The sequence below is a fragment of the Choloepus didactylus genome, chromosome 13 (genome assembly GCF_015220235.1).
Source record: "Choloepus didactylus isolate mChoDid1 chromosome 13, mChoDid1.pri, whole genome shotgun sequence".
NCBI classification, from domain to species: domain Eukaryota; kingdom Metazoa; phylum Chordata; class Mammalia; order Pilosa; family Megalonychidae; genus Choloepus; species Choloepus didactylus.
Genome location: NC_051319.1, coordinates 92,908,491 through 92,980,579, shown reverse-complemented (window position 1 = coordinate 92,980,579; position 72,089 = coordinate 92,908,491). Strand labels below are relative to the sequence as shown.

General features: G+C 37.1%; 2 pseudogenes; one reads left to right on the top strand and one right to left on the bottom strand.

Annotated features, from left to right (window-relative positions):
* Positions 1-27,805: 27,805 nt before the first annotated feature.
* LOC119508487 lies at positions 27,806-29,128 on the bottom strand (annotated as a pseudogene).
* A 597-nt stretch (positions 29,129-29,725) lies between these two features.
* On the top strand, positions 29,726-30,342 carry LOC119508503 (annotated as a pseudogene).
* The last annotated feature ends 41,747 nt before the right edge of the window (positions 30,343-72,089 follow it).

Sequence of the window (72,089 nt, the reverse complement as noted above, 5' to 3'; positions counted from 1 at the left end):
AACAGAAAGAGAGAAATAACAAAAATTGAGCATTTTAATAGTTAATTTCTGAGGTCAATTAAAACTTGACATCAGATTCAGACAAGGACGCTTATAAGAAAGTAATATTACCAAATTCAGTCATAAATATAAATCCTAAATAATATTTTTGCATGCAAAATCTAGAGGTATATAAAATGTACCAAGTTTCCTTTACTAGCAATATATGATGGATACAAATTTAATGTACACAATAATTTACTATATTAATGTGTTAAGTATTAGAAAATTATATTATCTCAGTAAATATTTATGAAAGCTTTCAATGAAAGTAACCTATATATGCAAAAATAGTTTTAGAAAACCAGAACAGTTTATAATGCCTATGCATATACATTTCAAAAACATTCAAAATCAAATAATACACAATTCTGGAAATAATGACATTTACCACGTCATTAAAGAGAAGTATATATAAAGAAAAGTAAGTGAATGCTAAATAGAAGACTGAATTTGGTGATTATCTTTGGAGAGTGAAAGGGATGGAATTGAGCCAAGTATCTAATGCAGAGGGCTACAAAGGTTAGGAAAATGTTTTATTTTTTAATTTGGTTTCTGTTTACATGCGTGTTTGTTTTGTTGTTGGTCTATAATAAGAGCATAAATTCTTTATTATCTTTTTATATATGGCATTTAAATGACATATGAAGACCATGCTTCTCAGGTGTGTGCCCTCTGATTATTTCCATGTTGTCTATATTTTACAGCCAAACTGTGACACATAAAAGGCACATCATGTTTGCAACAGGAGATACACTCCAGCCTGTGTATCCAGTGGCATCACTATAGCTGTGCCTGTATGTTTTTCAGCGCACATAGAAAAGAGCACAATAGTAAATGTCTACCCTTCCTGTGTATTGAAATAACAGTCACAAAATACCAGGACCTACTCTGTTCCTCTTAAGATACTCACAGTATACACAGTAAACAAATGTCCTTTTTCTATTGAAGCCCTAGGATACATTACCCTGGAAACCCCTTCCAAAAGTAGGTTAGCTTCAGCTATGTACATGATGATGCTGGCTTGTCTGCAAATATTCAAATTAATTAATTTAATTTAATGTAATTTTTATGAATGACGATAGCAGACCATCTAATATAAAGTGGGAGACCCAAGGGTTAGACTGTGGATCTCTAATCCTCTACTTCCTGAGAAATAGCACCCCAGGAGAGGGGAGGACACACGCAGGGCCTGGGGAGTATAGGCGCAAGATGTCTGAAGAAGTCCAGTCCAGGCTCCATCTTGTCCCTTATTCCGATGTTCACTCACTGAGAAGCACTTTGGGTACCATCAGGGAATCTGGCAAATTGCTTGTGTTTTATTTTCTCTCTCTCTACAGAGAAAGTAATGGCTCATGCTTTCCTTTGTGATATTGAGGCAGGATAGAAGTAGGAAAAACGTCTTGCAGACTCTGAAGCGCCTTTGGATTCTGTGCAGGGGGTAGGAGTGGGGGTGGGTTGTCTGGTGGAGCAGTCAGGCTCCTGAAACCTCAGGAGGTTGAACAATGTAGGATACATTGTTCAATACATTGTTCAACCACACAGCATGGACCAATCACAATAACCCATTCACAGTCATTAATTTAAATGTTTATTCAGCCTATTGCAATAGCTTACTTGCAAACCTTAGGTTGCATGTTTATTAACCAATCACAAGAATGTATAGACAACCAATCACAGCAGCCTATTTACTAGTTAATTTGAATAATTACTCACCAATCACAATGTGCCAACATCTCAACCCTGCCTCCCTTTGATTTGTTAAAAAGCCCATGTACCAAACCACTTGCGGCTCGTCTCTCTTGATCACACCCCGTGCTCCCCACTTGGAGCATGTGTTTTCATTTCCCTTAGAAAGCTTTCTCATCATCCTTGAATTCCTTTTAGTGACCGAGAGGGCATGCCTGGATGGGAGCTCCGCTAACAATATGGCTCTACATTCATATGATCCCTCCTGTAATCCTGCTTTGCTAGGGGATTCCAGAGAACATTGGTCTCCCCAATCAGTGCCTTAAAGATCTAGATGAAGAGGTAAATCCTGTTTGGTAAGCCAAGATGGACTACAAGAATTTGAAACTTCCTTCCAACTACAAAATCTTGTAATTTCAAAAATTTTAATTCTCTGTCAATATCCATGAAATGTGAAGAACCATTATTTTAATTATGTATTTGAATCCTGAAATATGGTATTTCTATTTCTATATATCTTATACACATATTTCTATTTATATGTATCTTATATACATAAGATATTTCTATTTGCTAAAGAAATATGTTACATGGTATTTACTTGATTAAAATGGTTTTTGTCTTCATGGTTGGGCAGTGGGGTCACACAAGTGTACATTGGCAATGATATTTAACGTGATGATTCCAAACTTACCTTTGGTGTATATGGAAGTATAGATACCTGAGACACTCCCTGTTCTAAAGATTCAAAATCTTCAGGAGAAATGTTTGGGTATTTGAAGTTGTATCCAACATCCTAGATTAAGTAAAGACTGAATGAGACTTTTAGTCCTAAGATGTGCTTAACACTGAAAGAAATGCAGCTTCTATACAGATGTTTGGGGAGAGTTTTATTGTATTTGTTAATGTACAGGCTAAGCCAATATAATAAAGAGACATAAAAGGATAGAGAACTTAAATAAGTTATGATTTTTCATGTTTGCATTAGTAGTTCCCAAGTGGATAAATAGTCCTGGGCTAGACGAGGCTCTACCATCCACAATGTAAATCTTCCATTTTGTAGTAAAGGAGAGATGATGGTCCAATAATCTTCACCTCTCAATAAATGGAATGAAATTTTATCTGGAATGCCACATGCTCATTTAAAGGTATTTTGCAAAAGAAATGTAGAATTAGTGTTTGAAGATGAAGCAGTGTACCAAAATCACCATGTTGAGTTCTTGGTCATCACTTCATAAATATTTGTGTGAATGGAAGAGTGATAAATGTAACTACTATTAATTTATTTGACATCGCAAATATCCTTTATTTTATGTATCCATTAGAATAAAGATGTATTGGATGATATTAACTTGGCCTCTGGTATATACACTTTCAACCAATTGTTTGTCCTTTCCTTCATTGGGTGTATGTACAAGAAATGCATTAGCCAACTGTGGTACATTCAGACAGCCATTCATTTGTTGTGTGCTGGTCAATATATTAATTTAACACTAATTATATGTCAGGATCTGTGCATTGTGCTAGCAGTAACATGGGAAGCAAAACAAGATATGCTTGCTGCCCTCAAGTCACTGGCAGTATGTTGTTTGAAGTTATTTTCCAAAAGTAAATGGAAACTTAAGTTCTTCAACAAGTACTTAGAACTAATAGTTCTTTTAAGTAGTTTCAAAAATGTCATCTCAACTTAGTTCTTTGCAGACCCTGTAAGATCCACAAATGTCATATGTAAGCCCATTTTGTATCAGTTTAAGTGTGACATAGGGAGATTAATAAACTGAAAACTGGTAGATTAAAAAATGAAAGATGGGGAGGAGGATCTAAGATGGCGGCATAGAGAGGAGTGGAAGCTAGTTAGTCCCCCTGGAACAACTGAAAAAAAAAAAACAGATACAACTAGTAAATAATCCGGAACAGCTGCAGTGGGGACAAAACGTGACCGTCCACTCAACATACACTAACCTGAATTGGGAGGAATACCCAAGATCACAGCATAAAATCTGTAAGTAAAAAGTGCAGATCCAAGCTGGGAGACCCCTCCTCCCACAGCCTGAGCTGCAAAGCCTCGTGGTGCAAGAGAGCAGCAGTCTCCCAGCAAGCAAATATAGCTCAGGTGAGCTCCAACTGGGGTTTTAATTAGCGAGTGTGAACTGCTCACTACGAGCTATGAATCCCCAACAAGCAGACAGAGGCTTTGGGTGACGACTGACCTTGGAGACCCAGAGGGTCGCCGCAGACTAGCCCTGAAGGGGACTCTCTATCCCTATTTCAGCTCAGTGGAGAAAGCCTCAGCCATTTTCAATTCCCAGTGCTCTGACCCAGAAAAGGGGGTCTATCTTCAATAAGAGGAAAGGGGTGGGGCCCAGCTCTACTACCTGCCTTCCATTCAGAACCAGACCCAGAGCCTGTGGAAAAATAGCCATGGGCCACAACTCCTTACACCAGTCTGGAATTACAGGCTGACAGGCACCACCTGCTGAGCAGAAAAGCACAGTGACCTGAGGCATCACAAGGTGTACCAATTTTCTAAGACATACCCTCAGGGAAGTCGGATTCTGAATATTTCTTCCTTCTGGGACCTGAGCCCATTCTGGTCTGGAAAACCTCAGTGAGATAACCAAGGAAACTATGCCTAGACAACAGAAAGCTACAACCTACACTAAGAAAAATGAAGTTATGGCCCAGTCAAAGGAACAAACTTACACTTCAACTGAGATACAGGAATTGAAACAACTAATAATAAGTCAATTCAAAAAGTTAAGGGAAGATATGGCAAAAGAGATGAACTGTATAATGAAAACACTGGGCGTACATAAGGTAGAAATTGAAAATTCAAAAAACCAATGGGCAGAATCTATGGAAATGAAAGGCACAACACAAGAGATGAAAGACACAATGGAGTCATACAACTGCATATCTCAAGAGGCAGAAGAAAACAAAGAAGACGCTCAGGAACTAGAGAACAAGGCACCTGAAAGCCTACACAGAAAAGAACAGATAGAGAAAAGAATGGAAAAATATGAGCAATGTCTCTGGGAACTTAAGGACAGAACAAAAATCCATAATACATGTCATTGGTGTCCCAGAAGGAAAAGAGAAGGGAAAAGGGTCAGAAGCAATAATAGAGAAAGCAATCAATGAAAATTTCCCATCTCTTATGAAAGATGTAAAATCACAGATCCAAGAAGCGCAGCGTACCCCAAACAAAATAGATCTGAATAGGCCTACGCCAAGACCCTTGATAATCAGATTATCAAATGTCAAAGATAAGAGGGGATACTGAAAGCAGCAAGAGAAACGCGATCTATCACATACAAAGGAAGCTTGATAAGACTATGCAGATTTCTCAGTAGAAACCATGAAGGCAAGAAGGAAGTGGGGTGATATATTTAAGATACTGAAAGAGGAAAACCACTAACCAAGAATCCTATATCCAGCAAAACTATCCTTCAAATATGAGGGAGAGCTTAAAATATTCTCTGACAGACAATGACAGAGTTTGTGAACAAGATAACCTGCTCTACAGGAAACACTAAAGGAAGCATTGCAGACAGAAAGGAAAAGACAGGAGTGAGAGGTTTGGAAAACAATTTTGGGGATAGTAGCACAGCAATGCAAGTACACTGAACAAAGATGACTGTGAATATGGTTGAAAGAGGAAGGCTGGGACCATGTGGGACACCAGGACAAAAGATGAATGATAAAGACTGGGACTGTGTAACTCTGGGAAACCTAGGGTGCTCAACGATTGTAATAAAAGGAACAGATATGTTTTTATATGAGGTAGAACAAATGAATGTCAACATTGCCAGGTGTTAAAAATAGGGTGGGATGGGGGGGGCACAATCAATGCAAACTAGAGATGATAATTAACAGAAACACTGTATTATGCTTCCTTTAATATAGTATAGGCAATATACCAAAGCTAAATGCATATGGGGGGTGGGGAATAGGGGAAGGGTATGGGACTCCTGGCATTGGTGATTTTGTCTGCTTTTTATTCTACTTTAGGTTAATGCTATCTTTCCTTTTGTTGCTTTCTAGCTATCCAGTTTTGTTGTTGTTGTTTGCTTGTTTTTCTCTCTTTCACCTTTGTTTTTCTTTTGCCTCTCTGCCTTCTTTGACTCTTCCTCCATCTTTGTGGAAGAAACGGAGATGTCCTTATAAAGAGAGGGGTGATGGTGCTGAATACATAAATATGTGACTATACAGGGAACCAACAATTGTTTACTTAGGATGGAATGTATGGTGTGTGAACAAAACTATCTTAAAAGAAATGAGTTGATGAAGAAACCTTGATGGCACTATATTGAGTGAAATGACAGACATGTAAATGCAAATATTGCAAAGTCTCACTAATATGAATTAATTATAGTATGTAAACTCATAGGCATGAAATATAAGTTACCAGGATATAGAATGAGGCTAAAGAATGGGGAGCAGTTGCTTATTGTGAGCAGCATGTTCAACTAGGGTGAACTTAAATGTTTGGAAATGGATAGGGGTGATGGTAGCATGTTATGAGAATAACTGACAGTGCTGAAAGGTGTGAAGGTGGTGGAAAGGGTAAACTCTGAGTCATGCATGTCACCAGAAGGAAAGTTGGAGGTTAAAAGATGGGGTTGTATAAAACAGTGAATCTTGTGGTGGACAATGTCTGTGATTAACTATAGAAATATTAGAAATCTCTCTCACAAACTAGAACAAATGTATGACACTGTAACTAGAAGTTAATAATAGAAAGACATATAGGGAAAAAATATATGCCTATTGCAAACTATATACTACAGTTAGTAGTATTTTAACATTCTTTCATCAACAGTAACAAAGGTACTATACCAAAACTATGAATCAGTAATGGATGGGGGCGTGGTTAGGGGTAGGGTAGGATCTGAGTTTCCTTTGTTTTGTCTTCATTTCTTTTCTGGAGTAATGAAAATGTTCTAAAAATTGAAAAAAAAAATTGTGTTGATGGATGCACAGCTGTATGATGGTACCATGGGCAATTGATTGTACCACTTTGGATCTTTGGATAGTTGTATGGTGTGTGTATAATCACAATAAAATATATGTAAATGAAAGATGGTTTCGATAAAAATCCTTTGATAGTCTTTCAAGCAAATACAATTCCTTCTCTGGGTTGAATGGTGACTTACTTTAAGGCACACAGTCTTGTGCCCCGTTGGAGAAAGAGGCAAAACATGCCCCCAGAGAGTATCAATGAATGATTTTCCAGATGAGTGTAATATTTCAAACTCTAGAAATTTGGATAATGATATATGTCTTCTAAATTGAGAACTTCTGAGCATGTCAGTCTCTGACTTACTCGGGAATAGTGTTCTTACCTGACTACAGGCTTACATCTGTTCACTGTTAGATGATTTGATTACAAGCCTGCTTCCAGATATCTTGTTTGTGATTTCTTTGGTTTCCTACATATTGAGAATTACCTACCTGCATAGCATCCCATGGTCAATTTTCCTGCCTTTATTGACTTCTTTCTGCCTTCAGTGTCTAGCAGGCTTTCATAAACCTCATAGATTTCAGAGTGTTGAAGAGGAGATCTTATTGATTATCTAGTTCACCATTTTCTCAAGCAGAAGTCATTTTCTGAGCTCCCAGGTTTAAAGGGACATGACAGACTAAGTGTTCAGAGTTCACCCTTCACTGTTTCACAGAATAGTTCTACTGTTGTCTGCTTTACATAACAGAAGTTTCTACAGAAAATTTCATTTGAAAGGAGACTTTTTGTGTTAGGAAATTTTGCAGTTCATTTTTGTATTCCAAAGTTCTTATTTTCCAGGAGAGGAAAATACTGAGATATTAATTTCATGTTGCAGCAGTGATTTTTTCACACATTTAGGACTGGAATAAATAGGGAGAGATATCATGTTTTCAGGTGGTACTCCTTAAAAGTAAACTGATAGCAATTATGTGTATTAATGTGTTTGGGCAATTTTAATTAAAACCTTAAGAAAAATTCTTGTAACTAAATAAATGATTCTAAGTTAACATGGAAAAATATGAAAATTTCCTTGAAAGTTTAATTAGTGGTAATCAAATAACTTAGTAAGAGACTTGTTTTGGCAGATATTTTAATACACCATGATAGAGTATGTAGTTATATAGTTCATAAAGTATTTGAGGAAAAAATCCATCTGTCTATCTGAAATATATGTATTTAATATACAGTAAAATTCATATTGGATTTCTAAATAAAGTGTTAGATAATTCAGTATGTTAGATGGGCAAAATTGAATGCAACTTGGGAAATAAATTTATTTTTCTACCTCACATCTTAATAAAACAATTAAGAACAATCAAATGGTGAGAAGAAAATATTAATATTCTCTTTATAAGCTTATGTAATCTCTGAATATTAATAGTTCTAAATTTTTTCTTTCTAATCTGGACAGCCATTTGTTTATTTGTTTGTTTGTTTATTTATTTATTACTTTTCCCTAATTACCCTGGCCAAAATCTCTAGTACAAAGTTAGATAAAGTGGTGAGATTGGACAGCCTTGTCTTGTTCCCAATCTCTGATGAAAAATATTCAGTCTTTTTTACCACTTAGTATGATGTTAGCTTTTGTTCTTTTGTAGAGTCTATACATTTGAAGAAGTTCCCTTCTCTTCTTTCTTAGATTGTTGAATGTTTTTCTCATTAAATGGTAGTGGATTTTCTAAAAAGCTTTCTGCATTTGTTGAAATCATTGTGTGATTTTGCCCTGTATTCTATTAATATGACACATTACATCAATTGTTTTTTGGATGTTAAATTAACCTTGAATTCCTATAATAAATCCCACTTATTCAGGGTGTCTAATTTTTTCTGTTCATAGCTGGATTTAGTTGGCTAGTATTTTGTTGTGTATTTTTGCATCTAGATGCATAAGGGATATTTAAGAGATATTTATTTCTTGTGATTTTTTGTCAAGTTTTGCTATCAGTGGAGTACTAGCCTCATAGAATGAGTTAAGAAGTATTCTCACTTTTTACTTCCTGGAAGAATTTGTAAAGGATTGGTGGTAATTCTCCTTTGAATATTTGGTAGAATTAAACAGCGAAGCCATGGACCTGGGCTTTTCTTTTTGAGAGATTTAAATTACTAATTTAATATCTTTACTTGTTAAAGATCTATTCAGATTTATCTATTTCTTGTTGACCCAATTTCAGTAGCTTTTCTTTCTATCAGTTTCTAGTTTCATGTAATTTATCTATTTTCAGCTCTTTTATTGCATAATTAAAATTCCTTTTATTGATAAATGTGCATTTTTTTACATCTAGCTGAATGCAGACATTTGGTTTGGTTTTGATATTTCTTAAAAAACTCAATCTAGCTCTGTAATTTCTGTGATTAAAATTTTGCAATTAAATATTACTTTTGGATAAATACATGGAAAAAATAAAATACTATCATGACCTCCCTCACTTTTCACAGATCCAAACTCTCAGATGACCTTCCTTCATCTTCCTTTATTGTGATCATAAATTCTCAGGGACCTTACGTTAGCCCATTACTGGATCACCTCCACTTAGTGGGAGTAAATCTTCATTTATTCCATAACATTCCCCCTGTCCCTATCACTCCTAATCTCCAGGCCCAGTAGAAAGAATCCTAACCCAAACCCACAGCTCTCTTCGTCTTTTCGGCACCCAGCCCTTCCCCTATAGCTGCCCTGACTGTTTTGTTTCTACAACTTTAATTTGCTGCTTTACTTTCTACTAATACTGATGGTTGTCCTTATCTAAGTATAATTTATCCAACTTGATAGATTACTGAGTTATCTTTAAGGAGGAAACCATCTTTATACTCAATACCAGCCATATTTATAAAAAGGTAGTTTGTAATCATGGTGTACCACAGCAGGAGTGTTGAGCAAACTACGCTTCACTTCCTTAAAAGAACCTTAACCTTCCATTCTAAACAAGGGGCTCAATTCACCCAGCTCTAAACAAGTCGTATAAAGGCTGAGCCATCAAAGAAAAACCAGGAATCCAATTTTTATAATATCCTGCAAGGTTAAAAACCTTTTTAATTGACAGTCTTGGTCTTGGGAAGAGGGAAAGTTTTAATACCTTGGATTTGGTCAAGGTTAAGGAGTAAGCCCTGGAGGCAGGGATACACGAGACAGAAAAAATGTGGTGGAAAGGTTTGGAATGGTGTTTAGAAGGGGGCAGAGTTTAAATTTCATTTCTTTGACTGAAAGGATAGGAACATGTATGTAACTTACTTCCTTATCCTGGTCTGTTGTCTGATTTTAATAGTTTCAAATGAGGGCAATGGGATTTAAGACAGATAAGGTGCCCTAGTTTTGATGAGAATTCATATGCCCTCCTTTTAATTGTTCCCAGTTATCAGATCTATTTCACCTAAAGATGTGACCCAGACAACTGGAAAAGTCTCTGCCATTCCGGTGGCAGCACGAGCAGTTACATTGAAAGGTTCTTTGCTTTCTTAGACAGCAAAAGAACATTGGTGGACGGGGGAATGCTGCTGTTTTCAGGAAGTTTTCTGGAGTTTCTTTTCTACTGTCTGTCAATTACTGACAGAAGAGCATTGAAGTTTCCAACTATAATAATGGATTTGTCTGTTCCTGCTTGCAGTTCCATCAGTTTTTGCCTCATGTATTTTCACACTTTGATTTTAGGCACATACAAATTAAGAATTGTTATGTCTTCTTGGAAAATTGGCCTCTTTATCTGTATATAACATTCCTCTTTATCTTTGATAATTTTCCCTGCTTAGAAATCTGCTTTCTCTGAAATGAATATAACTACCCCAACTCTCTTTTAATTAGTGTTAGCAAGGTATATCTTTCTCCATCCTTTACTTTTAATCTGTTTATATTTTAGGTGAATTTCTTGTACACAATATGTAGTTGGGTCTTATTTTTTAATCTACTCTGATAGTCTGTTTATATTTTAGACCAATCACACTTAAATTGATTATTGATACAGTGATATTAAAATCTATCATAATTGTAACTTTTCTATCTATTGTCTTTGTGCTTTGTTTCTTTTTTATCTCCCATTCTTTATCTGCATTCTCAGGTTTTAATTGTGTATTTTATATGTTTCCATTTTCTCTCCTCTCTTAGAATATCAATTATATTTCTTTTTAATTGCCCTAGAGTTTGCAATATTCGTTTAGAACTAATGTGAGTCCAATTTCAAATAATGCTGTATCACCTCATGGAAAGTTCAGGTCCCTTACACAGAGTAATCCCAATTCCTCTCCCCTGTCCCTCATACTTAATATTCCTCTTTAATTTATTGTATCTATAACCTATAATCATTCAATATATTGTTGGTATTATTATTTTGAACAAACTGTTATGTGTTAGATCATTTAAAATAATAAAAATATATATTTTTTTAATTTACATTCATTTATTTCTTCCTGAATACTCTTCCTTTATTTATGAAGATCTGAGTTTAGGTCCTATATCATTTTCCTTCTCTTTGAAAAACATCTTTTAACAATTCTTGCAAGTCAGATCAGGTATATTGGTGACAAATTCCCTCATTTTTGTTTTTTTGTTTGTTTGTTTTTTGTTTGTTTGCTTTTTGATCTGAAAAAGTATATCTTCTTCAATTTCGAAGGGTAATTTTGTTGGATACAGAATTTTGGTTTGTTGTTTTTTGTTTCTCATTCAACACTTTAAATAATTCACTTCTTGCTTACATGATTTCTGAAGAAGTCCAATGTTAATTCTTATCCTTATTTTTCTATAGGTAAGATTTTTTCCCCTATCTGATTTGTTTCAAGATTTTCTCTTTGTCGCTGATTTCTGCAGGTTCAATATGACATGCATAGGTGTAGATTTTACCTACTTGGTGTTCTATGAGCTTTCTGGATCTGTGGTTTGGTGTCTGTTAATAATTTTGTAAAATTCTCAGCCATCATACCTTCAAGTATTTCTTCTGTCCCTTTCTCTCCTTCTTCTTCTGGTATTCCCGTCAGGCATACGTTATACCTTTTCTAATTATCCCACAGTTCTTGGTTATTCTACTCCATCTTTTCTCATTCTTTTTTTCTCTTTGCATTTTAGTTTTGGAAGTTTTTACTGACATACTTTAAAGGTTACTGACTTTTTTCTTGGTGATATCCAGTCTACTATTGAGACTATCAAAGGCATTCTTTATTTCTGCTACAGTGTTTTTGATTTTTATAAATTCCTTTTGATTCTTTCTTAGAATTCCCATCTACTGCTTACATTATCCATCTATTCTAGCATGTTGTCCACTTTTCTCAGTAGAGCCCTTGGCATTTTAATCACAGTTATCTTAAATTTCTGGTCTGATAATTCCAACATCTATGCCATACGTGAGTCTAGTTTGTTGCTATCTCTGTCTTTTCAGACTGTGTTTTTTGCCTTTCAGAACGGCTTGTAATTTTTGTTGAAATCCAGACATGATGCAGAAAGTAACTGAGCTATATAGGCCATTAGAGTGAGGTTTTTGTTTTTATTTTATTTTCTGGCTCAGATTTAAGCCGTATTTACTCTATGCTGTAGCTGTAGGTATCAGGAGCTAAAATTTCCTCATGTGCCCTTGTTTTATCTCCACATTGTATTTGGGTTCCCAGAGACTTGTTAAATAACATCTAAGCCTGGCAGCATTTACTTTAGAATCCCATCTTATTATACAGGAACCTTATTAATGTGGTGGAGAGGGGAGGGGAAGCATTATAATATCTTATGATTAGTTTTCAGGCTTTTGGCAAGACTGTGCCCTGTATTGTGGCTTTCAAAAGTGCTTCACAGCTACCCCCAAACCTCTTTATTCTTGGTGGAGACAAAAAAGCTAGAGGAGCTGAAGTTAGAAATTTTCCTTCCCCTGTGTAGGTTAGGCTATGGTAAAACCCAAGTAGTTTAGGCTCTGTTAAAATAGTTTCTTCTTTGGGCACTCTTTTGTTAAAGAGAACAGACTGCTCTGTATTTATTTCAAATTATTACACTTCCCCTCCCCCTGTTGGAAGCATGAGGAGAGTTTTCAAAAGTCTTAAAATGAGAATCTGGTATTGCCCCCTACCCCTAAGATTGGGTCCCCTGGATTTTTTAACTCTCAAGCCCATCCCCACTTGAGCCTCCAGCAATTTGTCAGTTACAGTTCATGTACTAGCTCAAGTGGAGAGGTTCCTCTCCTGGGCTTCTTTTCCAGGTAAACTGCAATCTTTGTGTCCATCTTTCCATTTCTTAGGGCAGTGGCTTGTTGGCCTGTGGCTTCACTTCTCTAATGAATATAAAAAGAGTTGTTGTTTTTCAGTTTTCTTTTTTCTTGTTATTAGGATGGGAGTGACAATTTCCAAGCACCTTATATGCCAGGCCAGAAATCAGAAGCCTAGCTTTTCTTTTCAACTTCTTAACTGGGTATTTCATGGACACAGTTTTTAAATTTTATGAGTCAGTTTATGAATATTTTTGTTTTATGAATTGGGTTTTCTGTATGTCCAAGAATTCTTCATGTAACCTATGTCACAATGGGTTTCTCCCGTGTTCTCTTCTAAAACTTGAATAATAAAACTTTAAATGCATGGATTTCATTTTAATTTAGTCTTTTAATAAGATATGAGATTTAGTTTGAGGTTTATTATTTGGCTATCCGTTCTTAATTGTTCTAACATCGTTTTTGAAAAGACAGTACTTCCTCCACTGAATTGTTTTTGAACAAGTTTCATTTAGGCATATTTCTAGGTTGTCTATTCTGTTCCTTGAATCTCTATATCTAATCCACCAATACCACACTGTCTTAATTATTGTAGCTTCAGAGTAAGACTTGTAATTGGGTATTTTGTTTCTGCCAACTTTATTTCTCCTTTTCTTTCAAATTGTTTTAGTAATTTTCATCCCTTTGACTTTCTATATAAACTTTAAGATAACATCAATATATACAGAAAATCATGGAATTTCAATAGGAAATTTGAAAGTGACTTTTTAGGTCACTATGGGGAAAAATGACATCTTTACTTTGCTGAGCCTTCCATTCCATGAAAACTGCATATCCCTCCATTTATTTAGTTGTTTTATTTTTGAAAGCCTATTAATTAATTACTGATTCAATTTCTTTAATAAGCATAAGGGCAATTCAAGTTATCTATTTCTCCTTGTTTGAATTTTGGTAGTTTGTTTCTTTCATGAAATAGATGTGTTTCACCTACAATCAAATTTGTGATTATAAAGTTGGTTGTAGTGTTCCTTTATTATCCTTTTACTACCCATGGGAACAGTTGTTATGACCTCTCTGTTATTTCTGATAATGGTAATTGTGTCTTCTCTCTTTTTTCCTTCTTGATGATCCCAGCTTGAGAGTTTTCAGTTTTACTGATTTTTTTAAATAACCAGTGTTTAACTTTCCTTGGCTGCTCAAGCAATACCCTTCAATGGATTGGTTCATCAGTGGGAGGGTATTGGCTCACAGTTTTGAGGCTAAGTCCAAATCAAGGCATCATCAAAGCAATGCTTTCTTTCTAAAGACTGGCATTCTGGGGCTGGCTGCCAGTAAATCCTTGGCCCTTTTCTATTCTGTCATATAGGAATGCCCCTGGAGGTCTCTCCTGGCCTCTCCCTTCTCTTCTGGGTTCCAGGTTCCATTGACTTTCAGCTTCTGACTGTTTCTCTGATTTTCTGTCTCTGTGACTTTCCCTATAAGGCCTTCAGTAATAGGATTAGGACTCATACAGGGCCACAGCTTATCTGAAGTAAACTCATCAAAACTATTTATAAGGATTCACACCCACAGGAATGGGTTAAGTTTAAGAACATGTTTTCTGGGGCACATAGCTTCAAATCAGAACAGTCTGTTCTCTGGACCTGAAAAAAAGTCATGTTCTTTCTACATGCAACATACATTCATTCCATCACAGCATCCTAAAAGCCTTAAGTCATGTCAATAAACAATGCTAAGTACCAAGTATCATCAAAAGTTGTTATGGGTGTTGTCGGCCATGGGGCACAATTCCCCTCTCTGGACATGTGAAATCTAGAAAACATGTTATCTGTTTCTAATATACAATGGAAGGATAGGCATAGGATAAACATTACCATTCCAGAAGGGAGAAATTAGAAGGCAAACAGAGCTCATGAGTCCCAAACAATTCCAAAACCCAGTAGGGCAAATTCCATTAGATTTCAAGATCTGAGAATCATCTATGGTTTTGTCCTCCAGGCCTGATGGAGTGGCAGCCCCACACCTTCTAAGGACTTTCACAGTGATTATGTTTTCCATGAACACTGGGGCAAAGACTCCATCCTTCCCAAGCATCAGGATGGTGGCCAGGCTCTACACAAATGCTGAGACACAGGACCCACCCTCTCTGAGAATCAGGGTGGTGGCTGGGCTCTTTACAAATGCTTAGGCATAGTCTCTACCCTCTCCAATATAGGGGTGACATAAATATCTCTGATTAAAGGGGCAGATGACCATCTCCCTCCAAATGCAAGGGTAACCTGCAGTTACCACACACATGGATGGGTCCATTCTCTTGGACTGAGGAGATCTCTTTGGTTCAGACCTTGGTTTCCATGGTTCTGCCACTGAAGTCATTCTTCCATCAATTTGTCCCTTCTCTGTCCCTTTTAGTTCAGGCTGGCATTGGTTCTGCTCATACAAATTTTGCAAAATACATGTCAGTTTTGTATGAAGTTCACACGGGTCCAAACCACCAGACAATAGAACTTCCCACAGATAATTCCTGCATAACTTCATTTCCAATCTTGACTTCCACTGAAATGGTTGACTGGTTCCATGTCAAGTTAAACTCTCACATGGAGCCCTAGTCTCCAGGGATTTGCTTTCCAGGAGCTCAGGGAGAATGCCTGATTGAGCCACTTCTGGCTCTAATCTCAGAGCACACTAGGTGAATAGGCTCAGAATTTTCCAAACCATCAATTTCTAGTTTCTTTGTATATGACAGTTCACATAGAGTTCAGTTTTCAGCTTATCCCTTTAACTCCCATTTTATTATAAGCTTCAAGGAGAAAGCAGGATTCACCTTCTACACTTAGCTTGGAAATCTCCTCAGCTAAATATCCAAGTTCACCACTTACAATTTCTGCTTTCCATCTTGCATCAGAACTCAATTTTGCCAAGTTCTCTGCCACTTTTAAACAAGGATTGTATTTCTTCCAGTTTCCAATAGCACGTCATTTCCTTCTATGGCCTCATTGAAAGTACCTTTAGCATCCATATTTCTACCAACAGTCTCTTCAGAGTAATCTAGGTTTTTACTGTCAAGCTCCTCATGATTCTTCCAGCATCTACCCATTACCCAATTTCAAAGCCATTCCCACATATTTTTGGTATTTGTGATGGCAGCACCCCACTCTCCTGGTACCAAAAATTATTTTAGTTTCCTCATTGCTAAAGCATATACTATGCAGTGGGTAGATTAAAACAATGGGAATTTATTGGCTCAGTTTTGAGGCTAGAATAGGTCCAAATCAAGGCATCATCAAAGTGATGCTTTCTTCCTGAAGAATAGTATTCTGGGGTTGGCTGCCAGCAGTCCTTGGTTCTTTGCTACTCTTTCGTATGGCAATTCACATAGAGGTCTTTCCTGGCTTTTCCCTTTTCTTCTGGGTTCTAGGTTCCATTTACTTTCAACTTCTGGCTGCTCCCTCTGGTTTCCTGTCTCTGGGAGCTTCCTTATAAGGCCTTAGTAATACGATTAAGACTCATCCTGGGTCTCATCTTATCTGAAGTAAGCTCATTAAGAGGTCCTATTAACAGGGGTTCACATCCACAGGAATGGATTAAGTTTAGGAACATGTTTTCTTGTGGTACATAGATCCAAACTGCCACTGCCAGCTTTTGATTTTATTGATTATATCAATTGTTTTCTTATTTTCAATTTCATTGTTAGCTGTTCTAACTTTAGTTATTTTATTTCTTCTGTTTATGTTAGGCTTAAAGTGTTCTTCTTTCTTTAGTTTCCTATGGCAGATGCTTAGGTTATTGATTTTAATCTTTATTCATTCCTCATGTATGCATTTGATGCTATAAATTTCTCTCTAAGCACCACTTTTGTGACATTCCACAAATTTTGATTAATTGTATTTTAATTTACATTTAGTTCAAAATATTTTTTAAATTTTCTTTGACCCATGTGTTTTTCTTTGACCCATGTATTACACTGAATTGTGTTAATTTCCAAATATTTTGGGTTTTCCAGCTATCTTTCTGTAATTGCCTTCTAGTTCAATTTCATCATAGTTGGAAGATATACTTGGTATGATTTCTATTGTTTTAAATTTTTGAGTGTATTTTATTGCCCCGAATAAGATCTGTCTTGAAGAATATTCAATATGGGCTTGATAAAAATGTGTCTTCTGCCGCTGTGGAATGGAATATTATATAAATATCAATTAGATCAAGTTGATTGATAATACTATTCCTGTGATCTATATTTTTATTCTTCTTTCTTCCTGCTCAGTTGATCAATTACTAAGAGAGTGGTTTCCAAATATCAAACTATAATAGTGGGCTTCTCCAGATAAGCTATCGGTAAATTTAACATTCTGGGAATGCCCAGGAATGACTATGGTTTGTTAATTTCTGGTGGGTATAGTAGGAACAAGTTCACAGAAATGTTGCTATATTAGGTTATTTTCTTGGGGTAGAGTAGGAACATGTTAGAAGTAAAGTAGTTATTTTAGGTTAGTTGTCTTTTTCTTATTCCCTTGTTTTGGTTTGTTTGAAATGTTTTTTATTGTATGTTTTTTTTTATTTTTATTTTTTGATATAATTAATCTAAAAAAAAAAAAAACAGGAAAAAAATATGCAGAACTCCACTGAAGAGCTAGAGGAGAATGCAGGGGTGTTGGGCTTCCCCACCTTGATGGTTGCTGATGTGCTCACAGACATTGGGGACTGGCGGTTTGATGTGCTGAGCCATCTATCACGGGACTCACCCTTGGCAAGACTGTTACTGCAAAGAAGAGGCTAGGCCTGCTTATAATTGTGCCTAAGTGTCTTCTCCCGAATGCCTCTTTTTTGCTCAGATGTGGCCCTGTCTCTCTAGCTAAGTCAACTTGGCAGGTAAATCACTGCCCTCCCTCCTATGTGGGATCTGACACCCAGTGGTGTAAATCTTCCTGGCAATGTGGAACTCCTTGGGAGGAATCTAGACCCAGCATCATGGGATGGAGAACATCTTCTTGACCAATAGGGGGATGTGAAAGGAAATGAAATAAGTTTCAGTGGCTGAGAGATTCCAAAAGGAGCCAAGAGGTCACTCAGATTCAACCCAGAACCCCTGAATCTTGAAGATGATTGTACAACAATGTAGCTTATGAGGGGTGACAGTGTGATTGGGAAAGCCATGTGGATCACACTCCCCTTTGTCCAGTGTGTGGATGGATGAATAGAAAAAAGGGGGCAAAAAAAAAAAAACTAAAGGAAGAATGGAGGGGGGCACAATTTGGGTGTTCTGTTTTCACGTGTTTTTTTTATTCTTGCTTTCACTTTTTCTGGTACAAGGAAAATGTTAAAAAAAAATTGATCAGGGTGATGAATGAACAACTATATGATGGTAATGTGATCAATGGATTATATACTTTGGATGATTGTATGGTATGTGAATAAATTTTAATTTAAAAAATAAAACAAATGCACAAAAAGAAAATAGTGGATTTCTCTATTTCTCCTGTTTCATCATTTTGCCTCATGTGTTTTGATTCTCTGTTGTTCTGTACCTACATGCTAAGGATTGCTATATCTCCTTGGAAACTATGTTAAGGCATGAGTGAAATGAATGACAACAGTGTCACAAGAGTGTTGAGGAAAGGTTGGCAATACTCTGTTATAAAGTACCTGCACCACATTGAAGTCATATAGTGTTATTGAGGGAAGACTTGGATGTGTGGCAAGCAACAAAATTGTCGAGGAATACCAGTTCTAGAAGAAATAATTCTTCTCCACACTTTGCTTTCAATGACAATGGAATCTGATGCCCCAAAAAGAAAAAGATAGAGTCGAGGTAAAGCTCTTTGGTTATAGATGATGCCCATTCTAATCCACTAGTCTGTATCGGGCTTTTATATTTTCATCACCTTTTCTCTGATCTCCCTAAATAGGTCAATTTCTCTATGTTATAAACAAACATAATACCTCCATATCTCCCTTTCCTAGCTGTAGTTTTATTACTTTTTATTGACTAATTTTTTTCTCTGCCAATAGGTGATAATCTACATGATGCTGCAAAATCAGTGTTTGTTTAAAAGTAGAAATAGGAGGGATGGAATGACTTCTTAATTGTAATCTGTGACAGAGGGTAAGCATATTAAACACAGGAAATAAAATAGGTTTTTCTACTGTAATAAGTGAGGATTGCTAAGTAAACTAGTGTTGATTGACTGCCTTTAGCAATCTATGCTTCTTTTTTCTTCTGTGTCTATAGCTATACTTTGAGATGAGGGCAACTTTAAGGATCTTATTTCCTTTTGCTCCTTTTGGATTTTAGTCAGTTTACAGATTTGATCACTACCTTATGAGGGTGGGTCTTCCTCTTAATCATGACTTTGGAGGAAGAAAACGGGCCATTTCCTTTTATGAAAGGGTTTTGCACTAGCTTCAATTCTAGGTTCCAGTTTAGTTTTCCTTCAAATGTCATGCTATAGAAGGATTTGTCTGTTACAGACATCTCTGATTGTATCTATGTAAATAATTCAGAGAGCCACCTGTAAGCATAATGTTCACTTTACTTTTATAAAGGAATGTTTTCGGCACTCATCAGAATTTGTGTTCTTCTGTTAAATTGGCACTGAATGATGCTAGACTCAAAGTTTCCTTTGTAAATCCTGCTGAAAAAGGAAGGTTCAATTACAGTGACAAATGTAAATCTAACACATATCTTAAAGGGAGAGTTTTAAATATTTTATCCCTAACACATATGACAAACCTATGCAATAATTATTATTTTCACACTTAAAATAAAGAAATTATTGATTAGAAAGTCTAAGTATTTTGTCAAATTTACTCAGTGCTAGATATGATTTAAACTCAGGTCTTTCAATTGGCAGTTTCTTTCCACTGAGTCAGATTGTGAAGCTGATTTATTAATTGGGGAAAAAATAACTCTGATTAAGTGTCTCCCTATTTCAAAGCCCCTAGTATCTCCCTCCCTCCTTGATCTGAGGTAAAGATCAAATTATTTAATGTATCATTACAGGCATTGGTTTCAATTTAACTCTCCAGTCTTCTCTCTCTCTACTTCCTAATAACTCTTCAATAGCCTGAGTTCCCCAAAGCTGACTGTACCTGAGACTCATCTGGGAACTTTAAAACCTATCATTGTCCTGGCTTCATCTACTAATAATTGGTGGTAGGACTGAGCATTCACAAAAAAGTTTCCAGCTGATGTCAATTCCTGGTTATGATATTGCACTATAGTTTTACAGGGTGTTACCACTGGGGAAAACTGGTTAAAGATTACCAGAGATCTCTCTGTATTAATTTTTACAACTCATGTTAATCTATGAACATCTCAAAATAAAAGTTTAAGAAAAACAAATTTCTAATTGGGTCTATTGTGCTTCTAATGTTACAAAATACTAAGGGTCTAGGCACATGTCTAATTATAGTTCCCAAAACTCATTCTTCATTTTCTTGCTTAGATTCTCTTGTTCTTTCCAACTCACTTGCTTGGAAAGCTTTCATATTATCTTCTGTATCTTAGGATCTTTAACCACTTTTATTACCTTCTTTCCTCCTCATATTTCTGGGTTCATCAGATCAACTTGTCCCCAAACCTTCTGCTGAGGGAAGATCTATGGAGAATTCTTTGTGAGGGACCTTTCATTACCTGCTTTATAACCTGCAGGCAGAACACAGACTACCTGTGTCTTATCTGCCCTGGCCATCTGTCTTACCCCCCATCAAGCTCCTCGCCCACACATCAGTAAGGAGACTTAGCAGGTGGAGGTGGCTGAGGAGGCAAGGAAGACAAGCCAGCTAGAATCTCCAGAGCTGTTGGTCTTCTCTCTGTGTAGGTAGGTCATAGGGCATCTGGGCAGGTAGACTTCGTGTGTAGCATTTTGTGAGGACTGCTCCAAGTCAGCCCTTTCCAAAATACAGATTTCCATTTTCTGCAGAAAAAATGAGATTCAACTGTGCGTCTTTCCTTAAATTTAGCCAAGCTTCTTCTGGAATAACCCAAAGGTTTGGAAAATAAGCATCTCCTTCATATGTGAGCAAACAGGAATTTGTCCTGGGCTTTTGTTCACATCTCTGTGAGGCCTCACATTGATATGCTATGCCTTGTGAATCATAGCGTTGAGGTTAAAAATTGAATAGTCCAATTTAATTAGGAATCTAGGCTGTTGGAACAGTCCCTGTATTATTAGGAAACTTCCCATAGAAATGGGCAATTTGTTCCTGTGCCATGTGTTCTAAACATTCTTTACATTTCCTTCCACAGAGTGATAAAATGCCTTTCTTCTCATCATGCATCAAAGCTATATTCATCATTGTATTAGCATTTCCTCTTTACACTGGTGAGTACATTTTCTAGTCCTGGTTGAAATTATTCACATGTCCTAGAAAGTGCAGGAAACAACTGCTGTAATCCAGGAATGGAGAGACTTCCTTTATCAGTTTTATAATCCTTAAACAGCTCAAATTAAACAGGGCAAGTAACAAATGTCTTTTTTTAATGTCATCTTGGATTGCTTTTTCTCATTTCCCACATGAGAGAAGTGAGACAGAGTGGTGGGTTAGAATGGGCATCATCTATAACCAAAGAGCTTTACCTCAACTCTATTTTTTCTTTTTGGGGTATCAGATTCCATTGTCATTAAAAGCAAAGTGTGAAGAATTATTTCTTCTACAACTGGTATTCCTTGACAATCTTGTTACTTGCCACCCTGAGTCCACTAAAATCAAGGCCTGGTATAAGGAGAAGACTCTTTGTTCCCTCTAGAGACAAATAATCTTCCTTAAATTTCAAGGTCATCCCTGAATTTCAGAATAGGGTAGCTTTGAGGTATTGGATAGAAGCACACAATTAGAGCAGAGTACTGATGAATTAAGTACTAATTAATATCTTCACATTTATGTGACTTCATCCAAGGGATTGTCTTCTCTGAATAAGATGTCATTCATAAAAGTTAAAAAAAAAATGCTATCCTCAAATAAGTTGTGTTGGTGATTATTAAACATTAATACATAAATTATTTTTACAGAGCAAAATTAAATGGGGAATGAAAAATGTCTACAGATTTGGGGTTATTTTGTGAAATTTATTGTTTTGCTCTTGCTACAAAAGGCTAGCCCACTGCTTGCAGGGTAGAGAGGAGGCAATTTACTTAGATTTCTGCCATTAAGGCATGTGGGCACTTTTACCAGAGACTTTTTTTTTCTTACTATTATATTTAACACTTTTTCTGTTCATTGGTTGCAGAAACTTTCTTTGTTCGTTTATCAGAACTCAGGGATCCGGTAAGTTAATACTGATTCATTGGGAAGTTGAAAAAGGTAAAAATTTAAGTTTTTATATTGGAAATTTTTGCAGCAAAATTTACCAAACAAAATATACAACAGAATGATCCCCCAAAGAGTAAAAAACTGTTTTATTATTACTGTAAGGTCAAGATAGAAACTTGTCAGCAGTACAAAATCATTTGACATTATCTAGATGCAGTGAAAACATCACATTACTCAAAATGCCATTAATGGGCGTAATCTTGTTGCACACAAGTATCTGAGATGGATTATAGGGTGTTTAGGGTAGAATTGTTCATTTTAGCAAAATGATAAAAACACTAACCCAATTATCCACTTAAGGGGGGATAACGATAATTTTCATATTCATGTAGTCAATATACAGAGAGGTGAAAAAATGAACTACAGCTCTAAACATCTGAATAAAAGTCACAAAGAAGTTTAAAAAGCAGGTCATGTAAGGATACATACAGTATTGTTCCTTTTGGTAAATTGCCAAAATTGCCAACAGTAAACAAACTGCATATATATCTACATGTTTTTGCAAACATACACAAACACACACATATATGAATACATACGTATGTAGTGAAATTATTGAGAAAGACGAGGGATGATAAATAAAAATTCAGTTTCATGATTTATTCTGGTGTGATGGAATATGGGAAATCTGACCTGGGTATGAGGAGAAGTGGAGGGCAGACTAAAAATAAAAACACTTTCAGCCAGTTGTATGGCCTTTTTTTTTTTTTATTAACAGCAGTTTTGTAAAAACTTATCAATATTTTTAAGTGGATTTTAGGTACAAGGTGTTTGTTTATAAACACACATGTAGGATACATGTCTTGCATTTGAGAATCTTGTTAACATTGAAGAACATTTTATTAAAAATTTCACTTTTGGATAAATTTTATGTTGTCTCTCTATATTTAACAGCCAAATTGTATAATGTATACAGATCTTGTATCGACTTGCACCAAGGAATGGGATCCGATCTGTGCAATCAGTGGCCAAACTTACAGCAATTCATGTATTTTCTGCAGAAACAAGATGTAAGAGCATAATAGTAAATATTTGCTCTTCTAAAGTAATGATGAAACCATCACAAAGTGATAGAAAATTCTGTGTTGCTGATAACTTAGGCACAGTATATATAGAAAATAACTGTACTATCACTATAAAAGATGCAGAGCACACACTTGTACCTTTCACTGAAGTTCTCATTTTTGATGTATTTTTGTATTGAGCTCTTACTCTAACTATGGTGGATAGTCAATATAAAACAATCTAATTTAATTATTTTGTATTATTAATGATCTAATAGTAACCAATATAGTGTAATTTCAAAGCACAGATGCTGAATGGTAGGTCTTAGTGATGACATGAGAATGAGCCTTTCAGACCTCCACCTACACAGAATATAATTGAGCAAGTATCCTAATTGCTGTATTTTGAAATCATCACAGTGGGCACAATACCACAAAGTCTCTTCAGATGGTCCACTTTGTCTTAGGAGCTCAAGGACAGTTTTCTAAACTTCATAGACTGCAGGATGGTCCAGGACACTTCCACTCAGACTCACACCCTTCCCTTCCTTCTTCATTCTGAAGATATTTGTATTCTTAAGTTTCAGTCAGCCTTCTGCCTCCCTCCCCATTTTCTGTCACAGATGTTTCCTCTCATAACATCTTTGCACATTTAATCTCAAAATTGGCATCCACTTCTGGAGAATCACTAAGAAAATCCCTTATGAATACTCTCCATTCTTATGTCTGGGTGGGTCCCAAGACTGAGTCTGTGCTGAGCAGTAGGGAGGGTCAGGTGGCTCCACAAGGGGAGAGGACATGTGCAGGTAGGGCCCAGCTGCTTGTAGAAGTGGAACCCAACCTCTCCATTGTGTCTTAAATTGGAGCCTTCTCATTGAGAAGCACTTTGTGCACTACCCAGGCAGTTTGCAGTGTTCTCTTAATACATTCTTTTTCTTTCTCTCTCTCTCTTTCTCTACAGAAGACGTGGTGAGAAAGTAGAATTTGATCATTATGGTAGATGCTGAATTTTAATGGAGCTGCACATCCATATGATTTTTATTGTGAGACCATTTTATGGTGGATTGTACAGCCAATTAGAGTCTTCTCAATCAGGATCCTAAATTCCTAAATGACCAGGAAACCCTTTTATGGAACACAAGATGGAATAGAGGATTTCAAGGTTCTTTTCAATTTTAAGATCACGTGATTTTAAGATTTTGATTCTCTATGTTCAAGAATTCCATGACAGTTTCAAAAACTGTCTTAATGCATGTTTGATAATGAAATAATGCAATTTAAAATAATAAATAGTTTACTCAATGCAATATTAAATAATGTTGTCTTTAATGAAATGCCCTTCTTTCTTTGGGTAGTTGGTTAAAACACACGCATAGTTTTGGTAACTATAATGAAGGAAATATTTCAAAGGTGACCAAATAATACATTACTGGTATGTTTATGAAAAGTACACTTTTCTATCCTAAAGAATCAGAACCTCTATGAGAGGGTCTCAGAAGTTGACTAACAAGCACCACAGGCTAATCTTTTAGCCATGAATATTAGGCAATACACACATAAACTCTCAGACCTAGGATATGTCTATGTTTGAATGAATTGCAGAACCAATTCAAAGATATTGTAAGATTTTTGAGGCTTGGGAGAAATAAGTCATATTATTTACTTTCTCTCCCACAACTCAGTCAGGAAATAGGTGGACACTCCTGGGAAGACAAGTGACCCTGACTTCACCCACCTAGTATATCGTTTATGGTGCAAGTCTGATGCTTCTGCATTTCTCTCCATCTCCCAGCCAGCAAAAGTCAGGCTTTATATGTATGTATGGCCAAATACTCATTTAAAGCTTGATTTTTATGGCAGAATGTCCATTAACTACTGGAAGACAACCATCAATCTACTGCATATAACAGGCAAAAAGCTGTCTCTTTTAGTAAAAATTTTCATATTGAAAAGAATGATCTGTGGGGGGCTACTTACTTATTTAACATCCCCAGTATGAATTCTTAGTGAAAGTATCCATTAGAATGTACTTTTTTTAGCATCACATTATGAAAGTACCTTTAAGTGGTTTCATGGACTTTTTCATTATAGAGGGCTTATATTATAAGAATCTGTGAATACTGGCGTATTCATACATACATGCTTTTTATTTTTATTCAATGTATTATATAAAAAGCATGCATCTACTCTATGTAAGATTCTAGGGGAAAGTTGCTAAGCAAATGCAGGAACTTTTAGTTTACTGTTTGAAGGTATTATTTATTAGGAATTGGAACTCTACATGATTTTGTGACTGTTTTCCATAAAAGCTCTGTGAGGCAGTGTCCCATATCCCATGTTATCAAACTTAGTTCTTAAGTAGATATTGGCTCCATATTTTAGCCATAAGGAAATTGAGACTGGAAATTTTACAATATTTAAATCTGACATTTGGTAATAAAAAGTTGTTTCATAACTGAGTTAAAATTCATATAACATAAAATAACCATTTAAAGTGTATAATACAGTGGTTTTTCTTATATTCACAATGTTGTACAGTGATCATCACTATCTAATTCCAGAACATTTCCGTAAGTCACCAAAAAATTCCATACTTCCCAATCCCTCACTCCCCACATCTCCTGGCAACCATTAATCTAATGCTTCTGTCAATGGATTCATGTATACTTGATATTTCATAAAAATAGAATAAAATATGTGACCTTTTGTATCTGGCTTCTTTAACTTAACGTAATGTTTTCAAGAGTCATCCATGTTGCAACTTGTACCGGTACTTCATTCCTTTTTTTTTTTAATAATTCAATTCTATTGAGATATATTCACATACCATGCAGTCATACAAAGTGTACAATCAGTTGTTCACAGTACCACTATATAGTTGTGCATCCACTTCATTCCTTTTTAATAGCCAAATAATATACCAACACATGGATATACTGCATTTTGTTTCCCATTCATCAGTTAATGACCATTTGGGTTTCTACTTAATTGGCTATTATGAATAATGATGCTATGAAAATTCTTGTATAAGTTTTTGCATAAGTATATGTTTTCATTTCTCTTGGACATATAGCTAGAGTAAAATTGCAGGCTCATATGGTAACTATACCTTTAACTTTTTGTGGAAATGGCAAACTTTTCTACAGTGGTTGCAACATTTTACATTCCCACTGGCAACCGATGAGATTCCAATTTCTCCATAACCTTACCAAAACTTGCATTACCTTCCCACCTTCCCTCCTTACCCCCTTCCTTCCCCCCTACCTTCCCTCCCCCCTTTCTTTCTCTCTATCATAGTCAACCTAGTATGTGAAGTATTATCTCATTGTGATTTTGATTTCCCTTAAGATGAATGATGTTGAGCATCTTTTCATGCAATTATTGGCCATTTGAATATCCCCTCTGGAGAAATTTCTATTCAGTCCTTTGCTTATTTTTAACTGGGCTGTTTGTCTTCTTGGAGTTGGAAGTGTTCTTTATATATTTTGAAAATTATGCCCTCATCAGATATATATATATATATTTTTATTTTTTTTTTAGATTAGCAGATATATGATTTACAAATATTTTTCCCATTCTGTGGGCTCTCATTTCACTTTCTTGATGGTATCCTTTGCTGAACAAAAGTTTTTAATTTTGATGAATTCTAACTTATCTAATTTTTCTTTTGTGGCTTGTGCTTTTGATGTTATATCTAAGAAATAGTTGCTAATCCAAAGTCATGAAGATTTACACCTATGTTTCCTTCTAAGGGTTTTATAGTTTTACCACTTACATTTTGGCCTTTGATCCATTTTAAGTTAATTTTTATATAGGCTGTGAGATATGTGTCCAAATTCATTCTTTTGCATGTGACTATCCTGGTCCCAGCACCATTTGTTGAAAAGACTATTCTTTCCTCCATTTATTTAATTAGGCACTCTTGTTGAAAATCAATAGGCCAAACTCTGCAGGTAAACTCACTGCCCTCCCCCCTAAATGGGACATGACTCCCAGGGGCATAAATCTTTCTGGCAACATGGGACATGACTCCCAGGGCTGAGCCTGGGTCTGGCATTGTGGGATTGAGAAAGCCTTCTTGGACAAAAAGGGGGAAGAGAAATGAAATCAAAGATAAAATTTCATTGGCTGGGAGATTTCAAATAGAGTCGAGAGGTCATTTAGGAGGTTATTCTTATGCATTATGCAGAAATCTCTTTTTGGTTTTTAGTGTAATAGAATAACTGGAAGGAAGTACCTGAAACTGTTGAACTGTAATCCAGTAGCCTTGATCTTGAAAATGAGTGTATAATTATATAGCTTTTACAGTGTGACTGTGTAGTTGTGAAAACCTTGCGACTGACACTTCCTTTATCCAGTATATGGACAGGTAAGAAAATAAAGACAAAAAATAAATAAATAATGGGGGGGGGTGTAGGATAAGGGGTATGGGATGTTTTGGGTGTTCTTTTTTATATATATATATATATATATATATATATATATATATATATATATATTTTTTTTTTTTTTTTTTTTTTTTTTTTTTTGAAGATGCAGAAGTTTTTATTGGTCACTGGTTCCCCAAAGGGCACCCTGCTTCTGCTGCCTCAGTGCCTTAGAACTTTGGTGTCATTGGTCTCAGATACTATTTTGCTGTCCACGATCCTGCAGGTGGTGGTCTTGTGGATGGTTTGCATGGAGTTGCTGCTGCCCAGGGCATCGCTGAGACTGAAGTCCTCTCCGTCTTCCAGCAGGTGGCAATAGGTGGCAATCTCAGTCTCCAGCTTGACCTTGATGTTCAGCAGGGCCTCGTACTCATGAGCCTGGTGCTGCCCCTCTGCCCGGTTCTGTGCCAGCTCTGACTCCAGGTGCAGCAGGACCCCGTTGAGCTGCTCCATTTGCAGGGCATAGCGGGCTTCCACCTCCCGCAGGCTGTTCTCCAGGCTGGCTTTCAGGTTTCTCATGGAGTCCAGGTCAATTTCCAAGGACTGGACAGTACATCTCAGCTCTGTGAGTGACATCCCAGCAGCTCCTATCTCAGTGGACTGAGAGGTGACCACTGTGGTGCTCTCTACTATCTGCTGAGACCATTACTTGTCCAGCTCCTCTCGGTTCTTCTGAGCCAATTCATCACACTGGGCTTAGGTGTCTGCCATGATCTTGCTGAGGTCCTGAGACTTGGGTGCATCTACCTCCACGGTCAGCCCAGAGCTGCCAATTTGGGCTTGTAGGCCCTTTGCTTCCTCCTCATGGTTCTTCTTCATGAAGAGCAGCTCCTCCTTGAGAGCCTCGATCTCTGTCTCCAGCTGCAGCTGAGTAATGTTGGTGTCATCAGTGACCTTGTGGAGCCCATGGATGTCGCTCTCTGCAGACTGGCACATGGCCAGCTCAGTCTTGTACTTGACTCTGAAGTCAGCAGCAGCCAGCCAGGCATCGTCAATCTGCAGAACAATGTGAGTGTTGTCCACAGAAATTTCAAAGACCTGAGCCCTCAGTTCCTCGATGATCTTGAAGTAGTGGCTCCAGTCCCTGACCTGGGGTCCCTTCTTCTCCAGGTGTTCCTGAATTTTGCCCTCCAGTCTCCAATTCTCAGTCTCCAGGTTCCTCACCCTGTCCAGGTAGGAGGCTAGGCGGTTGTTCGGGGCTTGTATGGTCTCCTTCTCGACCTGGATGCCCCCCATTCCTGCCAGACCCCCAGCCACCCCGCCGGCCAAGCCCCTGGACCCCCAGCTGCCCAGGGAGCTAGAGGAGTGGGGCACGGAGATCCGGGAGCCCGAGCCCCCGGAGCCCGCATAGATGCTGGCCACGCTGCTGGCTGGCCAGACCCGATGGCTGGGCAGCTGGACCAAGCCCAGGGATTGGTAGTTAGTAGAGAAGGTGGTGGAGCAGGTGGTGAAGCTCATGTTGTCTGGGGAGTAAGGCGAGAGGCCAGGACTCGGGATATGGACGCAGACTCTATTTTTATTTTTATTTTTATTCTTACTTTTGTGGTTTTTTTTTTTTTTGGAGTAATGAAAATGTTAAAAAATTGATAGTGATGATTAATGCACAACTATCTGATGATACCATGAACCATTTATTGTACACTTTGGATGATTATCTCGTATGTGAATATATCTCAATAAAATTGCATAAGAAAATCAATAGGCCTTAGATGTATGGGTTTATTTATGGACTCTCAATACTATTCCATTGATCTATATGTCTGTCCTCATGCCAGCACCACACTGTTTAGGTATTGTAACTTTCTAGTAAGTTTTAAGATTTGTGAATCTTAAATTTGTTCTTTTAAAGATTATTATGGCTGATCTAAGTCCCTTGATTTCCAGTATGAAAATTCAGATCAGCTTGTCAATTTCTTCAGAAAAATCAGTTGAAATTTATATAAGGATTGCATTGAATCTACAGATTACTTTGAGGATGATTGTTATCTTAAAAATATGAAGTCTGGCGGCCGGACAGCCACCCGGTGCAAGTGACAAACTTTAGTGTGCGTGCCTGTCATTCCGTGGCCAACTCTAGGAACCATGTCTTTCTTATTCAGATTAGTTGTTTTCTTTTACGTTTGAGGCTTTTTTACTGCTCAAGGACAAAAGAAAGAGGAGGGTACAGAAGTTAAAATAGAAGTTTTGCATCGTCCAGAAAACTGCTCCAAGACAAGCAAGAAGGGAGACCTGCTAAATGCCCATTATGACGGCTACTTGGCTGAAGATGGCTCGAAATTTTACTGCAGGGAGTACTTGAAGAAGTCTTTCCTCTGCATGACATCCTTCCCTCACGTCACAGAACACCTCTGCATGTCTTGAAATGCATGTGACTTTTTAGTGCTTTAATTAACGATTCATGTGCAGAAGGCAAGATTCCACCTAATGCAACATTGATTTTTGAGATTGAACTTTATGCCATCACCAAAGGACCACGCAGCATTGAAACATTTAAACAGATCGATACAGACAATGACAGGCAACTCTCAAAAACCAAGATAAATCATTATTTGGAAAGAGAATTTGAAAAAGATGAGAAGCCACATGACAAGTCATATCAGAATGCAGTTTTAGAAGATATTTTTAAGAAGAATGACCATGATGGTGATGGCTTCATTTCTTTCAAGGAATACAGTGTATATCAACATGATGAACTATAGCATATTTTTATTTCTACATCATCTTACCTACTTATAGTACTTTATATATAAAACAAAGTCATTTTTCTCAAAGTTGTGTTTTCTATTTTTCCCCCATAAGAAAGATATTTTGGTCTCCTTAATACATGTAATTTTGGTAGAGGCTGTTTTGCAAATTTAACTTTAAAGAAAGGAGTTATGATTGTGTATCCCATTGCTTTATTCTATGCAGCACCTTGAAATAATCATAGACCTCTGTGTTCCACTGGGCAATTTTCACTCTTCAGGCTACAGGAGACATATATGTCAAAATCTTGAAGTTCTTTACAATTTTAACTTTAACAGCATGTATAAATATGTAAATTGACCATTTCAATATTTTAAATGTTAAAATGTCCCATATTTCTAAAATATTCATTAGGGACCCAGGATCTAGTATTTCCTTTGTTTACACATTTCATAAAGTACTGATAATAGGGTATAAAAGTCATAGGACTGATGGGTCTTCCTTTGCTATGCACACAGAATGATACTAGTTGAACATCACTGTCCCAGAGAGAGCCTAAACCTTCTCAGTGCTTTTTGATGCAAGCCATAGGTAATTTGGTGCAAGCCTTAGGTAATTTGTTCCATTGAGGAATGTTTAGATTTGAACAGATCGAAGACTTTGTGCTTATCTTGTAACAGGCACAAAATTTATACCACTCTGTGTTTTGTACTCCTTCAAACATTATTACATATGTGCTACTCTTCTTCCTTCTCTGAGCCTTTATATCTACCACCCCTTTTTGTCTTGGTAGTTTTACATTTGATGCCATGGAATTTTTTAGTTATCCAGTTACCTTTCTTTAGATACGTCTTTCTATGTGACTTCTACTTTACATCATTCATGCCAAACTGGTGTGCTGTCAAATTTTGATAAATAAATGTGTCAAATTTATTTTTGCTACAGATGAGGACATGCAGTGCTGTGGCATTGTGTCATGGGCAAATCATGACATGGTCCAACTTTTAAGAATGAGAGATGCTGTGGAACACCAAGTTGGTGCCAAAGAAAGGGCACATTTTTTTGGAATATGAAAGAATTTTGCTTACTGAACACATGTAGGAGAGTATGGTCAGGCAACAGATAGCTCTAATCAAAACAACTAAATGCAAAACAAGTAGAGTTTTGTCTGTTTTCTGAAATTAGCTCTTTCCAAATAATTCTTCATCTTTTAACCTCTTTATATATACTGCCAGAAATTCTGTTATTCAGAATAGTGGATACCGCATATACTGGTACAGAATTTGACACTTCAAAAACAAAGCACTTTTGTTACTTTCTTCCCGTCCCAATATTTCTTCATTTCTGTACCCCAATTTTGTAATACCTCACTTTCATGATCATCACCTCTTTCATCTCTTTACTTCCTTCAGAAATACCTGCTCATTTGAAGTAAACAAAGTTGATAACTCATTATTCTTATATTTTGGTTTAGGAACTGTCCCCATTCTCTATAGCCATGTAAAAAACATAACTAGTGCATTTTTGATCAGTATAACTATATTTGCATTTAAATAGTATACTGTGACTAAGGCAAAATAAAAGTACAACAAAAGAAAAAATATACAGGAGTGATCCTATAATGTGAACTGTTCATAATTCTAACTTTTCTGTCCCATTGTTTTTTCATACCAAGTGTTTTTAAACTTAGATTTAAAAATCATAGAAGTTAATGTTAAATGAATAGGGAGATTTACTCCAAGGCTATATTCACATTTAAATAAGTAAAATATTTTAATCATTCTATACACAGTGTACAGTGTTTGAGCACACATATTGTGCATTTACATGATTGCTTTATGCTTTCATAAGCATATACATAACAGTGTGCTGTAACTATACATTTTCAGTTTAAGTATTTTAACGTCTTATTATTTTTGCAATTACTTTAATAAGGGTGTAAGTTAGATTAATAATTTAGCTTGAGTTGTTTGAGTATGAAATATTTAGATGACTTACCAAATAGATGAAAATAATTTTTTCAGAACTAAATATGTTAACAAGAGTTTTAAACACTTTCAAAGAAGGAAAGAAATTTCTTATCTGCCTTAATTTTAAAATGACAGTAGTAGAGAAGAAATAGAAGACCTCAACCAACCCATCACAAGCAAAGAGATCCAATCAGTCATCAAAAATCTTCCCACAAATAAATGCCCAGGGCCAGATGGCTTCACAGGGGAATTCTACCAAACTTTCCAGAAAGAACTGATACCAAGCTTACTCAAACTCTTTCAAAACATTGAAGAAAATGGAACACTACCTAACTCATTTTATGAAGCTAACATCAATCTAATACCAAAACCAGGCAAAGATGCTACAAAAAAGGAAAACTACCGGCCAATCTCCCTCATGAATATGGATGCAAAAATCCTCAACAAAATACTTGCAAATCGAATCCAAAGACACATTAAAAAAATCATACACCATGACAAAGTGGGGTTTATTCCAGGCATGCAAGGATGGTTCAACATAAGAAAATCAATCAATGTATTACAACACATTAACAAGTCAAAAGGGAAAAATCAATTGATCATCTCAATAGATGCTGAAAAAGCATTTGACAAACTCCAACATCCCTTTTTGATAAAAACACTTCAAAAGGTAGGAATTGAAGGAAACTTCCTCAACATGATAAAGAGCATATATGAAAAACCCACAGCCAGCATAGTACTCAATGGTGAGAGACTGAAAGCCTTCCCTCTAAGATCAGGAACAAGACAAGGATGCCCGCTATCACCACTGTTATTCAACATTGTGCTGGAAGTGCTAGCCAGGGCAATCCAGCAAGACAAAGAAATAAAAGGCATCCAAATTGGAAAAGAAGAAGTAAAACTGTCATTATTTGCAGATGATATGATCTTATATCTAGAAAACCCCGAGAAATCGACGATACAGCTACTAGAGCTAATAAACAAATTTAGCAAAGTAGCGGGATACAAGGTTAATGCACATAAGTCAGTAATGTTTCTATATGCTAGAAATGAACAAACTGAAGAGACACTCAAGAAAAAGATACCATTTTCAATAGCAACTAAAAAATCAAGTACCTAGGAATAAACTTAACCAAAGATGTAAAAGACCTATACAAAGAAAACTACATAACTCTACTAAAAGAAATAGAAGGGGACCTTAAAAGATGGAAAAATATTCCATGTTCATGGATAGGAAGACTAAATGTCATTAAGATGTCAATTCTACCCAAACTCATCTACAGATTCAATGCAATCCCAATCAAAATTCCAACAACCTACTTTGCAGACTTGGAAAAGCTAGTTATCAAATTTATTTGGAAAGGGAAGATGCCTCGAATTGCTAAAGACACTCTAAAAAAGAAAAACGAAGTGGGAGGACTTACACTCCCTGACTTTGAAGCTTATTATAAAGCCACAGTTGCCAAAACAGCATGGTACTGGCACAAAGATAGACATATAGATCAATGGAATCGAATTGAGAATTCAGAGATAGACCCTCAGATCTATGGCCGACTGATCTTTGATAAGGCCCCCAAAGTCACTGAACTGAGTCATAATGGTCTTTTCAACAAATGGGGCTGGGAGAGTTGGATATCCATATCCAAAAGAATGAAAGAGGACCCCTACCTCACCCCCTACACAAAAATTAACTCAAAATGGACCAAAGATCTCAATATAAAAGAAAGTACCATAAAACTCCTAGAAGATAATGTAGGAAAACATCTTCAAGACCTTGTATTAGGCGGCCACTTCCTAGACTTTACACCCAAAGCACAAGCAACAAAAGAGAAAATAGATAAATGGGAACTCCTCAAGCTTAGAAGTTTCTGCACCTCAAAGGAATTTCTCAAAAAGGTAAAGAGGCAGCCAACTCCATGGGAAAAAAATTTTGGAAACCATGTATCTGACAAAAGACTGATATCTTGCATATATAAAGAAATCCTACAACTCAATGACAATAGTACAGTTGGCCCAATTATAAAATGGGCAAAAGATATGAAAAGACAGTTCTCTGAAGAGGAAATACAAATGGCCAAGAAACACATGAAAAAATGTTCAGCTTCACTAGCTATTAGAGAGATGCAAATTAAGACCACAATGAGATACCATCTAACACCGGTTAGAATGGCTGCCATTAAACAAACAGGAAACTACAAATGCTGGAGGGGATGTGGAGAAATTGGAACTCTTATTCACTGTTGGTGGGACTGTATAATGGTTCAGCCACTCTGGAAGTCAGTCTGGCAGTTCCTTAGAAAACTAGATATAGAGTTACCATTCGATCCAGCGATTGCACTTCTCGGTATATACCCGGAAGATCGGAAAGCAGTGACACGAACAGATATCTGCACGCCAATGTTCATAGCAGCATTATTCACAATTGCCAAGAGATGGAAACAACCCAAATGTCCTTCAACAGATGAGTGGATAAATAAAATGTGGTATATACACACGATGGAATACTACGCGGCAGTAAGAAGGAACGATCTCATGAAACATATGACAACATGGATGAACCTTGAAGACATAATGCTGAGCGAAATAAGCCAGGCACAAAAAGAGAAATATTATATGCTACCACTAATGTGAACTTTGAAAAATGTAAAACAAATGGTTTATAATGTAGAATGTAGGGGAACTAGCAATAGAGAGCAATTAAGGAAGGGGGAACAATAATCCAAGAAGAACAGATAAGCTATTTAACGTTCTGGGGATGCCCAGGAATGACTATGGTCTGTTAATTTCTGATGGATATAGTAGGAGCAAGTTCACAGAAATGTTGCTATATTAGGTAACTTTCTTGTGGTAAAGTAGGAACATGTTGGAAGTTAAGCAGTTATCTTAGGTTAGTTGTCTTTTTCTTACTCCCTTGTTATGGTCTCTTTGAAATGTTCTTTTATTGTATGTTTGTTTTCTTTTTAACTTTTTTTTCATACAGTTGATTTAAAAAAGAAGGGAAAGTTAAAAAAAAAAAAAAAAAAAAACAAGGAAAAAAAAAAGATGTAGTGCCCCCTTGAGGAGCCTGTGGAGAATGCAGGGGTATTGGCCTACCCCACCTCCATGGTTGCTAACATGACCACAGACATAGGGGACTGGTGGTTTGATGGGTTGAGCCCTCTACCACAGGTTTTACCCTTGGGAAGACGGTTGCTGCAAAGGAGAGGCTAGGCCTCCCTATGGTTGTGCCTAAGAGCCTCCTCCCGAATGCCTCTTTGTTGTTCAGATGTGGCCCTGTCTCTCTAGCTAAGCCAACTTGAAAGGTGAAATCACTGCCCTCCCCCCTATGTGGGATCAGACACCCAGGGGAGTGAATCTCCCTGGCAATGTGGAATACGACTCCCGGGGAGGAATGTAGACCTTGCATCGTGGGACGGAGAACATCTTCTTGACCAAAAGGGGGATGTGAAAGGAAATGAAATAAGCTTCAATGGCAGAGAGATTCCAAAAGGAGCCAAGAGGTCACTCTGGTGGGCACTCTTATGCACACTTTAGACAACCCTTTTTAGGTTCTAAAGAATTGGGGTAGCTGGTGGTGGATTCCTGAAACTATCAAACTACAACCCAGAACCCATGAATCTCGAAGACAGTTGTATAAAAATGTAGCTTATGAGGGGTGACAAGGGGATTGGGAAAGCCATAAGGACCACACTCCACTTTGTCTAGTTTATGGATGGATGAGTAGAAAAATAGGGGAAGGAAACAAACAGACAAAGGTACCCAGTGTTCTTTTTTACTTCAATTGCTCTTTTTCACTCTAATTATTATTCTTGTTATTTTTGTGTGTGTGCTAATGAAGGTGTCAGGGATTGATTTGGGTGATGAATGTACCACTATGTAATGGTACTGTAAACAATCGAAAGTACGATTTGTTTTGTATGACTGCGTGGTATGTGAATATATCTCAATAAAATGAAGATTTAAAAAAAAAAAAAAAAAAGAAGGGAAAGTTAAAAAAAAAAAAAGAAGAAAAACAAGGAAAAAAAGATGTAGTGCCCCCTTGAGGAGCCTGTGGAGAATGCAGGGGTATTGGCCTACCCCACCTCAATGGTTGCTAACATGACCACAGACATAGGGGACTAGTGGTTTGATGGGTTGAGCCCTCTACCATAGGTTTTACCCTTGGGAAGACGGTTGCTGCAAAGGAGAGGCTAGGCCTCCCTATGGTTGTGCCTAAGAGCCTCCTCCCGAATGCCTCTTTGTTGCTCAGATGTGGCCCTCTCTCTCTGGCTAAGCCAACTTGAAACGTGAAATCACTGCCCTCCCCGCTACGTGGGATCAGACACCCAGGGGAGTGAATCTCCCTGGCAACGTGGAATATGACTCCCGGGGAGGAATGCAGACCTGGCATCGTGGGACGGAGAACATCTTCTTGACCAAAAGGGGGATGCGAAAGGAAATGAAATAAGCTTCAGTAGCAGAGAGATTCCAAAAGGAGCCGAGAGGTCACTCTGGTGGGCACTCTTACGCACACTTTAGACAACCCTTTTTAGGTTCTAAAGAATTGGGGTAGCTGGTGGTGGATACCTGAAACTATCAAACTACAACCCAGAACCCATGAATCTCAAAGACAGTTGTATAAAAATGTAGCTTATGAGGGTGACAGTGGGACTGGGAAAGCCATAAGGACCACACTCCAGATTGTCTAGTTTATGGATGGATGAGTAGAAAAATAGGGGAAGGAAACAAACAAACAGACAAAGGTACCCAGTGTTCTTTTTTACTTCAATTGATCTTTTTCACTCTAATTATTATTCTTGTTATTTTTGTGTGTGTGCTAATGAAGGTGTCAGGGATTAATTTTGGTGATGAATGTACAACTATGTAATGGTACTGTGAACAATCGAAAGTACGATTTGTTTTGTATGACTGCGTGGTATATGAATATATCTCAATAAAATGAAGATAAAAAAAAACATACACACATGCTTCCAATAAAATTTGAAATATGTAACTGCAAAAAAAAAAAAATGATTAGAATCCACCAAAAAAAAAAAAAAATGACAGTAGTGAGTTTTATGAAGACAAAACTAGCAAGCATATGTACATCACACAATGGCAACCCATTACTACCCATTACTACTATTGACCACTGTATTAACTATGTACACAAAACCCTGTGCTGAGCTCAGTGTGCTTTTAATTCGATACTGCAATTAAACATTTAGGATTACATTAAATTATTAACACATTTTTCTCATTTTACCAGGCCATAGGGCAATAGTTAAAAACACCATAAAGAAACTTGTGCACTCAAGTCATCCTTCAGGGTTGAATTAAAGTCTGATTAAAATTAAAATTGATATTCAGAAAATTCTCTTAATTATGTAAAAAGTTGTTTTCTAAAATTACACTAAATCCCAAAAAAGTTTCTAAAGGGTAAATTTTGTGAAGTAACATCTATATTCTGAAATTTGTATTTAAATCTTATTTTGATATAAATAGTATAGTGCGTATGTTTTTAATTTGCTACAAAACCATTGAAAATGGTTTGCTTTTAGTTCAGCAAAGTGAACCTAGATCTTTTTGGAAAGGTTTGTGGCACAAATGCAAGTAAAATACCACCAAGGTATTCATTTACACTTTATTTCATTCTCTTGTGCCAAACATCAAAGCAAGGAACTGCATGAAGTCTCACATACTTCTGTCCATTGACAGAACACTGAAAGCACCCATAAACTGTCTCTCTCTTATACTTCCCCATTCCACAGAGTATGCAAGGCCCTTTGGGAATGTTGTGATTAAGCATGTTTACTCTGATGTGAGTCCCTTCTTTGAGTGAAATATCAGTCATACTGAGGGGTTTGTCATAGAAGTCGGAAAAAAGATCGTCCAAGTAAAGCTGAGAACGAGAAATGGCATCCATCACTCTTCTATCTAAAAGGACAAAAACAGAGAAATGTTAGATGTCACACTAAATAAAAAATATATATATAAAAAAATATGAAGTCTTCCAATCTATGAACAAGGCATGTATTTACATTTAGGTCCTTAATTTATTTCAGCGATGTTTTATAATTTTCAGTATTCAACCCTTGTGGCTCCTTTCAAAATTATTCCTAATTTTTAATTTCTTTTTTTGATACTATAGTAAGTTGAATTGTTTTCTTAATTTTATTTTGGTTTATTCATTGCTACGGTGTAGAAATGCAACTGATTTCTGTACATTGACCTTGTATCCTACAACTTTGTTGAGCTACTAGTTATTTTGTGTGGAGTGTTTCTTTGAGATACTAGTTATTTTGTATGGGTTTTCTATTATAAGAGCATGCCATTGTGAATAGAACTCGTTTTACATCTTCCTTTCCAATTGGGATGTCATTTATTTCTTTTTCTTGCATTACTCCCTGGCCAGAACTTCCACAGTGGTAAACATACATGGCAAAAGAAGACATTCTTGTTCCAGATCTTTGGGAGAGTTTTCAGTCTTTCACCATTAAGTACAAAATTATCTGTGGAATTTTCATAGAGGCACTTTATGAGGTTGAGGAAGATTCTTCCTATTCCTAATTTGTTGAGTGTCGGCTTTTATCAAATGCTTTTTATGTGTCTATTGTGATGATATGTGGTTTTGTCTTTGATTTTATTAATATAGTATGTTACATTGATTGATGTTCATATGTTGAACTTCTCTTGCATTTGTTGAATAAATACTACTTAAGGATAATACTAGAATCATAGAATGAGTTAGGAAGTGTCCCCTTCTCTTCTATCTTTGCAAGAGTTTGAGAAGGATTACTGTTAACTCTTCTTTAAGTATTTGGTAGAATTAACCAGTGAAGACAGCCAGTGCTGGACATTTTGATATTGTAAGTTTTTTGATCACTGACTCAATTCATTTACTTGTTTTAGATCTATCAAATTATCTACCATAATTTATTCTGGAATTATGCTACAATGTGGATTTGTCTTCTCTCCCCAATTTATTAATTTATTCAATCATTTATTTATGTCAATATGGATCCATGGATGCTTATTTTATGCTATTGTTTGTTTTCCAATTCTACTTTTTTATTTTGCAGCTAACACTTTTCAATGTTTGTCCAGTGAGAGAGAGCTCTTTAAGGTGACTCCTGTTCCCCTTTTGCATACCCTCATCAATATGTTTTTTGTTTGTTTGTTTATGGGAATTGTTTTAATTAAGAAGTTAAAGCCAAAATTTTAAAGTCTTATATAGCAATTATTTTATTCTATATTTTAAATATCACTGGATTCTCAATCAGTTTCAAACTTTTTCAACATGAAAGATCATTTTAAAACTATCTCACTGTCTTGTAATTTGTTCCAAGAATTAAGAACATGATAATAAACATTAGTTTCTAGGATGAAAAGAAGAAAGCAGAACCATAGAATTGTTGCAACTTAAAAAGTTTCATATGTTCAAAAGGGCTTGGACATTGGAGGGGGACTCACAGTTATTTCATATTGCTTCATTTGTTATTCATGTAATTCAAAAGTACTTTAAAAATCTTGTTCATTTGTCCTCTACTTAAAAAGAAGGGGGAAGGTGGGGCAAGATGGTGGCATAGAGAGGAGTGGAAGCTAAGTAGTCCCCCTGAAACAACTACGAAAAAACAGAAACAACTAGTAAATAATCCAGAATAACTGTGGGGGGACAAACGAGGCCATCCACTCATCATACACCAATCTGAATTGGGAGGAATGTCCGAGAACACAGCATAAAATCTGTAAGTAAAACCTGCGGATCCAAGTCATGAGACCCCCTCCCCCATAGCCCGAGCTGCAAAGCCTCGTGGTGCCAGAGAGAAGCTCTCTCCCAGCAAGTGAATATAGCTCAGCTGAGCTCCAACTGGGGTTTTAAGTAGCGAGTGTGAACTGCTCACTACAGGTACGCATCCCCAAGAAACAGACAGAGGCTTTGGGTGATGACTGACCTTGGAGAGCCGGAGGGTCGCCTTGGACTGGGTCTGAAGGGGACTATCTGTTTCTTTTTCAGCTCAGTGGAGAAAGCTCCAGTCATATTCAGTTTCCAGGGCTGTGACTCTGGGAAGGGTGGAGACAGCACAAGCAGAGAGCGAGACCATTGAAACGCTAATGACCTCCACCTGTGGGGTCTGTCTTCTCTAGGAGGAAAGGGGTGGGGCCCTTTCCATTCAGAACCAGACCCCAGAGCCTGGGGAAACACGGCCATACCTCCTCATACCAGTCAAGAATTATAGGCTAACAGGCATCACCTGCTGGGCATAAAAGCACAGTGACCTGAGGCATCAAAGGGTGGAGCAATTTTCTAAGACACACCCGCAGGGAAACCAGATACTGAATATTTCTTCCCTCTGGGACCTGAGCCTGTTCTGGTCTGGGAAAACCTGATTTGGATAACCAAGGAAACCATGCCTAGACAACAGAAAATTACAACCTACACTAAGAAAAACAAAGTTATGGCCCAGTCAAGGAACAAACGTACACTTCAACTGAGATACAGGAATTTAAACAACTAATGCTAAATCAAATTAAAAAGTTTAGAGAAGATACTGCAGAAGACATAAGTGGCTGTAAAGGAAACACTGGGTATATATACGGCAGAAATCAAAAGTTAAAAAAAAACAACTAGTAGAATCTATGGAAATGAAAGGCACAACACAAGAGATGAAAGACACAATGGAAACATACAACAGCAGATCTCAAGAGGCAGAAGAAAACACTCAAGAACTGGAGAACAAAACACCTGAAAGCCTACACGCAAAGGAGCAGATGGAGAAAAGAATGAAAAAATACGAGCAACGTCTCCGGGAACTCAAGGATGAAACAAAGTACAATAATGTACGTATCATTGGTGTCCCAGAAGGAGAAGAGAAGGGAAAGGGGGCAGAAGCAATAATAGAGGAAATAATGAAAATTTCCCATCTCTTATGAAAGACATAAAATTACAGATCCAAGAAGCGCAGCGTACTCCAAACAGAAGAGATATGAAGAGGCCTACGCCAAGACACTTAATAATCAGATTATCAAATGTCAGAGACAAAGAAGGAATCCTGAAAGCAGCAAGAGAAAAGCGATCCATCACATACAAAGGAAGCTTAATAAGACTATATGCATATCTCTCAGCAGAAACCATGGAGGCAAGAAGGAAGTGGTGTGATATATTTAAGATACTGAAAGAGAAAAACTGCCAACCAAGAATCCTATATCCAGCAAAGCTGTCCTTCGAATATGAGGGAGAGCTCAAAATATTTTCTGACAAACAGACAATGAGAGACTTTGTGAACAAGACACCTGCCCTACGGGAAATACTAAAGGGAGCACTACAGGGTGATAGAAAACAGGAGTGCGTGGTTTGGAACACAGTTTTGGGAGATGGTAGCACAGCAATGTAAGTACACTGAACAAAGGTAACTATGAATATGGTTGAGAGACATATCAGACACCACAAGAAAGGAAAGATAAAGACTGGGACTGTGTAACTTGGTGAAATCTAGAGTATTCAACAATTGTGATAAAATGTACAAATATGTTCTTTTACGAGGGAGAACAAGCAAATGTCAACCTTACAAGGTGTTAAAAATGGGGAGGCATTGGGGGAGGGATGCAATCAGCATGAACTAGAGACTGTAACTAATAGAATCATTGTATTATGCTTCCTTTAATGTAACAAAGGTGATATACCAAGGTAAATGCAGATGGAGGGGATAGGGGAGGCATGTTAGACGCTTGACATTGGTGGTATTGTCTGATTCTTTATTCTACTTTGATTTAAGGTTATTTTTTCCTTTTGCTACTTTCTAGCTGTCATTTTTTTTCCTCTGTCTTTTGCCTCTCTACCTTCTTTGACTCTCCCTCCTGCTGTGGAAGAAATGTAGATGCCCTTATATAGATAGTGGTGAAGGTGGTGAACACATAAATGTATGACCATGCAGAGAACCATCGATTATTTACTTGGGATGGAATGTATGGTGAGTGAACAAAACCATATTAAAAAAAATGGGTTGATGACAAAACCTCGAGGGCAATCTGCTGAGTGAAATAAGCCAGACACATAAGGACAACTATTGCAGGGTCTCACTGATAGGAATTAATTATAATATGTAAACTCATAGACATGAAATGTAAGGTACCAAGATATAGAACGAGGCTTAAGAATGGGGAGTGGTTGCTTAGTATGAGCAGAATGTTCAATTAGGATGAACTTAAATGTTTAGAAATGAACAGGGGTGTTGGTAGCAAGATGTGAGAATAACTAACAGTGCCGAATGGTGTGTGAATGAGGTGGAAAGGGGAAGCTCAGAGTCATATATGTCACCAGAAGGAAAGTTGGAGGTCAAAAGATGGGAATGTATAAAACTGAATCCTATGGTGGGCAATGTCCATGATCAACTGTACAAATACTAGAAATTGCTTCCATGAACCAGAACAAATGTATGACAATACAATTAAAAGTTAATAATAGAGAGGCATATAGGGAAGAACTATATACCTATTATAAACTATATACTACAGTTAGTAGTATTTCAACATTTTTTCATAAACAGTAACAAATGTACTATACCAACTACTACGAGTCAACAATTGAGGGGGTTGGTTAGGGATAGCGGAGGATTAGAGTTTCCTTTCTTTTTTTCTTTTTCATCTTTCACTTTATTTCTTGTATGGAGTAATGAAAAGTTTCTAAAAATTGAACAAAAATTAAGTGTGATGGATGCACAGCTGTATGAGGGTACCCAGGGGCAAGTGATTATACACTTTGGATCTTTGGATAATTGTACAGTATCTGAAAAATCTCAATAAAAATGAAAAAAAAAAAGGGGGGGGGGAATTGTCAGTATTTTCCTTCTAGGTCTTATCAGTATCTGGAGTTTTCAGTAGTAAGCACATGAATCTGTTTTTTAAGCTAGAGAAAGACCAGCTTGTTCAAAGCCCAAGAGAAAGTCAGGTTTCTAAGGCAGTCCATCACTGTGGAGTCTGAATTATTCCTTGAGGCCATCTTTCCTAAGATTATCAGATGCAACATGAAGAGCTTGAGCTTGATGGCTAAAACCTAACATGCAAGAAATGGTTTTAAAGCAACAATTTTCACAATCTGCTACACACAACCATCGCACATTGCCACATTAATTTTGATCTTTAGGTGCTTCAGTGTTTAAAGACTAAAAATAGTAACACCCAAAATTTGCCAAAATTATTAGCAAAGTTGTTTTAGACAACATGTAGAATTACGATTTCTTCCTACTAAATATATACCTCAATGATTAGGAGAGCTCTCATACATAAAAGAATTCACCTCAAAGCTATGCAAATAGAGTAAAAACTTTTATAAACAAAAAGCTTACAGTTCCTCAGTATGACTTTTAAGGGCTCGGTACAATTATAAGATGACGTGTATGAAGATCTTATGTGGAATAAAACCAGTTCCAAAAATTGAATATAGTACTTCTAGACCCAGAGTAAAAATATCAGGAAAATGTTCAGTCTCGCATCTAACACCAAAACTTCATTCACACAGCTTGAGGTGTTAGGTTTGGCATAAGCAAGGTACATTTTCTTATCTCTTAGTAAAGAATTTAATACTCACCCTCCCGGTTAGATTCCTGTCTCTACTAGATAGAAAAGACCTAAGTCTTTGATGGAAAACCTGTATTTCTTAAAACCATTTTTCAAGCCAAAAAGCAAACATACTAAGAGAAGGAATACTCCATTTAAATCCTACATTTGTGCTTACATAGAGCACCATTCTTCACCTTAAGTTCCATATATGAGATCTTCTAACTAAGAATCAAATAGTAAAATGTATTTCAACCAAAAGTATGAATATTTACATAAGTGAAGACTTGATCATTGTTAAGTTTGGTAGAGGAAAACAGAGAAAGTGGAGATGGGTAACATCGCTAATATCTTAATTGTCTTCCTACATCCCCCAGTGGGGCCAGATAATCTCAATTTACAAATTAAATGACTCTTCTAACTGAGAATTCTAAACTGAAAATTCTAAATGTCATTGCAATTATTATGCAAGACACAAAAGTCCATAGTGGGTGTATACCAAGAGGCCAGACCTCCAGTAAGTGATTAATTCCCCATTATGTTTTCTAAATGCTCTTGCAATATTAGAAAAAGTATTAATGTGACAGCCAACTTCACTTCTACTCTAAATGGCATATTACACTGATGCTTTGTTTATTGGAATGTACTTGAAACTATTAAATAAGTGGCTGGATGATAATTTAAAGAGAAAGGAAGACCTTATCCAGCCCTGATAAGTTCTTAAATATATTGTGGTCATAACATTAAGTGGTGCTAAATTGAAATACAAGTAAGTTAATTTTTTAGGAACTACCAAAGTTGTAGTTTTATTATACATTGGAGTCAGTACTGCTGTTGAAAACTCATTTTTGACATGATATTAATTCCTTTCAGTAAGAAAAACTATACATAATGAAAATGAGTCTTATGTTGCAAGATGGAATGCTCTTATTAGCTATGGAGTTTGAATAATTATTCAGAACAAGATTAAATTTGTTAAGTATCCATAGCCATTTATAAAGGCATTGGGGACAGTATCTTCAAAGATTAAGATATTTAAAACAGAATCTTATAAGAATATCAAAGATCTAAGGAATTATCTTCACAAATGATTCAAATGGCTATGCTTCAACTGTCTGCCCCTACACTGCTGAGGTAGGTGGCAAGATTCATCAAAATATATAACAATCATTGGAAATTCCCCTAAGAAAAAACCCTGCATAATCAGTTGGTTTCTATACCCATACCCAGTTTCTTTTGATGGTTCTGTTTTGTTTTCTTTCTTTCATTCACCTTTTTTAAAAGAGGATGTCAGGCAACTGTTTCTTTAAGCTCTCACGAAATAGCATCTCATGTATTCTGTCATCCATGGGTTATCTGAGGAAGATTTAACCTCTGTGTTTTTCTCCATATTCACAGTGAGCAAGTTGCCTTTGAGAAACTGTTTTCCTTTTTTTCCCCACCTGTCTTCTGCTCTTGGTTGGTAATGCTGACTCATGAATCTCATGCACAGGGGCAGAAGCATAGACATTGGGGGGGGGGGGAGTTTGGCTTTCTGTATCTATTTTTCTCCCCAGCCATAAAAAGCAAATGGATACTTGTTTTATTTTAATTGATGATCTTGGAGGACTTTTGACTGCTTTCCTATTTCCTCTAGCAAATAGGGCACTTCGAGGTTGTCCAGGTCCCATACTGTTGGGTAATTTATCAGTTTCTCTTGTTTCGACTTTTTGTTTAGGCTTTTCTTCTACTTCTTTCACTGACAGCGTCGTGTCGCATTTCTCATTCCCCAAGGCCTGCAGCTCCCGCGCCTCCCACGGCCTGGGCAGAGAGGGCAGCGGGGGCGAGACCGAAACGCCCTGGGACGCAGAGCACTGGGAGCACCCCACCTCCCAGGCCCCCACCCAGCCGACGACAACGACTAGTCACCCGAAGTGCTGGCCTGACCCAGTCTTCCCAGAACCAGGGGTTATGCACCTGCTGCAACAGCCGGTGTCTCAGGCGGCAGTGCAGTGGCTCGCGTTAGCAGAGCCTGGACATGTCCCATGGGGGGTCCTTGTAGTACTCCATGTACTCGCTCTTCACCATGGTCCTGGACCGAGCTGCGCTGCCCGCGGCTCTAGCATCCCGGCCGCTGGTGCCCTTTCCCGATGCGCGCCTCTTGCCCTGGCTCAGCTGCTGGGGCCGCTGAAGTTGCTGGAGCCGCAGTGGCCGCCGCAGCTGCCACCTAAGGGACTCGGGATGAGAAACAGAGGCCTGGCCGCAAAGTCCCGCCCTTGCCCCCGACCCTCTATCAGTATGTTTAAAAAAATTAGTTTTGCATTTCTTTATTTTCTGATACTATAAGATCCTCCAGGTTCATCTTGTATATTTCCTGCCCAGTCTACAATCAGCCATTTCTCCAAGGAACTTGGTTTCTTTTATTAGACAATGTTATTAGAAACCAAGATCTGGTTACTAGGTGTTATTTCTTGTAGGACCTCTCAGGTGCTAGAGCGAAGAAATATGTGTGTACTACTCCAGTCTTTTTACTGACTCTGTAGTTATCCTTTTCTACAATGTCTGTAATTGGAATCATACATTATAAAGCCTTTAGAGGCTGACTTCTTTCACTTAGTAATACACATTTAAGGTTCTTAGGTGTCTTTTTGTAGTTTATTGTTCATTACTTTTTATCACTGAATAATATGGATATGGCATTTTTTTTTTTTAATCTATCCACCTATTGAAAAACATCTTGGTTACTGCCTATCAGGGCAATAATGTCTCTTTGGCAATTATGAGTAAAGCTGCTATAATCTTGTGTGAAAGTTTTTGCATGAACATAGGTTTTCAGTGATACCTGGTTAAATAACTAGGTGTGTAATTGCTGAAACCATATGGTAAGACTATGATTAGCTTTGTAAGAAACTCCCAAACTGTCTTCCATAGTGGCTGTACCATTTTGTATTCCCACCACCAATGGTTGAGAGTTCTAGTTTTTCTGCATCCTATCTGGCATTCTAAATTGTGAGTGCTTTGGACTTAAATGTTCTAAAAGTTGTATAGTGGTATGTCATTGCTCTAATTAGAAATTTCCTCATGACAATTGCTCCCAAGCATTTTTCATATTCTTACTTGCCATCAGTACGTCTTCTTTGGTGATAGGCCTGTTGAGATCTTTCAACCATATTTCATGGTGTTATTCATTTTCTCATTGTTGGGTTTAAGATTTCTTTGAATTTAGGGTAAAATATTTTGTCAGGTATATGTTTTGCAAATATTTTACCCTGACTGTGGCTTGTCTTTTATTCTCTTAACAGGCATTGTTCACATAGCAGAAGTTTCATTTAGTAAAGTCTCACTCCTTAAATATTTCATTCAACAAATTTTGCTTTTGATGTTTTATCGAAACCCTCATCTAAACCCAAGTTTGTATAGAAATACTCATATCTTGTCTTCCTCCTGTTTTTGCATCTTTTTTTGGGTAGTTCTTACATTTAGGTCTATGATTAATTTGGGCTGATATTTGTGAAAAGTGTATATAGTATATATGTATTTTTCATGTGGATGTCCAGTTATTCTAGCACCAGTTGTTGAAAAGAATATCCTTGCTCCATAGAATTGTCTTTACACTTTGTGTTGGTCTATTTCTGGACTCTTTGGTCTGTTCCATTGACCTATGAGTCTATTATTTCATCCAAACCACACTGATTTGATTATTGTAGCTTTATAGTAAATCTTGAAGTCATGTTGAGAAAGTCCTCCAAACTTGTTCGTCAGTATTGGGTTGGCTATTTCTGATCATTTGCCTGTCTCTATTAACTTTAGATTCTATTTGTCAACCTCCACAAAATATCTTACTGATATTATGATTGAGATTGTGTTGAATCTATAGATCAATTTAGGAAGAATTACTATCTTAACAAGATTAAGTCTTCCAGTCCATGCATATAGATTATTTCAACATTTATTTTGATTTTCCTTCATTTATTTCTTTCATTACAGTTTTGCAGTTTTCCACATATATATCCTGTACATATTTTGTTAGATTTATACATAAGTAATTCATTTTTTGATACTATTAAAAGTGGTATTGCAATTTTAGTATCACATTCCAATTGTTCATTTAACATGTATAGGAAAATAATTAACTATTATATATTAACATTGTAGTCTATGAACTTGGTCTAATCTCTTATTAGTTTTAAGTGTTCTTTTTTGATTCTTTGGGGTATTTTTTAATAGGACAAACACATTTTAAAAACAAAGGCAGTTTTATTTCTTCTAAATCTGTTTACCTTTTCTTTTCTTTACTTGTCTTATTCCAATATCTAGATCTTCAATACAATATTGAATAGAAGTGGAGAGAATGCTGGTGGGGGCAGTCTTGCTTTGTTCCCAATGTTAGGAAAAAAAGCATCCAGTTTTTCATCATTGAGGATGATGTTAACTGTAGGTTTTTTATAGATGTTCCTTATGAATTTGAGGAAGCTGGCCTTTATTCCTAGTCTCCTGAGAGTTCTTATCATGAGAAATTAATTTTCTTCAAATGATTTTTTTTTTCATCAATTGATGAGACCATGTGATTTTTCTTCTTTAGTCAGTTGATGTGGTGGAGTACATTACTTGATTATTGAATGTCAAACCTGCCTTGCCTACCTGGAATCAATCCATCTTTGTTATGGTATATAATCCTTTTTGTACTGTGTGAGATTCAATTCATTAACATTTTGTTGAAGATTTTTTAATGTATGTCTATGAATGATATTGGTCTATAGTTTTCCTTTCATGTACTGTCTTTATCTGATCTTGGTATTAGGGTAGTACCTTCTCCTATTTTCTGGAAGAGATTGTAACAAATTACGTCATTTCTTCCTTAAATGTTTGGTAGAATTCAGTAGAAAAAAACATTTGTACCTGGTGCTTTCTTTTTTAAAGGGTATTCTTTATTGATTCATTTTATTTAATAGATATAGGCCTTGTGACTTTCAAGGAATTGGTTCATTTAATGTAAGTTACTTAATTTATGGACATATGGTGATTCTTAGTTTCCTTTTAATGTCCATGGGATTCATGGTGATGACCCCACTTTCATTTCTAATATTAGTCATCTGTATCTTCTCTCTCTCTCTTTCTCCTTACTTTGCTTGTCTAGAAATTTATCAGTTTCATTGACCTTTGGAAGAACCAGCTTTGGGTTTCATTTTTTTTTCAATTGTTTTTCTGTATTCAATTTCATTTATTTCAGTTCTAATTCTAATTATTTCTTTTCTTCTTCCTTTAGGTTTAATTTGCTCTTCTTTCTTTGCTTTCCTAAGGTGGAAATTTAAATTATTGATTTTAGAACTTTTATCTATTCTCATATATGCATTTAATGTTATAAACTTCTCTCTAAGCACTGTTTTGCCTGCATCCCACACATCTTGATAAGTTGTATTTTCATTTTCATTTAGTTCAAAACAATTTTTAAAAATTCTCTTTAGACTTCATTTTTGACCCATGTGTTAATTAGTAGTGCATTGTTTAATTTCCAAATATTTGGGGATTTTCCAATTGTCTTTCTGTTTCGATTTCTAGTTTAATTATCCATTGTGGTATTAAAGCATACATGTATGATTTTTTTTTAATTTTGTTAAGGTTTGCTTTTTGACACAGGATGCGGTCTGTCTTGGTGAATGTTCTATGTGAGCCTTAGAAGAATGTTTATTCTGCTTTTGTTGTATGAAATATCCTATAAAGGTCAATTAGATCCAGTTGATTGATGATGCTATTCAGTATAACTGTATCCTCACTAAAAATCTGCCTGTTGGATCTTTCAATTAATGAAAGAGGGGTTTTGAAGTTCCAACTCTAATAGTGGATTTGTCTATTTCTGCTTGCAGTTCTATCAGTTATTGCCCATGTATACTGATACTGTTGTTAAGTACACACATGTTAAAGATCATCTTCTTGATGAATTGACCCATTTATCATTATTAAGAACCCACTTTATCCCTGATTATTTTCCTTGTTCTGAAGTTTTCTTTTGATTTTCATTAATGTGGTATATCTTCATTCATCCCTGTGGTGGTTTGAAGCTATATGTACCCCAGAAAAACATGTTCTGAAATTTAATCCTTTCCTGTGGGTGTGAACCAATTGTAATTAAGACCTTTTGATGAGGTTGCTTCATTTAATGTGTGGCCCACCTTAATCAGGACGGGTCTTAATCCTATTACTGGAGTCATTTATAAGAGAATGAAATTCAAAAAGAGAGAGAGAAAGCCACCAAGGAAGCAGCCAGAAGCTGAAATGAAAGAAACTTCGAAGAAAAGGGAGAGACCAGGAGATGGTACCATGTGCCTTGCCATGTGACAAACTAAGGACCAAAGACTGCTAGTAAGTCTTGGTAAGTAAGCATTGCCTTGATGATGTCTTGATTTGGAGTTTCTTTTAGCTTCCAAACCATAAGCTAATAGATTCCCATTGGTTAAGCCAACCATTGAATGGTATTTGCTTTAGCAGACTAGGAAATTAAAATAATTCCTTTACATTTATACTATCTGTGTCATTATACAGATATATCTCTGTGTGTTTGTGTGTGTGTGTGTGTGTGTGTGTGTGTGTGTGTGTCTATATAAAGCATACAGTTAGGTCTTGTTGTTTATCCACTCTAACATTCTCTGTCTTTTAATCTAAGTATTTGGACCATTCACATTAATGTAATTATTAATATAGTTGTATTACTAGGTACCTTGTTTGTAACTGTTTTCTATTTGTTGCACTTTTTTATATCTTTCCTTCATCTGCTCTCTCTGATTTCAACTGAGCTTTCTATATGATTCCATTTTTCTCCTCTCTTAGCACATCCTTCTTTAAACCTTTTTTTAGTGATTTCCCTAGAGTTTGCAATATACATTTACAACTAATCTAAGTCCCACATTCAAATAACACTATACAACCTTACAGGTAGTGTAGAAGTAACATAGTATTCAGAATTCCTTCCTCCAGCCCCTTTTAACATTGCATTCATTCATTTCACTTATCCTTATGCTATAATAAATCAATCGTTACTACCATAACTTTGAACAAACCATTATCTATTAGATCAATTAAGAATAAGAAAAATAAAATATTTTACTTTGCCATCATTTATTCCTTCTCTTCTGTTCTTTCTTTATGTAGAAATGGGTTTCTGACCTACATCATTTTCCTTCTCTCTGAAAAACTTCTTTTAACATTTCTTGCAGTCACATCTGCTAGCAATAAATTCCCTCAGTTTTTGCTCATCTGAAGAAGTCTTTTTTTCTCCTTCACTTTTGAAGAATAATTTTGCTGGATATAGCATTCTAGTTTGGTGTTTGTTTTTTTGTTTTCTTTCCATGCTAAGTATTTCACTCCATGTGCTTCTTGCTGGTATAGTTTTTGACTAGAAGTCTGATGTAATTCTCATCCTTTTTCCTCTGTAGGTATGGTAATTTTTTCCCCTTTGGCTTCTTTCAAGATTTTCTTCTTGTCTTTGGTTTTCTTCAGTTTGCGTATGATATTCTGAGATGTAGCTTTCTTTGCTATTTATTCTTCTTGGTGTTTTCAGAGCCTTCTGTATCTGTGGTTTGATGTCTATCATTAATACTAGAATGTTCTTGGCCATTATTACTTCAAATATTTCTTCTTCTCCAGTTTCTCATTCTTCTCCTTCAGTATTTTTGTTTCTGGTATTTTATACCTTTTGAATACATTCCACAGTTCCTGGTTTGTTTGTTTTTTTTTCCATTCTTTTTCTCTTAGCATTTACATTTGGGACGTTTCTATTGACATATCTTTAAGCTCACTTATTCCCTCCTCATCTGTTTCCTGATTATTTATGTGACCATCTGTCTTAATTTCCAATGGTTCCTATTAAGAAGTGCCACAAACTGGATGACAATGCAAATTTATTATCACAGTTCTGGGAGCATGACGTCTAAAATCAAGGTGTCAGCAGTGCCATGCTCTCTCTCAAGCCTGTAGGGAAAGATCTATTCTGTGCCTTTCTGCTGGCTTCTGGAGGTGGTTTTTCTGGACAGCCATGGTGTTTTCTGCCTCAGTTGTCATATGGTGTTCTCATCTCATCTGTCTGTGTTTCTTCTTCCTTTCTTATAAGGAAGCCAGTCATATTGGACTAAGAGCCCATCCTACTCCAGTATGACCTATTTAAACTTACTAAATTCCATCTGTAATCACCTTATTTCCAAATAAGGTTACATTCTGAAGTACTAGGGATTAAGACTTCAACATTTCTTTTGGGAGTGCCAATTTGATCCATAATGGCATCAAAGGCATTCCACATTTCTATTACAGTGTTTTGGATTTCTAGCATTTCGTTTCAATTCTTTTTAGAGTTTCTATCTCTCTTCTTCCATTTCCCATCTCTTCTTGCATGTTATCTACTTTTTCCATTAGAGTCCTTGGTATAATAATCATAGCTATTTTTAAATCCCATTCTGAAAATTCCAAAATATGTCATTTCTGATTCTCATTCTGAATATTGTTTTGTGTCTTCAGGCTGTGTTTTTTTAATTGCCTTTTAGCATGCTTTGTAATTTTTTGTTGGAAACCAGATTTTATGTATGTTTTAGGTAACAGAAACTGAGGTAAATAGGCATTTGGTATGAGGTTTTATGTTAACCTAGCTATGATTTGGGCTGTTTAAAGATTTCTGCATCTGAAAGTTCCAGAGGGTTCAGTGTCCTCTGGTATCTTTGTTTTTGTCCCCCCAATTGTCTTCTTCTTCAATAGAGCCTATGTCTTGAAGCTCTTTGAGTTGCAATCCACTATTATAATATAGGAGCTCTGTTAATTTGATGGTAAGGTGTAGGGGAGGAGAGGCATTCTAGAATCTTCCGAATTTCAGTCTGTCAGCCTGTGTCCCTGGACTTTGACTTTCACCCTTCACTTACATTTCTTAGCTTTTTTCCTCCCTTCACCTTGGGATGTACAGGAAGACTAGAGAAGGATAGAATTAGGTAATTGCCTTTTCCAAAGTCAGACAATGGCTCTAGTACAATCTTTTTCATTGGAGAGTTGGCCTTTGTTGTAGAGAATACAATGGACATATTACAAAAGGGTTACTTTTCCTCTCCCCCTGCCAAAGACATGTTTTTCTTGGCTTTTCACAATGAGAGCTTCACGGGGTCCCCAGATATAAAACCCATGAAAGTGTAGAACCTCCTAAGTCTTTAGCCTGAGAAGTTTCTCATTCTCATACTTGTCCACACTAAGCCTCCATCAGTTCATCAAAATTACCATTTAAGTGATTCTACCTATTGAAGGCTCCAGGCAGCCTCTGCTCCAGGTAAGTTGATCTAGGCTGTATATCTCAGCATTCACGTGTCTTTCCAGATTTCAGAGTGGTGGTTGGTCCAGAGACCTCAAATCTCAGACAAGTCCAAGAAAAGTCATTGATTTTCACTTTGTTCACTTGTTTCCTTGTTGTAAGAATGTATGATGGCATCAAAACACTTTACGTGCTGGAGCTGAAACTGAAAGTAATCGAGATTCCTTTTATTCCTTTTTCTCGCTTAATAACCAACCTGCAGTGCAAAGTTAAATCATAGTGGCAAGATTGGACATCCTTGTATCATTTCCAGTCTCACATGGAAAGCATTCAGTCTTTCATCATTCTGTACAACATTCATGTTTGGTTTCTCCAAGATGCTGAATTAATGTTTGATTGCTGCTGTATAAAGTGATCAGAAACTCAGTGACTTAAAACAATGCAAAATTATTCTGTTAATTTCTGGAGATCAGATGTCTAAAATGAATCAGCAAGGCTACACTTCTTATGGAGGCTATAGAGGAAATGTTTCTTTGCTTTTTCTAGTGTCTAGAGGCCACCTGGATTCCTTGGCTCAAGGCATTATCCACCATCTTTAAAACCAGCAGCATAACATCTTCTAATCTCTTTATCTATCTCTATCATCATATGAAAATTTTTATGTTTTATTTACTCATATTTGTGAATTCCCCAAATTTCCCTCTGCTATTGATTTCTAACTTAATTGCACATGGTCAAAGAACATAAGCTGTATCATTTAAATCCTTTTAAATTTATTGAGGTTAGTTTTATGGGCTAACACATGTTCTATTCAGGAGAATGCTCAACATGCTTTGAGAAAAAGGTATATTATGGTGCCCTTGGGTAGAGTGTTATATAGTTTCTGTTAGGTTTGGTTGGTTTATAGGGTTGTTCCAGTTTTCTATATATGTTTTGATCATCTCCCTAGTTTTTCAGTCCATTCTTGAAAGTAGAGAACTAAAGTATTCAATTGTTATTGTCAAATTGTGTGTTATTCCCTTCAGTTCTTTCCCTTTTTATTCCATGCATGTTGGGGCTCTCTTGTTTATAATTGCTATATGATTGTAATTGTTATATCTTTTTGATGGATTGACAGTTTTTTCATTATAAAATATCCCTTCTTACTTATAGGGACAATTTTTGTTTTAAAGTCTATTTTGTCTGATATTAGACATGCCAGCTCTCCTGAGGTTGATTTTAGCACAGTATATCATATTCTATCTTTTTACTTTCAACTTGTTTTAATCTTTGAATGTAAGTGTTTCCAAATGAAAACATACCGTTGTATCTTTTTTTTTTCCTTATCTAGTCTGATAATCTCTGCTTTTTTCCTGGATTGTTCAGTCTATTCGCTTCTGACTAATTCACTTCTGAATTCATTTAATTTTACTGATTTTGTTGGATTTACAGTCATTTTGCTTTTGGTTTTCTGTATGTCCAATATCTTTTTGTCCTTCATTCCTCCTTTACCGCCTTTTATTTTTTAAAGTAGATATGTTTGAAGATAATATAAAATTCCTTTAATGATTTTTAAGTATATTTTAAAATTATTTTCTTGGTGTATACTTTGCCATAAATATCTAATGTTATATCTACATTTAGATTTATACTAAATTAATTTAGTGAGATATAGAAACTATACTCCTACATAGCTTCATTCTCTCTCCTCATTTTTGTGCTGTTATTGTTACATGTATTGTATCTATATATGTCAAAAATTCCAATATTATCATTATCTCATGCATTATGCATATAATACATTATTATTATTACATTATATAATCTAATGTCTTTAGAGAAGCTGAGCTATGAGAGAGGAGAAAGTGTATATTTATCAAGTTTGTTATGTTAACTATCTTATTTACTATTTGATTTAATTTCTTCCTCTGAATTTGAGTTAGCATCTAATATGACTTTTCTCCCATCCATTTCCTTTGAGCTGTTATTGTCACATATATTACATTTCTATGTGTCATAGGCCCCCAAATATCATTACATAATATTGTCTGATACAATTGCTTTTGTCTCATAATTTTTTGTTGGTAACAATGCATTTAAATAATGCTTTATAACAACTCAGAATACTGATTCGCCCCACCATTAACCCTGAAATTTTTGTTGTTTACGTTTCTTAGCCTTTTTACATGTTTAGTGTTTGACTGAACAAATTCCGTGAAACATATTTCCCCAATGTAGTATTTGTCGTCCCAGCTCATTTTCTTTCTGTATTTTTATCTTTAAGCCTGGCATCCTAGCAGTTGCCTCTGGATCAGCATTGTTTAGATGTCTGCCACCGATTGGTCAGAGGTTGTGCTCCCTGATGCATAAAGGATGCATAAAGACTGCTTTTACTTCTCAGGGAGTTTATGAGGTTTCCCAGTGTTCAGCCAGCTCTACTGGTGTGGCACCCAATGGTTAGCCTCTACTAATTGATAGCTGATTGTGCTATTGTTTTTAACAATGTTCTGGGGGCATAAATTACTCCAAAATTTAATCCTAATTACTTTAGGCATCTTGGAAGGGGAAGCCAGTCTTTGAGGCTTCCTCCAACCCTTACGTGGACATAACTTCTGCACTATGAGCAGAAACCTGGGAAGGGAAACTCACTGTTCATTGACTGTCCCACCAGGATCTTCCTTATTGAACAAGAGTGTGTGTGTTTGGAATAGTGGGGTGGTAGGAACTGGTACCATGATTTGTTGCCACCACTACCCAGGGAGAGGAGGAGGATTGGTGGTGGTGTTTGAGGGTGGGGTTTATGGGATCTTCTGTCATTTATCAAATGCAAAACCCAGCCAGAATCATTCTTCTGCCTCAGGAAGGTGGGGCATTTGAGAGCTGCATTGGGCCTCCAAGCCCACCAGAACAACACTGCTGCAACACAGCTGTATGGTACTGCAAGACTACACTCTTCTTCAGCAGCTCATGCCAGATCATCTTTATTTAGCTGGCATTGAGGGGTGGGGAATTGAGGCATAATCACGTGGCTGCAGAGCCCGCTGAAACAGCTCTTCAGCAACACAAAGTTTTGAGGGGATGGGTAAAGCCCGTGTTAGAAACCATGGCCTCCTTTTGTTCTTATGGAGTTTCTGTAGGTATTGTTGAATAAATGCTTTTCAATCTTTTGTAAGCGCTTTGATCAAACCTAGACTTCAAATGATTGTCTTTATTAGTTTCAAAGGGTTTAATAGATGTCTCCCCAGGAGCTCCTTAAGAGCCATTTCGGAAGTCCGATCCCCAATCTGTTTCTTTCAAAATAACCTCTTCATGATTAGAATTATTTATATTTAATGGATTTTTATTATTATTTAAGATTATTTTATAACTTATGCTACAGTTCTCTTCTGAATAACAAATCTTTGACTACTCTGAGGTAATGAAAGTATTCCCTTGTGTTCTGGAACTTGATCATTTTGCTTTCTCATTTAGGTCAGCAATCCACCTAATATTAATTTGTGTTTTGGTAAGAGGTTTAGATTGAGGTACCTTTTCAATTTGTAATATCATTACTTGTTCCAATACCATTGGAAAAAAAACACTTCTGAATTGCAGGAAGTTGTTTTGTTATAAATGAATATTATATTTGTATGAGCCTATGTCTGGGCTCTATTTTGTTTCATTGGTATTCTTTAAATTTTTGCACTAATGCCACACTTTTTTTGTCTCTTTTTCCCCCTCTGTGGCTTTTTGTAAAATTTGCATCCTGTTGTGTAAGCACCAAAAGGACTATGTTCCAGTTTGCTGCCATTTTGCAAAATATGAGAAATGGATTGGCTTTTATAAAGGGGGTTTATTTGGTTACAAAGTTACGGTCTTAAGTCCATAAAGTGTCCAAGGTAAGACATCAACAGTAGGGTACCTTCACTGAAGGACGGCCAATGGCATCCAGAAAACCTGTTAGCTTAGAAGGCACGTGGCTGGTGTCTGCTTGCTCCCAGGTTGCGTTTCAAAATGGCAGTCTTCAAAATGTCAGCTTTCAACAGCCATCTTCAAAATGTGTCCCTCAGCTGCAACTTCTCTGAAGTCCTTCTGTTTCTGAGCTTTTATAGGGCTCCAGCAATTAAATCAAGACCCAAGCTGAATGGGCAGAGCCCTACCTCCATGGAAACAATCCCTTCAACAGGTCACACCCTAACCAAAGGTGTCACTCACAGTTGGGTGGGTCATATCTCCATTGATACATCCAATCAAGAGGTCACACCCTAATCAAAAAGATTAATCAATCTGCCTCCACAAGATTGCATCAAAGAACATGGCTTTTTCTGGGGGACATAGTATATACAAACTGGCACAGACTGTAACATTTTATTTTTTATTATTCGGAATTGTTTGGCTCATTTTTTTCAAATACACTTGTAATTTTAGAACAGTTTCAAAATACAGAAAAATTGAGGAGATAGTACAGAGAGTTTCCATGTCCTTGTACTTGTTTCCCCTGTGTTATTATCTTATGTTATTATGGTATATTTTTTACAATTAACAAACCATATTGATATTTTATTGACTAAGGTTCATACTTTATTCATATTTCTTTAGTTTTTTTAAGTAATGTTCTTTTTTTTTCCAAGAACCCATCCAAGATACCCTTTGCATTTGTCCAAATGCCCCCCCTAGACTCCTCTTGGCTGTGACAGTCTCATAGGATTCCTTTGTTTTGTACAGTGCTCCTTGAAAATTTTGAGGAGTACTGGTCAGGTATTTTGTAGTGTTCCTAAATTAAGATTTGTCTGATGTTTTTCTCAGGATTACACTGGGGTTGTAAATTATTCGAGAAAATGCATAAAACATTTTGGCTTGACTTTATAATTCTTAACCTGATATTTCACTTCTCTGAGCCTGTGAAATAGAAGGAACTGTTCCATAAGTTCTTTTGCAGAAGTGTTCATGTGGTTTTGTGGCTCATTGCATATAAATTATGAGAATTACATTTGGTAGCCAAAAAGAATTAGTTTCTTTTCCTTAATTTCCCTCCCCAAATCCTACACCAGTGTCCCTATACATATATTATGCATATTTTAAACTCTTGTGGATATTTTTAATTTTTGCAGACCAATGTCCATTCTCTTTTACAAACATCAGATTATTTTTTGCGTGGGTTATTACTGCTCCTTTATTGGGGATTTTTCTTTCGTTCCTTCCATTTTGGCTATTTTACATAATTTTATATTCAGCTCCAGTTTCTTTTGCTGACCATTAATACTGTATTCCCTCATGTATCTATCTTAGATTCTTTTGACCCTCATTCTACCCTCTATTGCTAGTGATTTCATTCACGACTCCAGTGGTTTCAGTTACCCCCCCATACAAACAATACTCACCCATTTTTATCTGTACCCAGACTCTTTAAACCAGATTTCGCCTACACATAATACCTCTATTTGAATGACTTAAAGGTACTTTAAATTCAAAATATCAACGCTTAGTTTATATCCTTCTCTTCTGCAGCTCCTATTTGTTCTACTTCTAGTGTTTATGCATCTGAGGATAGCACAACATGCAGTCTGTTACACAAGTCAGTGGCTGCAGAGTCTCCTTGACTCAACCTGTTATTCAGTCAACCAACAGGATATTTTTACACATCTTTCATGTCCGTTCATTTCTCTCCAAAGTCACTATCCCACCATGGCACAGGCTACTATATTCTCTTACATGGACTCTTGCAATGATCTAGCTATTCCACCTGCATTCATCCAGACTTGCTTTCTTCCAATACATTATGTACACTCCAACCAGAGTGATGTTTCTAAAAATTAGAACATATCACCTACTTACTTATAATACTTCAAATGTATCTCTGGGCTCATGACAAACAGCCAAAACTGTTACTGTGGCCTTCAAACTCTGCATGGTTGCTCTTCTTTACCTCCCCACCTTTACTTTGTTTCATGTGACTCTTTACTTTGTATTCTAGAATTATCTTGGCAGTTCTTTATTTCCGCTCCATGCTTCTGGAAATCAGCAAACTGGGTGTGCCAGTTTGGATGTATTATGTCCCCCAAAATGCCATGTTCTTTGATGCAGTCTTGTGGGGGCAGACAGATTAGTGTTGATTAGGTTGGAACCTTTTGAGTGTTTCCATGTTGATGTTACTCAATCAACTGTGGGAGAGACCTCTGATTGGATAATTTCCATGGAGGTGTTGCCCCACCCATTCAGGGTGAGTCTTAATTGAATCACTGGAGTCCCATAAAAGTGTTCACAGTAGGAGGTGCTGTAGCCAAGAGAGACACTTGGAAGAATGCACAGAAGCTTAGGGTAGAGCTGAAACACAACCTGGGATCACCAGATGCCAGCCATGTGCCTTCCTAGCTAACAGAGGTTTTCCGGATGCCATTGGCCTTCCTTCGGTGAAGGTATACTTGTGTTGATGCCTTCATTTGGACATTTTCACGGCCTTCAGACTGTAACCTTGTAACCAAATAAACCTTTTTAAAAGCCAATCCATTTCTGGTGTTTTGCATAATGACAACATTCGCAAACTGGAACCCTGGCTATTTCCTCTCCTGGAAAGCTCTCTTGCCCTTTCTAGTCTTCTGCCCATGGACTTAATCTGATTGCCTTAATAAGATTAATTTGTCTAAATAACCTCTCATGGATCCTCCATATCTCCCTTTTATATTTTTGATTAATTGTTTAATTTATATATCTGCCATAGATCATATGCTAACAGTGCACAGTTTATGTTTATAAACAACAGGAAAGTGAATAATGGAATGGCTTTCACAGGAATAAACTACGTTTTCCACATGGCATAAGTGAGGATTCACATGTAAATTTCTAGTGTTTGTCGGCTGCCTTTAGCAATCTATATGAGGCTCTCTATGCTTCTTTCATCTTTTCTAAGTGAAGCTGTACTTTGGAATTAAGGCAGTTTGACAGGCATCCTATTTACCTTTTTGTCCAGTTGGATTGTAGTCAAAATGTAGATTTGATCACTGTCCTACAAAGGGGAGTCTTTTTTTCACAGATGATCTTGGAAGAAGATGCTTAAATTCCATTTCCTTATAGAAAAGAAAGCATAATTCCAAGGAAGGCTGTAACAGTTGATTACTTCTAAGATGCAATTTTAGTATTTTAGATTCTGAATTTTGTAAAATCACATGATGACATTGTAATTGTAACAACTGGGTTGTAAGAAATATTGGCTCATCTATGTGCATAATTGCGATTCCTTTTTTTTTTTTACATGCACTTTCTTTTTACACCTACGTAAGAGCAGAATTCTGGTTTTGTTTTCATGCTTCTTCAAGGTATCTCATTCCTGTGATTTCTGTGATCAGATTAACTGGTAAATATTTTATTTGGATAAATATTTGGAAAAATTCAAATAACCTTTTGAATTCCATTATTTTTCACAGAATGGAGCTTTCTGATTAGCCTTCCTTCCTCCTTCTTTATTTTGATCATGAATTCCAAGAAGTCTTTATTTCTGTTCCTTGCTGGGCACAGGGATAACGGGGGAAAGGGAGTCTGGTTAAATGAGCAACCATTGCCTTTGCATGTAAGCTTAATATGAGATGGGTCATAGTATTTTTCCTCTGGACTTTTGATTCTGCTGACAGAGCTTTACCTTGTTCAGATATAGGTCCAATTAACCAAAAAGAGGCTCCCTCAGTAGGACAAAACTCTCTCTCCTCAGCTAACATCTGTGCCTCTCAATACATCTTTTTCTGTAGAGAGCTACTAATGTATGTATCAGGCTACTAATGTATGTATCTTTACTATCAGTCTCACAAATCCATACATACTCAGATGGTGTGGACACTTCAACAAGCCTCCTCTCTTCTGAAACCTCTTTGTAGGAATGATGCAGTATGTACACTCATGTGCTGCCTGAAAGATTATTGGTTTCCTAATCAGTATCCACCTCGTTTCTCATGAGAATGGATCTCGGCATCACTTTTTAGCTTCCAGAAACATTACTCCACTAAGAACCATCCCACCCTAGTTCAGCTTTAATATCTCCTGTGGCAAAATCACTGAATTTCTTTGGCCCCTTGGAGACTGAAAGCAGATTAGAGAATCCAGTCTCTTGAAAGTTTAGTAAATTTGGGTAAATTTGGATTTCTGTAATTATGTTTTCAATAGTATGTGGTCTCAAAAAATACTCCAAAATTTATAACATTTGCATTTTTCAGTCAGTATGAGATTGGAGAGCCTCATGTCATCTCTAGTCTCAAAAAAACTCCAAACTTTATAACATTTGCATTTTTCAGTCAGTATGGGATTGGAGGGCCTCATGCCATCTCTATTGGTATGTTACACACTTAGTTTAAACCAGGTAGTGCATCCCAGAATGATGTGTTTCCTTCTCCACAACTTATTGGAGCAGTGATATTAGAAGGCTGGAGACTACACCCAGTTCCAAATCTTTTTCTCTCTTTTAACATCTCTATCTTCTCCAAGCCATAGTCTTTACCTACCCATGATGCAAGTTGAATAATATATGCATATTTTTCCTTCATAAAGCCATATTAAATGATCTACACTTCTAGTATCCCCTTCTCTGGTAATTTTCAAATATTTGCAGTCTGCTGTGAATCATGGGCAGTTTATTCTGCTTGTAACCTCTGCTAATAAATACATGTAAGAGAGGAAGTGCAGTGTGGGGTATCATAAAGGACTTCCCAGAAATTTCACCTCTAGGCTGGGTTCATTTTTCCCTCAAAGGTCATGTACCAGAAGGATTTGTCTGCCACAGACATTTCTGATGGAATGTAAGTTAACAATTCAAACAGCCATATAATAGACATAATATTCAGTTTACTGTAATAGTGATTTTTTTGTTTATTTGTTTGGTTTTTTCCTTTATCAGATTTGGATTCTTCAGTTAAATTGGCCTGGAACATTAGTTATCTCAAGGGTTTCTTTCTAAATCCTGGGTTTCTTCACTGCTAAAAAGAAGGGTTACATTAGGATGATAATTCAGGCCTAACACACAACCCAAGAGGAGACAGTTTAAACATTTTATCTCTAATAATTGACCACAAATTTATAATTCTCATATTTATAATAAGGAAATTGTGAATAAGTCTAAAGATTGAGTCAAGTTTATTGTGAATAAGTCTAAAGATTGAGTCAAGTTTATTCAGTAATTGATGGTATTTGAACTCAGGTCTTCAACTGTCAAAACTCTTCTCATTGACTCAGGCTACTAAGCTGATTAAGTTCATCAGGGAGAATAACTCTTATAAATCTCTTCCTTTATTCAGAAGTCTCCATTGTCTCCACTTACCTTTGAGGTAAAGATTAAATCATTTAACAAGTAATTTTGGGCATTGCCCATCTAGCCTCAATTTTCACTGCCTCTCCTCCTAAAATTTAAATCCTCTTCTTTAGGCTGGGATTTCCAAAACTGGCTGCACCTGAGATGCATTTGGGAGCTTTGAAAACATCCTTCTGCCTAGGACTCATCTATGAACAATTGATTCACACTCTTAGTGGTGGAACGGTGCCTCCATAGTCTTCAATAGGTCTTCGGGTGATTCTAATAGGCATCTAGTTTTTAAAACAAGTAAGGGCTTAGACGCAGGTCTAATTACCATTTCCAAACTCTTTCTTCTTTTTCCTGCTTGGTTCTCTTGTCCCTTTCTAACCCAGTTGTTTGGAAAGCTTTCACATCTCTTTTTTATCTTAGGATCTGTAAGCCCTATTAACTTCTCCCTTCCCCATACTTCTGGGCTCATCAGATCAAATTGTTCCCAAACTTCCTGCTGAGGGAAGATCTATGGAAAATTCTTTGTGAGGTACATGACCTACTTTACAGCCTCCAGGGAGGACACAGAATTCCTCTGTGTCTTAACTGCTCTGGGCCATATGTCTCACCCCCATCAAGCTCCTCACTCACATATCAGTAAAGGAGACCCCTCAGCAAGGAGGAGATACCTGAGAAGGAAAGGAGAACAAGGTAGCTATAGTCTCCAGAGCTGTTGACCTCATTCCCCACTATTTCTGTGTAGTTAAGTCATTGGGGAATCTAGGGAGGTAGGCTTGGTCTGTAGCTTTGCCTGAGGCTTGCTCAGAATTGATCCTTTCAGAAATTACTCTTCCTATTTTCCTGAAGAAAATACTGAGATTCAAATGTGCATGTTTATTTTAAACACAGCCAGGCTCCTTGTGGGTTTAATTGGAAAGTTGGAAAAGTAATCAGCTCCTTCTCCTGTGTTCACTGATTTTTTTCTGGGCTTTCTCTCCTTTCCCTGAGGTAGGAGGTGGGGAAGGGGTGTCTCTCATTGACATGTTAAGTCTTGTTGAAACCTGCGTTGAGGGGGAAGTTAAAGGGAATTATCCTCCTTCAGTATGAATCTGGGGTTGCAACAGTTACTTGACCTATAAGAAACTCTAAAACTGGGCCCTGGATTCTCTTTTCTGTTAATTGGAAGTGGCAGAGTTTTCCCTGTGTTATGTGCTGTAAACATTCTGAAAGTTTCCTTCCAAAGACTTGATAAAATGCCCTTCTTCTCACGATGGATCAAAGTGATTTTCATCGTCTTGACATTTTATTGGATTTGTAATCCTTAAACTGGTAAAATGAAATAGGGTATGTTACAAATGTCATTTTAAAATGTCATCGGAGGCGGGGCAAGATGGCAGACTGGTGAGCTGTATGTTTTAGTTACTCCTCCAGGAAAGTAGGTAAAAAGCCAGGAACTGCGTGGACTGGACACCACAGAGCAATCTGTCTTTGGGCATACTTCATACAACACTCATGAAAACGTGGAACTGCTGAGATCAGCGAAATCTGTAAGTTTTTGCGGCCAGGGGACCCGCGCCCCTCCCTGCCAGGCTCAGTCCCGGGGGAGGAGGGGCTGTCAGCTCTGGGAAGGAGAAGGGAGAATTGCAGTGGCTGCTCTTATCGGAAACTCATTCTACTGATTCAAACTCCAACCATAGATAGACTGAGACCAGACACCAGAGACTCTGAGAGCAGCCAGCCCAGCAGAGAGGAGACTGGCATAGAAAAAAAACAACACGAAAAACTCCAAAATAAAAGCAGAGGATTTTTGGAGTTCTGGTGAACACAGAAAGGGGAAGGGCGGAGATCAGGCCTTGAGGCGCATATGCAAATCCCGAAGCAAAGCTGATCTCTCTGCCCTGTGCACCTTTCCTTAATGGACCTGGTTGCTTTGTCTATTAGCATTTCAATAACCCATTAGATCTCTGAGGAGGGCCGTTTTTTTTTTTGTTTGTTTTTTTTTGTTTTTAAATCCTTTTTGCTTTTTCTAAAACAATTACTCTAAGAAGCTCAATACAGAAAGCTTCAAAGAATTGAAATTTGGGCACGTCAAGTCAAGAGCAGAACTAAGAGAGCTCTGAGACAAAAGGCAATAATCCAGTGGCTGAGAAAATTCACTAAACAACACAACTTCCCAAGAAAAGGGGGGTGTCCGCTCACAGCCACCATCCTGGTGGACAGGAAACACTCCTGCCCATCGCCAGCCCCATAGCCCAGAGCTGCCCCAGACAACCCAGTGTGACGGAAGTGCTTCAAATAACAGGCACACACCACAAAACTGGGCGTGGACATTAGCCTTCCCTGCAACCTCAGCTGAATGTCCCAGAGCTGGGAAGGGGGAGCAGTGTGAATTAACAGAGCCCCATTCAGCCATCATTTGAGCAGACTGGGAGCCTCCCAACACAGCCCAGCAGCCCAGAACTGCCCTGGGGGGACGGCACTCACCTGTGACATAGCACAGTCATCCCTCAACAGAGGACCCGGGGTGCAAAGCCTGGAAGAGGGGCCCACTTGCAAGTCTCAGGAGCCATACGCCAATACCAAAGACTTGTGGGTCAGTGGCAGAGACAAACTGTGGCAGGACTGAACTGAAGGATTAGACTATTGCAGCAGCTTTAAAACTCTAGGATCATCAGGGAGATTTGATTGTTAGGGCCACCCCCCCTCCCCGACTGCCCAGAAACACGCCCCACATACAGGGCAGGCAACACCAACTACACACGCAAGCTTGGTACACCAATTGGGCCCCACAAGACTCACTCCCCCACTCACCAAAAAGGCTAAGCAGGGGAGATCTGGCTTGTGGAGAACAGGTGGCTCGTGGATGCCACCTGCTGGTTAGTTAGAGAAAGTGTACTCCACGAAGCTGTAGATCTGATAAATTAGAGATAAGGACTTCAACTGGTCTACAAACCCTAAAAGAACCCTATCAAGTTCAGCAAATGCCACGAGGCCAAAAACAACAGAAAATTATAAAGCATATGAAAAAACCAGACGATATGGATAACCCAAGCCCAAGCACCCAAATCAAAAGACCAGAAGAGACACAGCACCTAGAGCAGCTACTCAAAGAACTAAAGATGAACAATGAGACCATAGTACGGGATATGAAGGAAATCAAGAAGACCCTAGAAGAGCATAAAGAAGACATTGCAAGACTAAATAAAAAAATGGATGATCTTATGGAAATTAAAGAAACTGTTGACCAAATTAAAAAGATTCTGGACACTCATAGTACAAGACTAGAGGAAGTTGAACAACGAATCAGTGACCTGGAAGATGACAGAATGGAAAATGAAAGCATAAAAGAAAGAATGGGGAAAAAAATTGAAAAACTGGAAATGGACCTCAGGGATATGATAGATGATATGAAACGTCCGAATATAAGACTCATTGGTGTCCCAGAAGGGGAAGAAAAGGGTAAAGGTCTAGGAAGAGTATTCAAAGAAATTGTTGGGGAAAACTTCCCAAATCTTCTAAACAACATAAATACACAAATCATAAATGCTCAGCGAACTCCAAATAGAATAAATCCAAAAAAAACCCACTCCGAGACATATACTGATCACACTGTCAAACATAGAAGAGAAGGAGCAAGTTCTGAAAGCAGCAAGAGAAAAGCAATTCACCACATACAAAGGAAACAGCATAAGACTAAGTAGTGACTACTCAGCAGCCACCATGGAGGCAAGAAGGCAGTGGCACGATATATTTAAAATTCTGAGTGAGAGGAATTTCCAGCCAAGAATACTTTATCCAGCAAAGCTCTCCTTCAAATTTGAGGGAGAGCTTAAATTTTTCACAGACAAAGAAATGCTGAGAGAATTTGCTAACAAGAGACCTGCCCTACTGGAGATACTAAAGGGAGCCCTACAGACAGAGAAACAAAGACAGGACAGAGAGACCTGGAGAAAGGTTCAGTACTAAAGAGATTCGGTATGGGTACAATAAAGGATATTAATAGAGAGAGGGAAAAATATGGCAAACATAATCCAAAGGATAAGATGGCTGATTCAAGAAATGCCTTCACGGTTTTAACGTTGAATGTAAATGGATTAAACTCCCCAATTAAAAGATATAGATTCGCAGAATGGATCAAAAAAAATGAACCATCAATATGTTGCATACAAGAGACTCATCTTAGACACAGGGACACAAAGAAACTGAAAGTGAAAGGATGGAAAAAAATATTTCATGCAAGCTACAGCCAAAAGAAAGCAGGTGTAGCAATATTAATCTCAGATAAAATAGACTTCCAATGCAGGGATGTTTTGAGAGACAAAGAAGGCCACTACATACTAATAAAAGGGGCAATTTAGTAAGAAGAAATAACAATCGTAAATGTCTATGCACCCAATCAAGGTGCCACAAAATACATGAGAGAAACATTGGCAAAACTAAAGGAAGCAATTGATGTTTCCACAATAATTGTGGGAGACTTCAACACATCACTCTCTCCTATAGATAGATCAACCAGACAGAAGACCAATAAGGAAATTGAAAACCTAAACAATCTGATAAATGAATTAGATTTAACAGACATCTACAGGACATTACATCCCAAATCACCAGGATACACATACTTTTCTAGTGCTCACGGAACTTTCTCCAGAATAGATCATATGCTGGGACATAAAACAAGCCTCAATAAATTTAAAAAGATTGAAATTATTCAAAGCACATTCTCTGACCACAATGGAATATAATTAGAAGTCAATAACCATCAGAGACTTAGAAAATTCACAAATACCTGGAGGTTAAACAACACACTCCTAAACAATCAGTGGGTTAAAGAAGAAATAGAAAGAGAAATTGCTAAATATATAGAGACGAATGAAAATGAGAACACAACATACCAAAACCTATGGGATGCAGCAAAAGCAGTGCTAAGGGGGAAATTTATAGCACTAAACGCATATATTAAAAAGGAAGAAAGAGCCAAAATCAAAGAACTAATGGATCAACTGAAGAAGCTAGAAAATGAACAGCAAACCAATCCTAAACCAAGTACAAGAAAAGAAATAACAAGGATTAAAGCAGAAATAAATGACATAGAGAACAAAAAAACAATAGAAAGGATAAATATCACCAAAAGTTGGTTCTTTGAGAAGATCAACAAGATTGACAAGCCCCTAGCTAGACTGACAAAATCAAAAAGAGAGAAGACCCATATAAACAAAATAATGAATGAAAAGGGTGACATAACTGCAGATCCTGAAGAAATTAAAAAAATTATAAGAGGATATTATGAACAACTGTATGGCAACAAACTGGATAATGTAGAAGAAATGGACAATTTCCTGGAAACATATGAACAACCTAGACTGACCAGAGAAGAAATAGAAGACCTCAACCAACCCATCACAAGCAAAGAGATCCAATCAGTCATCAAAAATCTTCCCACAAATAAATGCCCAGGGCCAGATGGCTTCACAGGGGAATTCTACCAAACTTTCCAGAAAGAACTGACACCAATCTTACTCAAACTCTTTCAAAACATTGAAAAAAATGGAACACTACCTAACTCATTTTATGAAGCTAACATCAATCTAATACCAAAACCAGGCAAAGATGCTACAAAAAAGGAAAACTACCGGCCAATCTCCCTAATGAATATAGATGCAAAAATCCTCAACAAAATACTTGCAAATCGAATCCAAAGACACATTAAAAAAATCATACACCATGACCAAGTGGGGTTCATTCCAGGCATGCAAGGATGGTTCAACATAAGAAAAACAATCAATGTATTACAACACATTAAAAACTCGAAAGGGAAAAATCAATTGATCATCTCAATAGATGCTGAAAAAGCATTTGACAAAATCCAACATCCGTTTTTGATAAAAACACTTCAAAAGGTAGGAATTGAAGGAAACTTCCTCACCATGATAAAGAGCATATATGAAAAACCCACAGCCAGCATAGTACTCAATGGTGAGAGACTGAAAGCCTTCCCTCTAAGATCAGGAACAAGACAAGGATGCCCGCTGTCACAACTGTTATTCAACATTGTGCTGGAAGTGCTAGCCAGGGCAATCCGGCAAGACAAAGAAATAAAAGGCATCCAAATTGGAAAAGAAGAAGTAAAACTGTCATTGTTTGCAGATGATATGATCTTATATCTAGAAAACCCTGAGAAATCAACGATACACCTACTAGAGCTAATAAACAAATTTAGCAATGTAGCGGGATACAAGATTAATGCACATAAGTCAGTAATGTTTCTATATGCTAGAAATGAAGAAACTGAAGAGACACTCAAGAAAAAGATACCATTTTCAATAGCAACTAAAAAAATCAAGTACCTAGGAATAAACTTAACCAAAGATGTAAAAGACCTATACAAAGAAAACTACATAACTCTACTAAAAGAAATAGAAGGGGACCTTAAAAGATGGAAAAATATTCCATGTTCATGGATAGGAAGGCTAAATGTCATTAAGATGTCAATTCTACCCAAACTCATCTACAGATTCAATGCAATCCCAATCAAAATTCCAACAACCTACTTTGCAGACTTGGAAAAGCTAGTTATCAAATTTATTTGGAAAGGGAAGATGCCTCGAATTGCTAAAGACACTCTAAAAAAGAAAAACGAAGTGGGAGGACTTACACTCCCTGACTTTGAAGCTTATTATAAAGCCACAGTTGCCAAAACAGCATGGTACTGGCACAAAGATAGACATATAGATCAATGGAATCGAATTGAGAATTCAGAGATAGACCCTCAGATCTATGGCCGACTGATCTTTGATAAGGCCCCCAAAGTCACCGAACTGAGCCATAATGGTCTTATCAACAAATGGGGCTGGGAGAGTTGGATATCCATATCCAAAAGAATGAAAGAGGACCCCTACCTCACCCCCTACACAAAAATTAACTCAAAATGGACCAAAGATCTCAATAGAAAAGAAAGTACCATAAAACTCCTAGAAGATAATGTAGGAAAACATCTTCAAGACCTTGTATTAGGAGGCCACTTCCTAGACTTTACACCCAAAGCACAAGCAACAAAAGAGAAAATAGATAAATGGGAACTCCTCAAGCTTAGAAGTTTCTGCACCTCAAAGGAATTTCTCAAAAAGGTAAAGAGGCAGCCAACTCAATGGGAAAAAATTTTTGGAAACCATGTATCTGACAAAAGACTGATATCTTGCATATACAAAGAAATCCTACAACTCAATGACAATAGTACAGACAGCCCAATTATAAAATGGGCAAAAGATATGAAAAGACAGTTCTCTGAAGAGGAAATACAAATGGCCAAGAAACACATGAAAAAATGTTCAGCTTCACTAGCTATTAGAGAGATGCAAATTAAGACCACAATGAGATACCATCTAACACCGGTTAGAATGGCTGCCATTAAACAAACAGGAAACTACAAATGCTGGAGGGGATGTGGAGAAATTGGAACTCTTATTCATTGTTGGTGGGACTGTATAATGGTTCAGCCACTCTGGAAGTCAGTCTGGCAGTTCCTTAGAAAACTAGATATAGAGCTACCATTCGATCCAGCGATTGCACTTCTCGGTATATACCCGGAAGATCGGAAAGCAGTGACACGAACAGATATCTGCACGCCAATGTTCATAGCAGCATTATTCACAATTGCCAAGAGATGGAAACAACCCAAATGTCCTTCAACAGATGAGTGGATAAATAAAATGTGGTATATACACACGATGGAATACTACGCGGCAGTAAGAAGGAACGATCTGGTGAAACATATGACAACATGGATGAACCTTGAAGACATAATGCTGAGCGAAATAAGCCAGGCACAAAAAGAGAAATATTATATGCTACCACTAATGTGAACTTTGAAAAATGTAAAACAAATGGTTTATAATGTAGAATGTAGGGGAACTAGCAGTAGAGAGCAATTAAGGAAGGGGGAACAATAATCCAAGAAGAACAGATAAGCTATTTAACGTTCTGGGGATGCCCAGAAATGACTATGGTCTGTTAATTTCTGATGGATGTAGTAGGAACAAGTTCACTGAAATGTTGCTATATTATGTAACTTTCTTGGGGTAAAGTAGGAACATGTTGGAAGTTAAGCAGCTATCTTAGGTTAGTTGTCTTTTTCTTACTCCCTTGTTATGGTCTCTTTGAAATGTTCTTTTATTGTATGTTTGTTTTCTTTTTAACTTTTTTTTTCATACAGTTGATTTAAAAAAGAAGGGAAAGTTAAAAAAAAAAAAAAAAGAAAAAAGACAAACAAGGGAAAAAAAAAAAAAAAAAAGATGTAGTGCCCCCTTGAGGAGCCTGTGGAGAATGCAGGGGTATTCGCCTACCCCACCTCCATGGTTGCTAACATGACCACAGACATAGGGGACTGGTGGTTTGATGGGTTGAGCCCTCTACCATAAGTTTTACCCTTGGGAAGACGGTTGCTGCAAAGGAGAGGCTAGGCCTCCCTGTATTTGTGCCTAAGAGTCTCCTCCTGAATGCCTCTTTGTTGCTCAGATGTGGCCCTCTCTCTCTGGCTAAGCCAACTTGAAAGGTGAAATCACTGCCCTCCCCCCTACGTGGGATCAGACACCCAGGGAAGTGAATCTCCCTGGCAACGTGGAATATGACTCCCGGGGAGGAATGTAGACCCGGCATCGTGGGATGGAGAACATCTTCTTGACCAAAAGGGGGATGTGAAAGGAAATGAAATAAGCTTCAGTGGCAGAGAGATTCCAAAACGAGCCGAGAGATCACTCTGGTGGGCACTCTTACGCACACTTTAGACAACCTTTTTTAGGTTCTAAAGAATTGGGGTAGCTGGTGGTGGATACCTGAAACTATTAAACTACAACCCAGAACCCATGAATCTCGAAGACAGTTGTATAAAAATGTAGCTTATGAGGGGTGACAGTGGGATTGGGAATGCCATAAGGACCAAACTCCACTTTGTCTAGTTTATGGATGGATGTGTAGAAAAGTAGGGGAAGCAAACAAACAGACAAAGGTACCCAGTGTTCTTTTTTACTTCAATTGCTCTTTTTCACTCTAATTATTATTCTTGTTATTTTTGTGTGTGTGCTAATGAAGGTGTCAGGGATTGATTTAGGTGATGAATGTACAACTATGTAATGGTACTGTAAACAATCAAAAGTACAATTTGTTTTGTATGACTGCGTGGTATGTGAATATATGTCAATAAAATGATGATAAAAAAACAAACAAACAAAAAAAAAAAAAAAAAAAGTATAGCTCTAGGGTCTGGACTGTTTGGCTTCCCCACTTAATAGCTGTGTGACTTTGGGCAAATTTCTTAACTTATTTCACCTTTCTTGTGTGTCAAGTGGGGATGATAATAGCACCTCTTTCATAGAATTGCTGTGAGCATTAAATGAGTCAATTCATGTAAAGCACTTAAAAATAGTGTTAGCACACAGTAAATGCTCAATAAATGACGTAGCATCATTATTCTTAGACCACCTCTGGCACCAACATCAGTTCCAAGACCGGGCCCTCTCAGGAAGAGCAGAGGACAGAAAGAAAGACTGTGGAAAATTGCCTTTGGCTCAGGAATGTGTCCAAATTCAAGAGACCACCATATTCCAGCGGAACCCAGGAAGGAAATGTGATATGCCTGTCCCTCCTCTGGCCCTTGAGGGTTAGGGCCAATCTGTGCTGCGTGTCTGCAGGGAAATAAGTAAAAGCCCAGTCGTGGCTCCCAGCCCAGGGAGTTAGAACTGCTCTGATCAGCGAGTATTCCTCGATCTGGTTCTCCCTGAGCCTCTC